Source organism: Brachionichthys hirsutus, chromosome 6 (genome assembly GCF_040956055.1).
Source record: "Brachionichthys hirsutus isolate HB-005 chromosome 6, CSIRO-AGI_Bhir_v1, whole genome shotgun sequence".
NCBI lineage: Eukaryota > Metazoa > Chordata > Actinopteri > Lophiiformes > Brachionichthyidae > Brachionichthys > Brachionichthys hirsutus.
This window is the reverse complement of record NC_090902.1, coordinates 16,125,903-16,196,004: the sequence shown is the minus strand read 5'-3', so window position 1 is coordinate 16,196,004 and position 70,102 is coordinate 16,125,903. Positions and strand designations below refer to the sequence as shown.

The 70,102-nt window shown below is 48.8% G+C and overlaps 4 protein-coding genes and 2 non-coding genes across 6 annotated transcripts; 1 reads left to right on the top strand and 5 right to left on the bottom strand.

Moving 5' to 3' along the window:
• Positions 1-19,257: 19,257 nt before the first annotated feature.
• On the bottom strand, positions 19,258-32,911 carry hspa9 (heat shock protein 9). The gene is made up of 16 exons (XM_068740085.1): positions 32,807-32,911; positions 32,258-32,316; positions 31,697-31,784; positions 30,675-30,856; positions 30,450-30,574; positions 30,292-30,365; positions 29,654-29,760; positions 28,336-28,498; positions 28,163-28,255; positions 27,477-27,686; positions 25,282-25,509; positions 24,989-25,211; positions 22,883-22,977; positions 20,758-20,850; positions 20,330-20,470; positions 19,258-19,948 (listed from the first exon to the last, which is right to left on the bottom strand). Exons 1-16 carry the CDS (start codon positions 32,846-32,848, stop codon positions 19,850-19,852), a joined length of 2,022 nt encoding a protein of 673 aa, XP_068596186.1. The 5' UTR covers positions 32,849-32,911; the 3' UTR covers positions 19,258-19,849.
• Positions 27,923-28,120, bottom strand: LOC137895402 (small nucleolar RNA SNORA74). Its single transcript, XR_011105549.1, has one exon. It is a non-coding gene; the product is annotated as a small nucleolar RNA SNORA74 (small nucleolar RNA).
• Positions 30,058-30,255, bottom strand: LOC137895401 (small nucleolar RNA SNORA74). Its single transcript, XR_011105548.1, has one exon. It is a non-coding gene; the product is annotated as a small nucleolar RNA SNORA74 (small nucleolar RNA).
• A 1,078-nt stretch (positions 32,912-33,989) lies between the features above and the next one.
• On the top strand, positions 33,990-43,205 carry rab33ba (RAB33B, member RAS oncogene family a). The gene is made up of 2 exons (XM_068740043.1): positions 33,990-34,199; positions 40,181-43,205. Exons 1-2 carry the CDS (start codon positions 33,990-33,992, stop codon positions 40,679-40,681), a joined length of 711 nt encoding a protein of 236 aa, XP_068596144.1. The 3' UTR covers positions 40,682-43,205.
• zgc:113425 (uncharacterized protein LOC541425 homolog) lies at positions 41,453-48,376 on the bottom strand. Its single transcript, XM_068740127.1, has 7 exons — positions 48,021-48,376; positions 47,185-47,244; positions 43,757-43,888; positions 43,577-43,675; positions 43,326-43,472; positions 42,363-42,417; positions 41,453-41,577 (listed from the first exon to the last, which is right to left on the bottom strand). The coding sequence occupies exons 1-7, from the start codon at positions 48,171-48,173 to the stop codon at positions 41,453-41,455; spliced, it is 771 nt and encodes a 256-aa protein (XP_068596228.1). The 5' UTR covers positions 48,174-48,376.
• Positions 48,377-48,448: 72 nt separating this feature from the next.
• setd7 (SET domain containing 7, histone lysine methyltransferase) lies at positions 48,449-62,581 on the bottom strand. Its single transcript, XM_068740343.1, has 8 exons — positions 62,415-62,581; positions 60,548-60,677; positions 60,254-60,455; positions 58,982-59,171; positions 53,758-53,839; positions 53,559-53,676; positions 53,134-53,291; positions 48,449-49,795 (listed from the first exon to the last, which is right to left on the bottom strand). Exons 1-8 carry the CDS (start codon positions 62,449-62,451, stop codon positions 49,603-49,605), a joined length of 1,110 nt encoding a protein of 369 aa, XP_068596444.1. The 5' UTR covers positions 62,452-62,581; the 3' UTR covers positions 48,449-49,602.
• Between the last annotated feature and the right edge of the window lie 7,521 nt (positions 62,582-70,102).

Here is a 70,102-nt window from a genome sequence, read left to right as displayed (position 1 = left end):
TGTGAATATCGTTACAACTGGTCATGAGAGATCACACTTCACAGTGGTGCTGGCATGTTGTGGAGACGGATCAAAACTGCCACCGATGGTCATTTTCAAACGAAAAACCATGCCAAAAATCCAATCCTCCTCAGTTGCAGTCGCCGTGAACGAGAAAGGGTGGATTGATCAAGAAATGATGAACTTGTGGCTTACAAAGTGCTATAATAAGCGACCGGATGGCTTCTTTAGAGCACGCAAAGCTCTGCTTGTGATGGATAGCATGAGAGCGCACATCACACCACAGTTAAAAAATAAATTAAAAGTTCTCAACTCCATACCTGCCATCATCCCTGGAGGCTTAACCAAAATACTCCAGCCACTTGATATCTCCGTGAATAGGAGCTTTAAGTCAGTTTTGCGTAACCCGTGGGAGCAGTGGATGACGGATGGAGAGCACAGCTTCACGGCAACTGGGAGAATGCGCCATGCAACTTTCCTGGAAGTCATTGAATGGATCGACAAAGCATGGGCTTCAGTGACAACCGCAACCATCCTGTCGGGATTCAGAAAGGCTGGAATAATTGGAACTGCAACTGACGACGAGTCTGATGTAAGCGACGTAGAAGAGGAAGCGGCGTCTTGTCTACCTGCCGAGTTGGGGGAGTTGTTCAAAAGTGACACCGAGGATGAAGATTTCCTTGGATTTCGTGATTCTGAATAAAACCTGATATTTTGGTAAACGTGTTAGCATGTTCTTTGTGCTATATGTTGTTTGGTGTTGGATTTTATCAAATAAATTTTCCCCAAAAATGCGACTTATACTCCAGTGCGACCTGTATATGGTTTTTTCTTCTTAATTATGCATTTTTTGGCTGGTGCGACCTACAATCCGGAGCGACGTATAATCCAAAAAATACGGTATATATTCCCGTGCACCGAAATTTCTGAATATATATATTGAAATGTCTGAATATATATATTGAAATTTCTGAATATATATATGGAAATTTCTGAATATATATATGGAAATTTCTGAATATATATATCAAAATATATATTCCGGAGTTCGGTCCATATTCTCAAAGTTTTCATATATATATTCCAGAGTTCGGTCCATATTCTCAGACTTTTCATATATATATTCCAGAGTTCGGTCCATATTCTCAGACCTTTCATATATATATTCCAGAGTTTGGTCCATATTCTCAGACCTTTCATATATATATTCCAGAGTTCGGTCCATATTCTCAGACCTTTCATATATATATTCCAGAGTTCGTTCCATATTCTCAGACCTCACTTTTGATATATATATATAATAAGTTCCTGAACGGCATGCCATAAATATAATATGTCGGCATTTATATATATATATTATTTTTATAAAACAACCCAAAATGATTTAGGGGGGCTTAAGAATATTTTAGTGGGGCTTCTGCAAGCACAGTTGAATATTTTAGTGGGGCTTCAGCCCCCCTAAAATAGGCCTAACGACGCCACTGCATGCGACACATTGTAGAGCAACTGTAATCCGTTTATTTCCATCCTCGTACTTCACGAACGACATCTCAACTTCCGGTCCGGCACATCCGGTTAACCTTTCACAATAAAACAACAGTAACTCAAACAGGTTGCACCACATTATCGGTATTCCTTTTGAACATATTGGTGATTACTCACTGCTAGATTTCCTTCTATGTTGACCTCGGAAAATGCTCATGTTTTGTATAAGATCTTTTCAGTGAGTTTGTACTGGTGAGTTTTGTTAATAAAGTCAAAAATATATATATATATTTGTTTTTTTATCGGTGCGCGAGCCATATGCGATCATCAAAAGAGCCATATATGGCTCGAGAGCCATAGGTTCCCGACCCCTGCTCTAGAGGCTGATGAGAACCTGGTGTATTGTGTGGTAAAAGGTTTACAGCCTTAAAACATATATAATAATTGTTAAAAAGTAAAGCTGACGACTTCGCGGATTTCGCCTATTGCGGGTTATTTTTAGAACGTAACCCTCGCGATAAATGAGGGACTACTGTATACCTTGTGTGTATACTAGAGAGTTTACCTGGCAGCTTTCATCTTTGCCGTCCGGTCCCGCCGCTCCACGAAACCTTTCAAAACAGCGATTCCAGTTGACGGTGATCAAAAAGTCAATCAGAGAACTAGATTTTTGGGCAGAATGTCTGCTTTTGTAAACAAAAGTGCTCTCCGGACTCTTGCTGGAGCCTCGTTCAGCCCCTCTTTGACTATGCTAGCACCTCCTGGTATTCAAACATCAAAATGTCCCTAAAAACCAGGCTCCAAACCTCCCAAAACAAACTGATTCGGCTACTCCTCAATCTGGGGCCCATGACCCACCTTCTTCCTGGACATTTTGCTAGCCTAAAATGGCTCAGGGTAGAAGACAGGGTTAAACAACTCAAAATGGGATTGGCATTTAAAATAGTCAATGCAGCTCTGCCCTCAGTCCCCTCAATCCCTGCATACCTGAATAAACACCTCCACAGATTTAGTGACACCCACAGCCACAACACTAGAGGGAGCTCAAACAACAACCTGATTACCCCCTCCTATAGGACTAACATGGGTAAATCATCTTTTTACAATACGGCCACCCAAGGGTGGAACTGTTTGACTCCTGCCCTCAAAACATGCACCTCTTTGGCCTCCTTCAAAACGGCCCTAAAAATACACCTTTCAGGGGGACAGAAACGGAGATAGTCATCACGACTCTCTCCGGATCAACCCCCCCCCCCTTTTTTTGTCCACCTACGTTGCACATATTAATTGCTTTAGTAATTTATTGTAATTTATGTAATCTATTGTCATCCATTGTCATTTTGCATCAGTGGTGTAATTTATTTTAGATTAATTGTTAGTTTGCATCGGCGGTGTAAAATCATTTTATTTTTGTTTTTCTAATGTTACGTTGCATCAATTGAGTTATTGAATATTGGTTTTATTTTTATTTGTATTGTTATTTGTGGATGATTTATGTACGAAGGACTTTCAACGGAAACAAGACCGCAAGGGCTTTTTAGAAATGCTCCTCTTAGACAGGATGTTTGACTTTATTTGTACTGTAATACATGCTACTGTGTGACTGTACTTGTACTCTAACATTCTATCTAATAAATATATTCATTCATTCATTCAGTTGGGCCACGCAGATTAGTCGCTGAAATCAAAGTTTTCAGGCGGGTTGATTGAAATAATATTTTTTGCCGACATGCATGTTCAAGGGAGTACACGCGTTAAAAGACAGCACTCTAACCTTCTCCCCATGAAAGGACCACGTGTCCAACAGTGTGACTTGTCTTTAGTCTCTTTAGTGGTCGTCTCGGACAGGTTTGGGTCTAACTGGGCATTAGCTCCGGCTTCACATCCATACCAGTATCCAAAGCAATGACTTCAGCTTAACGACAGCGAGATCGGAGCACGCTGGCAGAGGAATGGTGTTTTGTCACCCTCACCGAAAGCACTGCTGGTAGATGTAAAGTTCACAACCTTGTACCACACATGCAACAGCCCGTGGACACGAGAGTGACTTCCTCTCTGGGCATTGCACAGTCGTTTTTCATTAGCGCTGACAGCAGGGCCATTGCATGGCCCGTAAAAATTGTACGGCTTCACTGTTTGGTGATTGGACCTTTCTGTCACACTCACGCTTCACAGCACATCAACTGGATGCACGGCCGGCTGCAGAAATGTCATTTTATTCAGGACGGTTGCACACGTGTGTGAGCGGAATAACAGTATTGTAATTTGTTTGCACTCAATTCATGATAAGAAAAAAACGAGGAACAAAATAATTCATTTCTTGGTCAGATCAGATGCAGATTGTCTCGTGTCTTCACACCACACACAAATGAAATGTGCTTTCAAAGCATCCCATTCTCAGGTCCTGACACACCAGGCGGTAGGTCGGGCATGTTCTGCCATCTGCAAGCACAGTTGATGCCAGTGCAGCTTGTTGGCGAGCGGCACACGCTGAATTTGTGGCTGAGCATGTTGGTGAGAGAAATTTCTGAATTGGTTTATTGGATGAAAGTGAATCAGAAAAGCAGAAACATTTGAACTGATGAATCCAAATATTGGTAGTTTTCCAGCACCATGCCCATCTGGAACAAAGCAACTGAAAATCAACTGATTAGAATGGTGATAAGTGTTCTGCAGACATGTAGTTCTGCTGCCCCCTGCTGGTAAGGAGAGGCATTTCCTCATGCAGATGCAGAATGTAAATAAGTTCCATCTTGGTTCCTTATTCAGCTGCAACTTCAGTCATCCATCCATTTTGTTGTAGAGTGGATGACTTTATGAGGCTTGCAGGTCACAGGTGTGGGTGGAGCCTATCCCAGCTGATTACAGGCAAGAGGCCGCACAGACCGAAAACAGCACGCACACGCTCACCTGTGGAAAATTTAGTTATCAAGTCACCTAATTTGCATGTTTTAGTCGGGCAGTTCATACCCTCCATTCTAAACAAAGTATTTTGAAGGTCCCCAAACTACGGCCCACCTCCACATTTGGCCCGGCCCCTTGAACAATCCCAGATTAATAAAACAAAATAAAAATAAAAACATGTATTATTATTTTCCTTTCCATACATCATGAGTAGCCGGTGGGGGATCAATAATAGTATGGGGTGCATTCAAGAGGGGTAATTAATTAAATATTTTGTTTCCTAAAAATAATATTGATAGTGGAGAATATATTAATATTCTGAAGAAAAGCATTCTTCCTTTCATTTGCGACAATTTTAATGATGATCACATCAAAAAGTTAATGTTCCATGGACTTTGTTTCTGTGACGAAACCGGAAAGGGTTATTATTTATTTTATTAATAGTGTTATTATTTATTTTATTAATAGTGTTATTATATATTGTATCAATACTGCTATTATTTATTTTATTAATAGTGTTTTTGATATTATTAATAATGTTATTATTTATTTTATTAATAGTGTTATTATATATTTTATTAATAGTGTTATTATTTATATTATTAATAGTGTTATTATATATTTTATTAATAGTGTTATTATTTATTTTATTAATATTGTTATTATATATTTTATTAATAGTGTTATTATTTATATTATTAATAGTGTTAATATTTATATTAATAATGTTATTATTTATTTTATTAATAGTGTTATTATTTATATTATTAATAGTGTTATTATATATTGTATTAATACTGCTATTATTTATTTTATTAATAGTGTTATTATATATTGTATCAATACTGCTATTATTTATTTTATTAATAGTGTTTTTGATATTATTAATAATGTTATTATTTATTTTATTAATAGTGTTATTATATATATTTTTAATAGCGTTATTATTTATATTATTAATAGTGTTATTATTTATTTTATTAATAGTGTTATTATTTATTTTATTAATATTGTTATTATATATTTTATTAATAGTGTTATTATTTATATTATTAATAGTGTTAATATTTATATTAATGATGTTATTATTTATTTTATTAATAGCGTTAATATTTATGTTATTAATAGTGTTAATATTTATATTATTAATACTGCTATTATTTATTGTATTAGTAGTGTTATTATATATTTTATTAATAGTGTTATTTATATTATTAATAGTGTTAATATTTATATTATTAATAATGTTATTTATTTTATTAATAGTGTTATTATATATTTTATTAATAGTGTTAATATTTATATTATTAATAGTGTTATTTATTTTATTAATAGTGTTATTTTTTATTTACTGACTTTTTTTCTGGGAAGAAAAGGTTATTTGGTGGCTGTCTGGAAAACAATAAATGTTTAGGCCCCCCTCCCATCGTCACACTTTTCCCGTACAAACGGACCCAGGCCCCCCCATCAGAGAAGGGAAGAGTTATGTGGCCCTCACAGGACAAAGTTTCTAGATATTCCTTCGTCTTCTTCCCCTATCCCCTTTTGTCTTGTGAACACTGGGACAGGTCTGTGTCCGTTTTCAGTTTACGTTTAAATCTATTACCATCTTTTAATTTCATCTATCGTTTTAGTTTACATGCTTGCTGATTTAAATATACTTGTGTAGTATGTATGTATGTAGTGTTGTGGAATATATGTCTGCATAAATGTTTTGTTAGCTTACCGTGCACGACGTCGCTAGCTAGCGTGCACTGTGTGATTTTATGCAGGCTGGAGGCTACATTAAGGATTTTACTGTTTATATTGTTTGCCAGGCAATAAACTCCTTTTATTGAGTCCAGAGTTCACAACGGAGGTTCCCGGTTACACTTGGCGCCGTTCGACCCGCCACAGCGGTGCGCTGAGGGTGTGCCCTGCCCATTTTGGATGGTGTGGTTTGTTGTTATTTGCGAAGCTGCCTCTGTACATAAATAAAAAAACAGCTTGTTTGTCAAACTGTCATCATCTGCCTGGTTTGTGTTGCGGTTCCCCGAGGCTGGTCGGAACAGAATCGCATGTGACATCCCCCGTTATTACATGCACAACGAGGAAATGCTGAGGGTTCTTATGCAGACAAAGCCGTGTCAGAGTTCCACACAGCTCTAAGGCTGCGGCCTCGGGGGACATCGTTAACTGGAGGGAGGCGTCTCACTGTGGCTCCTGCTGCTGGGAGGCAGTACTCAGAAGGTCTTACAAGGGAGGCAGTACTCAGAAGGTCTTACAAACGGTGTAAAAACTTAAAGCCACAGCACTGAATCCGTATCAACCAACCCATCACGGTCTAAGGCAGGTTAGGACCCAAACGCGAGGCAGACGAGCAAAGGTGCGAACAGAGCTTTTATTGGCGGGTAGGACAGGCAGGTCAGGCCGACGGGTCCGGGGGGGAGGGGGGAGCAGGCACGAGGGAGTCCAAGGGGCAGGCGAGGGTCAGACACCGGTTGACCAGGCAGGTCCCGCAGCCGAAACACAAGGGGCAGGCGAAGAGGCAGGGTCCGGGAAGCAGGCGAGGGTCGGTGCACGGGAGGTCTGGTCTGAAGGGCTGGAAAGCAGGAAACATCACTGACAATCTGGCGCCGGTGTGGTGACTGAGCTGAGCTCAAGTAGTGTCCGGGCTGATGAGGTGCAAGTGGTGGCAGGAGCACAGGTGATGGGCATGAAGCTGATTGCAGGAGCTCTGAGAGGTGCAGACAGGGAGAGAGTGAGGGAATGGCCCTGCCCCGCCTCGAGGCGTGACAGTACCCCCCTCCCCTCCAGGAACGGCACCCGACATTCCCCCAGGCCGGCCAGAGCGGACCCGACGGCGCAGGCCGGCGCCACACCGACCAGCCGGGCGTGCGGAGGGGGCCCGGAGGCGGGCAGAAGCAGGCCGGAGCCAACCGGCGTGAACCTGCAGACGTGGACGGCCGGGCGGACGCTCCTGGAGCCAGGCAGGCGGAGGCGAACGGCAGCGGGGCTGAGGACCTTGGGCACAGACGGGGCCGGCGGCGACGGAGTCAGGCTTGAGGGGCTGGTGTCGCAGGAGGTCCCCTCTGGATGCGGCGGCGGGTTTCGGGCCCTTCCGTTCTGGACCCAACCGGGAACACAATCTCCCCCCGGGAGGAGAGGCCCCAGGCAGGAGTTTCACTGCGCGGACACACGGACGACGGGGCGGAAGGGAGGTGCCCCCAGGTGTACCGCACACCGCCGTCACGTCCTGGTGCGTTTCTGGGACACCAGTGAGGTTGGCACCCTGGGGAACCTGGTGAGGAGCTGTGGCAGTAGGAATGACAATGTCTCAACATGGTTGCCAGCTAGGAACATGGTGAGGGGGCGGGTCCTGTGCGTGACTTGGTGGAGGAGGTGGCCGTCAAGGGCTGTGGCCTGGACCGGCTCGGATAACGGCTCCATGCCCAGTCCCAACTGGGTGGCCACAGCGATGTCCAGGAAGTTATCATCTGCACCAGAGTCGATGAGAGCCGCTACCTGGTGGTCCCCTCCAGGGCAACGGAGCCGGGCTAGGGTCATACGCTGAGGAGGCTTGTTCCGGACAGTGACCCGGCTCGCAAGTGCCCTCGGCCCGGCTGGCGAGCCTTGCCCCTTTAACGGACAGGTGCTGACAAAACGGCCGGGCTGACCACAATACAGGCAGCAGCTTTGTCGCAGGCGGCGTTCCCTCTCCGCCGGCGACAAACGAGCCCAGCCCAACTGCATGGGCTCTGCCGTGCCTTCCTCTGCCGGGGCTGCCCCACCTCGCGGGATAAAGGGGAAAGGGCCCCCCGAGGATGCAGAGGCGAAGCGGCCCTTCTCGTCCCTGCGCTCCTGCAGGCGCACATCGATGCGGACAGCCAACGCGACCAGGGTGTCCAGATCCGCCGGAGGATCGCAAGTCGCCAGCTCGCCCTTTATGTCCTCCGACAGCCCGAGGTAGAAGGCGTCGCACAACGCATCCGGGTTCCACGCACTCTCGGCCGCCAGAGTGCGGAAGTGGATGGCGTAATCAGTGACGGTGCGCCCTGCTTGCACCACCGTCATCAGGCCCCGGGCGGCCTCTCTCCCGGGGGTGACCTGGTCGAAAATCTTCCGAATCTCGGCGGAGAAACGGGACATGGGGAAGCAGACGGGGGTTTGCCTCAACCACTCCGCCGTCGCCCAGTCGCGCGCTCTCCCCGTAAGGAGAGAGACGATGTAGGCGACGCAGGCTCGCTCCGACGGGAAGGCGGAGGGCTGCTGCTCGAACACCAGTGAACATTGGACCAGGAAGGGCCAACAGGTTTCTGGGGCTCCTGAGCAGCGTTCAGGCGGGGGCAGCCGCGTCTCCGTGGGGGCTTGTCCTGGGCTGGGTGGACCGCGCTGGCTCTCTGCCATCTTCCGGAACTGCTCCTGGAGAACAGTCACGTAGCGGTCCTGTCGGGCTCCGAGGGACCGAAGTGCCTCGGCCAGGGACGCCAGCTGCTTCTCATGGCGCTGGATCGGATTGTCAGGGTTGCCTGCTGGGTCCATCTTCTGGCCAGATTGTTCTGTCACGGTCTAAGGCAGGTTAGGACCCAAACGCGAGGCAGACGAGCAAAAGTGCGAACAGAGCTTTTATTGGCGGTGGGACAGGCAGGTCAGGCCGACGGGTCCGGGGGGGAGCAGGCACGAGGGAGTCCAAGGGGCAGGCGAGGGCCAGACACCGGGTGATCAGGCAGGTCCGGCAGGCGAAGAGGCAGGGTCCGGGAAGCAGGCGAGGGTCGGCGCACGGGAGGTCTGGTCTGAAGGGCTGGAAAGCAGGCAGCATCACCGACAATCTGGCGCCGGTGTGGTGACTGAGCTGAGCTCAAGTAGTGTCCGGGCTGATGAGGTGCAGGTGGCGGCAGGAGCACAGGTGATGGGCATGAAGCTGATTGCAGGAGCTCTGAGAGGTGCAGACAGGGAGAGAAAGTGGGGGAATGGCCCCGCCCCACCTCAGGGCGTGACACAACCAGTTGTAATATTTTCTAATAGCAGAAATATAGAACACGAGTAGAAATATGCAAGAGGAGGCAAACGTGGGCAACATAACGTCGACCTCGAAAGAAAACAGGAAGAAACACGCGAATAGAATCCTTTGACTTTCCACATGCAGAGCAGAGCTCGTTTCCAAACAGCAACGATGATATTTGATATTCTAGATGGGGAATTTCCTTCTCGGTCTGTTGCAATTCAGAGCCAGCTGCCGTCTAACAGCTTGACTGAGACGCACACAACAGAATATTATCTGGGAGGATATTATAGTTTTATTACCCTCTGCAGATACAAATGGCAGCTCTAAACAGGCCTTCTGAATTAAATCTAACTGTGGAGGGGACTGAAATTCAAAGCTCACTAAATGGAGAGCAAGTCCAAATTCAGTTTACGACTGCTTCAAAATCTCGTGTTTCATTTCAGGAAGCATAAAATGCAAAGAGATTAATATCAGTTTCTTTATCGATACTTTATCTAACCCAGCCGTCCATGCACCGTCGACAGCCGGCGTGTACATTGTGCTGGCTATGGGTGAGAGGTGGGGGCCACCCGGACGAGGCTGCAGTTCATCGCGGGACCACACCAAAGACTAAAGGTCTTAAACATGGTCAGACGACACCTGACAAATTGGTAAGACCAATTCCTCTAAGCTGCATTTTTGGGGGTTGGAGGAAACTGGAGAATCCAAAGAACATGCCCACATGCACAGAGGAGAATCGAACATGATGAGGAGGAGGAGGAGGAAGGTTGATGTGTGTCCAGGAGACCAGGAGGAAAGGAAGAGGAGCAGGATTCAAGTTGTTTATAACGGAGGAGAGGAAAGAGGAATGGAGGAGGAGTTGGTGAAGAGTGTTCTAGAGGAGAAGGAGAAGTTCTTACGCTCCACAGGTAGGAGGTGAGTTAGAGGAGAAGGAGAAGTTCTTACGCTCCACAGGTAGGAGGTGAGTTAGAGGAGAAGGAGGAGTTCTTACGCTCCACAGGTAGGAGGTGAGTTAGAGGAGAAGGAGAAGTTCTTACGCTCCATAGGTAGGAGGTGAGTTAGAGGAGGAGGAGAAGTTCTTACGCTCCACAGGTAGGAGGTGAGTTAGAGGAGAAGGAGAAGTTCTTACGCTCCACAGGTAGGAGGTGAGTTAGAGGAGAAGGATTTGAAAGGTATTTGTATTAAAAAAAAACAAATATTAGGAAGGCAGCTGGTCCTGATTGGATCTGCGTTTTCACTCTTCATCACTGCGCCGACCAGCTCAGTGGAGTCTTCGCTTCCCTTCTTCCGGTCTTCGACGAGAGCAGACGTTTGTCCTCTCTCTGTCCCTGCATTCTTTGTCTCGTCCCGTCTGTCTGCTTTCCAGGACCCGCTGCGTGCTGAGCTCTGGTCTCCTAAATCCCTGGAGAAATGGAGAGTGGTCTGTCTCACGGTCCTCTCTGCAGAGGACACTGAAGAACAGAGAACAGAGAATGGACACGGTGCGATAGTTGAATTTATATTTTACTGATATAAATTCTTCATGAAAAACAACAACCTGGAGCTGCACGCCACGAAATATATATATAACCAAAAGACACAGTCGAGTGAAAAAACCAAAAAGCAAGCTCTAATAAAAAGTGGCGACTGGCTGGTGCCGCAACGATGACGGAAACATGAAAGTCAGCCTCAAATGGACGAATCATTCCAACAAAAAACTCTACGCACAACCCGGGCGCACGAATCAGCTGCGGCCAGCAAGAGGAGGCGAGACTCAGACACCGGGAGCGGCAGAAGGACGTCCTGCACAACGGGACGAAAACCACGCAACAGTCTGACGGGGAGCAGCGGGCGGAGCAGCGGGCGGAGCAGCGGGCGGAGCAGCGGGCGGAGCAGCGGGCGGAGCAGGGATTCTGAGGGCTGCTGGTGATTCGCCTCAATCCGTCCCAGGTGATCCGGGGTGACCGCAGCCAATCCGCAGCCTGCAGGTCCTGGATGGATGAGCAGAAACAGGTGTGCGTGATTTAACAGGCACAGCAACATGACCCTCACCCCCCCCCCCCCCCCCCCCTGAGAGAGTTCTGTACGACGCCAGGTCCTATCTGTCTACCAAAACAATCCAAGGACATGTCTCTGACTTTCCACACACATGAACTCTCTCTCTCTCTCTCTCTCTCTCACACACACACACCCCTTGAGCATGGTAGTGCCTCCCTCCTTTCCTTCATTTCTACCAACCTACATACCTTCCTTCATTTCTTCCTCCCTCCCTTCCTACCTCCCTACCTTCCTCCCTTCCTCCCTTCCTACCTACCTACCTTCCTTCCTTCCTACCTACCTACCCTCCTTCCTCCCTACCTACCTACCTTCTTTCCTTCCTCCCTTCCTACCTACCTACCCTCCTTCCTCCCTTCCTACCTACCTACCTTTCTTCCTACCGTCCTTCCTTCCTACCTACCTTCCTTCCTTCCTCCCTTCCTACCTACCTACCTTTCTTCCTACCGTCCTTCCTTCCTACCTACCTTCTTTCCTTCCTCCCTTCCTACCTACCTACCCTCCTTCCTCCCTTCCTACCTACCTTCCTACCTTCCTTCCTTCCTACCAACCTACCTTCCTTTCTTCCTCCCTTCCTACCAACCTACCTACCCTCCTTCCTACCTTCCTACCTACCTACCTTCCTTCCTTCCTTCCTACCTACCTACCCTCCTTCCTCCCTTCCTACCTACCTTCTTTCCTTCCTCCCTTCCTACCTACCTTCCTTCCTTCCTCCCTTCCTACCAACCTACCTTCCTTTCTTCCTCCCTTCCTACCAACCTACCTACCCTCCTTCCTACCTTTCTACCTACCTACCTTCATTCCTTCCTACCGACCTACCTTCCTACCTACCTTCCTTCCTTCCTCCCTTCCTACCAACCTACATACCTCCCTCCCTTCCTACCTACCTACCTTCCTTTCTTCCTCCCTTCCTCCCAACCTACCTACCCTCCCTCCTACCTTCCTACCTACCTTCCTTCCTTCCTACCTACCTTCAACTAGCTTCCGGCAATAGCAGCAGCGCGTGTAGCTGACGTCACTGGACTTGCCTGGTTCCTACTTTTCATTGAAAACATTCCTGCACGTTCCCAGTGCAGCGTACCCAGTGCAGCGTTCCCAGTGCAGCGTTCCCAGTGCAGCGTTCCCAGTGCAGCGTTCCCAGTGCATCGTTCCCGGTGCAGCGTCCCCAGTGCAGCGTTCCCGGTGCAGCGTTCCCAGTGCAGCGTTCCCAGTGCTGCGTCCCCAGTGCAGCGTTCCCGGTGCAGCGTCCCCAGTGCAGCGTTCCCGGTGCAGCGTTCCCAGTGCAGCGTTCCCAGTGCAGCGTTCCCGGTGCAGCGTTCCCAGTGCAGCGTTCCCAGTGCAGCGTTCCCAGTGCAGTGTTCCCGGTGCAGTGTTCCCGGTGCATCGTTCCCGGTGCAGCGTTCCCGGTGCAGCGTCCCCGGTGCAGCGTTCCCGGTGCAGCGTTCCCGGTGCAGCGTTCCCAGTGCAGCGTTCCCAGTGCAGCGTTCCCGGTGCAGCGTTCCCAGTGCAGCGTTCCCAGTGCAGCGTTCCCGGTGCAGCGTCCCCAGTGCAGCGTTCCCAGTGCAGCGTTCCCGGTGCAGCGTTCCCAGTGCAGCGTTCCCAGTGCAGCGTTCCCAGTGCAGCGTTCCCAGTGCAGCGTTCCCAGTGCAGCGTTCCCGGTGCAGCGTTCCCAGTGCAGCGTGTCGGTCCTTTCTCCGTGTGTTCTCCTGTGTACCTGATGCTTTCTGCACCTTCTCCAAGGAGAGTTGTTGGCAGCGTGATTCATTTGCTGCAGCCGAAGCTCACTCATCGAATCGTTTCAATGTTGCACTGTACTTGTACTGTGTACTTGTACTGTGTACTTGTACTGTGTTGACAATGACAAATAAAGCTTCGTTCCTTCCTTGGGTTCTCTCTGTTAGTTACACTCTGGCCATGGACCTGGCTCCAGCAGCGCCGCTCAGCTGTAGCCGTCGACACGAATGACCTGATGACCTGATAGCTTCTTGGAGGCTAGGGACACGAATGACCTGATGACCTGATAGCTTCTTGGAGGCTAGGGACACGAATGACCTGATGACCTGATAGCTTCTTGGAGGCTAGGGACACGAATGACCTGATGACCTGATAGCTTCTTGGAGGCTAGGGACACGATGGCCGTTCGGCAGAAACACAGCGTAGCGACTCTCCAGGCTCTGCAGGTCTTTCTGTCCGTGGTGCTGCAGGACCTGGACCTGTGTCACCTCAACACCGATGTCCATGTCGCTAGCATTAGCATTTATAGCTTTATATCGCTAGCATTAGCATTTATAGCTTTATACAGCAGCTCTTTCGTCAGTATCTTGTTCAGCAGCCTCTGTTACATTTTGTTTATGTCCTCTCACTCGCTCTCTCTCTCTCATTTGCATGAGGGGAACTCAAATATATTCCCTGCTGCTGTTTGCTTAACAAGACGTCCCAGCGGAACGTCCCAGCGGAACGTCCCAGCGGAACGTCCCAGCGGAACGTCCTTGCAGCAGATGGTCTGCTGTCCATTAACTTCCGTGTCCCATATCTTGTTGACATTGTCTTTACCTCTTCCTTGTTTTTTTGTGAATGACATTAGCCACTTTCTTATGGAGTGAGATGGCTATCAAAAAGACGTGCACTCGTATTTTAACGATTCGTACTCGTATATTTTTAACAAATTGTGCGTGTTAGGATTTTTTTCATGCGAGGACGAATCTAAAAGCTGTGCGTGGAACATCGGGTGAACACGCCTCTAATTTTTACGACTATAAAACTCTTCTGTGAACATGAATACATTTTTTGGGTATGAGAGCCACAAACACTGAACCAGCAACCTCCACTGACTCAGAGACCTGTGGGCGGAGTTAACTCTCAGATCGAGTTTTGATTGGTGCTGGAGTGGTGGATCTGGCATGCGTGAAACCTCCACCTAAGAACGGGGCAGCCATCCCGGACCCAACAATGGCAGCATGAGCCCCCAGATCACCCCAAGCAGCTACAGCAACCCAAGAACAACCACCATGGGCCCCCCAGAGCCACACGCAGAAGAACCAGCCCCCCCCCCCCCCCCCCCAGAGCCACACGCAGAAGAACCAGTTTATACTCTGTTGATAGTTGAGGCATCTTCAGATTACTGAGAAATGCCTCAATATCCTCCGGGTTGGGTTTATTAGCTGCTGAATACAAGTTGTGGTAGAACGTGTAAAATATCTGATTGATTTCTTCTGGTGATTGCGTGCACTCACCATTTAACCCTTTCATTGCTGTTATGAGAGATCTTTCTCTGTTACGTTGGAGTTGATTCGCCAGAAACTTGCCTGATTTGTTATTATATTCAAAGTCGTTGTATCTCAGTTGTTGTAATATGAACTCTGTTTTCTTTGATAATATATCATCTAGTTTTCGTTTTGTGTTTTGTAGTTCAGTCCACGTTTGATTGCTTGAGTTCGCTGCTTACGCATCGGTTAATAGTTTAATTTTCTCCTCTAATTCCTTTTCCATTTTCTGTTCCTGTTTTTTTTTGTAAGAGGCATATGATATAATTTTACCTCTGATTACAGCTTTCCCTGCTTCCCAGAGTAAAGACGGAGATGAGTTTGGAGAGTCATTTGTTTCCAGATAGTCTGCCCACTCTCTTCTTATGACCCTATCAAATTCTGCATCTTTAAGCAAAGAGGTGTTAAAGCGCCACGTCGACGGGGGTTCAAAGGTCGCTGCGATTTGTAAGGTGAGCGTGACCGGAGCATGATCGCTGATAATTATTGGATTAATTTTAGTAGAAATATTCTCAATCACAGAATTATTTGTGAGAAAATAATCAATTCTTGAGAATGAACGGTGCACAGAAGAAAAGAACGTGTATTCCCTCTTCATTGGATTCTTTCATCTCCAGCCGTCACCAAGGCCAAAGTCATCCATAGAACTTGTAAAGCTAATGATTGAGATTCATTTAGCTAGTATTTGACGTTTGTCCAGCCTATGTGGAAATGATAGCGTACTGTATGTTGGTAAACGGCTAAGGGGTGCTTTCACACTGCACCAAGAGGACTCGGTTCCTTTGGGAGCAGAACCAAGAGGACTCGGTTCCTTTGGGAGCAGATTCCTGCATTTATAATTCGCTGAAAGGTCTGCGTTCACACTGTGATTTCTTCACGGAACAAACTTTCTGAGCAGCGTCGCGTGGCTGAAAGGGGCGCTCGTCGATTGGACACAGTAGAAGGGGAAGTCCCGCCCTCTCCCATGTTTTGTTTTTTAGTGCGCCGTTACGGCTGCTGCTCATTCAAGGAGGGAATCTCATTTAGTTCTGGCCTAAATCCTAAATGTTACACAACGCTAGTCGTTTTTAACAAACACAAAGTCGCTGTGGATCCGTAACGTCTCCGGATCAGTTCAGAACAACGGAATGAGAAGCTATCGCTGCTGAACAGCTGATTCTCCGCTTAAAGCGCCGTGGAGCTGCTGAACAAAAGATTAAAGTATTACAACGCATATTTAGTTCATGAAATCTACACACAGCGGTACATATTTCACCACTTTGTGTTTTCTGGTAACTGAGCTTCCCCTGCAGAGCAGCTTGGAGTACTCGCTGTACTTCCTCTACCGGTGTCACAGACCAAGGCAGGAAAAAACCCAAATGCACAACAGTAGAGCGGGAATCCAAAAACGGGGTTTTACTTTTCATTACCGGGTAGTCAGTCCAAACCAGCAGACAGATCCGAAGGGGCAACAACAGGCAGGGCCGGTACTCGGGGGTCAGTCTGAAGTGCTGGAAGGTAGTGATGCTGACAATCTGGCAGGGCGTGGCGTCTGAGCAGAGTGCCTCTAGAGTCCGGGCTGATGGCTGATGGGAATGAACTGATTGCAGGAGAGTGATGGGTTCAAAGTTAACGCACAGAACCTTTATCCATATGCAGAGAACAGACAGAGATGAATGTATTTGATACTCGCGAGGGGAGTTTGGACAGAGGAGATCCCGGTTACAATCTACCCAGGAACGTTCTCTGCTCATCTCCGGGGTTCCTCAGCCATGCCCCTCGCCTTTTATTAGAATCAGAGGACCCTAGTTACATTAGTCCTGCCTCTCTGGGGGGAGGGGGGAGGGGGGAGATATAGAAACAGAGGCAGGACCGCAGATAACATCCTGTTATTAGCACAACACGTTCTTCAGCAACCGCCGGCCGAGTCGCTGTCGACAGAAGGAAGGGAGGGCCTTCCAGTACCGGTACACATTACAACACACAGGATTACATGAGTTCAGTTCTTTCCAACTGGATAAACGAAGATGGAATACTTGTCAATAATATGTGAATAATAATACTATGATAATGGCAGTGCGATAAAACAAGTTTAACTCCAACAGAGAGCTAGCGGCTTAAACTTGTGCTATTGTTTCCAGGGCCTAATGACTGATTTCAGTAATATACAATGGAATACTTGGCTGAACATTTCATGTATTTTCAAGGGTCGGGCGATGAAGGCGTTGAAAATGTCTGAACGGCTGAAACCATGTTCACCGTTAAAGGTGCTGGAAGAGGGCGTGTACATAACACGCCCTCATAAATAATTCACATTTACAGAATATTAATAGTAAGAAGTAAAATGGGAAATTATTGTTCTAAAGTTTTTTTAGTCAGACAATTTAAATGATTACTTTCCAGCTGAATAAGTCGTGTTTCTGTTAGATAAATCTGCAAATGTGTTTATCATTAATTCACCAATGAGTAACAGTGTCATGGTTCTTTTAATGCCATTTATAATCATTGATTCATAATCAATACTCAAGATATTCATAAAGTATGTGACAATCGTAGATCTGTTATATGCTGACGAGACTGAAGAAGTGAACACTTTGTGTTTTCTGGAAGAGCTATCTGCTCAAGGTTGGAGTCTTCATGTTTGGGTGATTTACGCACGTACACATTCCTATCTGCTAATAAAACCAGCAGGGGGAGCTGTTTCTCTGAGAATGGAGGACGAGGCTAGCAGCAGCCACTCTCCCTTGCTGGGAGAGTCGAGGGCGTGGCTAGAGAGCAGCTCCATTCTCCCTTGCTGAAAGAAAGAATACTAGTCTCGTTCCTAAATGGTTATTGGGTCGAATCTTTGGGGCTGGTTCTGATGTTCTCTCTCACAGTGTCACAAACCTGACAGTTTCTGATCCAAAGGTCGAGCGGCGTGGCTTATATCGTCTCGTTTGTCTTAATGATGAGTAGCGGGTACAGAACCAGCTCTGGATCGAGCAGGGTTTAGTAAATGGGAGGTAACTTGGTGGTGAGCACAATGGGGGTGACAAACTAAGGGGGCAGCAGGGCTGGGAGGGGGTCACACTCGATCGGTTCTTGGGAAAGCAGAGTGAGGTAAGAAAGAATCCAGGGTGACATTGGGAGAGATCTCTTTGCAGATGGAGCCCTCTGGAAAAGCAGTAGAAATGTTGAGCATGCAGTGGGGGCGTGTGGGGGGCGTGGCAGGGGCGTGGCAGGGGCTGCAAGACAAACAAAAACTCCGGTTTACACAAAGCAGAAGGTGGAAGAAGGCGGGTCTGGGTTTTGGTGCTGAAAGTTTCACCCAGAAAAACGCTGCTTCACCAAAAATCTACTCTCGGGCGGAGGATGATCGCCTGTGAGAGATTATTTGTATCATTATTTCTGAAATGGACAAAAATGTCCTGGAGAAAAACGAGGGTGACGTCACGGTCGGGGTGTGAACGAGTGAGATTCATCCGCCTGCGTTACAATGTTACACAACGTCACACCTTCAAAAGGCACGGAAAGCATCTGCTACAGGACAAGAGAAGCACATCAAAGCAGCCGGGCTTTGATGTGCAGGGCTGATTCCGTGATGCAGAGCAGAGATGCTCTTCCTGTTTTAAAGGAAGGTTTAATCCTTCCAGGATTCACTGACAGGACTGTCATGTGCTTAGCCTTTCATCTGACAGCTAGGGAATATTATAAATTCCCTTTTCCCCAGGCCTCCGATTGCCCCTTCAGACGCTGCATTCTGCCAGGACCCCCCCCCCCCCCCCCCCCCCCCAGAGCTCTGCAGCTGAGAGAAACGAGGATGCTGAGCCCTCAGATCCAAACCCGCAGCCATTCCCACAATTGTTCCCAATGCATTGTGGGATTTGGATGTCATCAAGCTGCTGAGATGCAGCCCTTCCTTCATAAACACAGGAAACTAACGACTAATAATTCTTTTACTGTGTTCAGTAACACATTGAACTAGAAAGTGAGCGTTGTTTTTGTCTTTGGTAATCTGCACATTTACTTTTATACATTGTTTTCTCCATATTATAGACAAAAGAGGGGGCAACCTTTGGATGCGTAGACGAACGCGTCCGTTAACATAATCCTTTTGAACTGACTTAACAAATATGTTATAAATATTTCTCATCTCCTCAGGATCATTAACATTTTGGAAACTAACGGAGTCCAACGTTATTCCACTCAGTGCTACACGAGCCACGCCTAATTCTGTACCATTTATTTTATTTGACGTTATTTTTTTAGTTGTTTTATATATATTGTGCCAACTTTATTTTTCTTTTGATGTGGCCTTATCCATTGTGCATTGTAATATGCAAAAGATGGTTGTTACACCGTGCAGGGGTGGGGTGGGGGCCCCGGGGATTTCCTGATTGGAGTCCCGAGACGCGAGCAACGCCGCCGTACACCCGAGGCACAAATGTCAAGCTCGTCTAACGGTTTGACATTTACGGTAACGGTTTTCTAAAGAAAACCGGACAATTGAGTAACCGACGCAAACGAGTCGAGTTTGATCGTCTCAGGTTTGAATTATAATCAGCAGAAGCTCGTCGGTGCAGGCAGCGTCGTAGAAACATCCCATCATAAGAAACTATGAGTAAAACACACATTTTCTATTGTTTATTAGAAAATACAACAACTTCGTGACCCTCAACGTGATGTCCAGTAATATTTCCCCCCCCCCCGTTTCAGACGGTGACACAGCCTCGGCGTCAGGCGCAACAACACTCAGTTCATGGAGCTCCTGGGCAGCGACTGAACGTTCCTAATGTGGGGGGGGGGGGGGCGTCTCCCCCGCCCGCTGGCCGTGTGAAGCGAGACGCCGACGCCGGGCTCATCCACCAGCCCCGGTTCTAGTTCAAACGGAACCCAAAACTCAACTCTGTCCTTCACAGGGACACTAGAAGACGCAAAGCAAGAAGAGGGACGTCGATTATTTAACTTCAAATATCAGAGCTGAAGTAAAGCTCGACCCCCCCCCCCCCCCCCCCAGATGAGGACGTGAGAATCAGACACCAGAACAGGAGCAGACCAATCAGAATGAAGCCTCCATGACAGAAATAAAGAACGTTGACTCCTAAAGATAAACATAAATTACAGACAGTATAACTGTTAAATCTACTGCAAAAACACAGTAGATTATATTAAAGAGCGAATGATCACTCCAGACGCCCCCCCCCCGGCGCAGTGCAGCGGTCTATTGCTGGCCCTCCTTCTTCTCTCCCTCTGACGAGCCCGAGCTGCCGCCACCGCCGCCGCCGCCGCTGCTGCTGCTGCTGTCGCGCTCTGCTGCCATCTGGAGGAGGAGGGGGGGATACTTCAGGATGGGAAGTCACATTCCTGGTCGACCCGGTCAGACACACTGACAAGCAGTTAAGGATATTTAGCTTTTGGGGCTTCCTGCCGATAGATTAGCTTCGCACATCTTTGATCACCCTGGAGCTGATCATTGGCTGAGGGTCATTCTGGGGGTCATTCTGGGGGTCATTCTGGTGGAACCTCGGCGATCGAATCACTCGATATGAGAGTTCAAATTTAAAAGAGTTTACATTGCCTCGGATGTGAAACTAAGTGGAGCTGAGCGGACCGCCAACCGCCGTCCAACACGGGCCGAGTGGGCGTCGTCTAAGCCGTCCCACGCGGGGTTTGGGTTCGGGGCCGGGTCTAATGTTGGTACCTTCTTGTAGGCCATTTCAAACAGCTTGAGGGAGGCCTGCTGGAGGCTGCTGGCCGCCTGCTTGATGTTCTCTCCCGTCTCAGAGTCCTTGTTGGTCAGAAGATCTCGGACCTTTGAGATCTCCTCCTTCAGTTTGGTGCACTGTGGGTTGATGGGAAAGGAGAGACTAATCAATAAATCAGTCCGGTCGCCCCCCCCCCCCCCAGAGACGGCTGCGATGGCACGAATTAAACACTCCTTTGATTATTCACAAGAATCAACGGGACTCAAGTTAGCTTGAAGACGTTTCCCTCACCCAAGAGGCTATCGATTGATTTATAAACGCCTCACAAGCCTACCTGTAGACCGTTCCATAACACGATTGGTTGCTGATCAGTGATGAATCCAACGCTAGCATGAACCGAGTAAAGAGCGACGTTTACGTTTACCTCATCGGCAGGAAGCTGATCCCTGAACTCCTCCATCTTGGATTCAGTGTCATGAATGATGCCCTCCGCCGTGTTGACGGCCTCCACGCGGTCCTGAACACGATAAGTACGGTTAGCGAGCTTCAGAACATCCCACTCCACCGACACGTGCCTCATATCTGACCGACTACGTCAAGCGTGAAGTAGACTCGGGCAAATACTGCGGCATGGTCATGCTGGACCTCCAGAAGGCCTTTGACACCGTCAACCATTCAATCCTATTGAATAAACTAGGGGCGATTGGATTTGATAGCACATCAGTAAACTGGATGAAATCGTACCTTGAGGGACGAGAACAAACGGTGGACATAAACGGAACCTTGTCCTCGTCCCTCCCGGTGAGCTGTGGGGTTCCTCAAGGCAGCATTCTAGGACCGTTACTGTTCCTCCAATACATTAACGACATAAGTGCTGCCTGTAACTGCAAATTGTTCTTGTTTGCTGATGACTCAGCACTCCTGATTTCGGGAGAGGACAAAGTGCAGGTTGAGGAGGCTCTCAGCTCTGAGGTCACCAGAATCCGTACTTGGCTTACGGATAACAAACTGTCACTACATCTTGGTAAAACAGAATCTATTCTTTTTGGGTCAAGACACTCTCTACGTGAGATAAATGTTAATGATTTCAAGGTCACAGTCGATAATACAGTAATCTCCAGCAAAGAAGAGATTACCTATTTGGGCTGTGTTCTTGACAAATACCTGTCTGGCGATAGTATGGCAACTAAGGTGATCAAAAAAGTCAATCAGAGAACAAGATTTTTGGGCAGAATGTCTGCTTTTGTCAACAAAAGTGCTCTCCGGACTCTTGCTGGAGCCTCGTTCAGCCCCTCTTTGACTATGCTAGCACCTCCTGGTATTCAAACATCAAAATGTCCCTAAAAACCAGGCTCCAAACCTCCCAAAACAAACTGATTCGGCTACTCCTCAATCTGGGGCCATGACCCACCTTCTTCCTGGACATTTTGCTAGCCTAAAATGGCTCAGGGTAGAAGACAGGGTTAAACAACTCAAAATGGGATTGGCATTTAAAATAGTCAATGCAGCTCTGCCCTCAGTCCCCTCAATCCCTGCATACCTGAATAAACACCTCCACAGATTTAGTGACACCCACAGCCACAACACTAGAGGGAGCTCAAACAACAGCCTAATTACCCCCTCCTATAGGACTAACATGGGTAAATCATCTTTTTACAATACTGCCCCCTAAGGGTGGAACTGTTTGACTCCTGCCCTCAAAACATGCATAATAAATATATTCATCATCACAGCATGGCCCAACTGTCCCGACAGACAGGAGGGTTCAGTCTCCTTTCATGCTTCCGTTTGGCCTACTATTTACACGTTTGTGTTCCGTTTAGATACGAGTTTAGTACTGGGAGACTTTACCAAAATATACATTTAAAAATGTTTATCATGAAACAAGGAATCTTCAAGAAACAATCAAAGATTAGAAAATAAGAAATGTGCCCGTGTGCTCATCTCGTGGCGTCTGGAGGCAGCCGCTACGCGTCTACGGCTGGACCGCAGGAAACGGCACCTCTTCCAGCTCGGTGCGGTTCGATGACGAGTGAGTGAGGTGCAACGCATCTGCAGTCTGAAGCCTGGCTTCCCCCGGAACAGACAAGCAGCGCGTCCGTGGCGATATGGAGGCGACGGCCTATTCCTGCGGCACTCCGTCGTGAATCTCTCCAAGCTTCGCAGCAGCGCTCGGGCTGCCGTCTTCGCGCCGGAGCTGCTTGCACGGCTCGTTTTTCAGGTGCGGAAACAAGTTGGTCGTGCCGCTACTTCCTGTAGCTACAGTCCTGAAATAGGCTTTGTAACACGGCTTCGCCTGTTGATCAGCGGGATCAAACCCAAACCAGTTCCAAATGACGGAGTTCTCTTCTACTCGCAGCGGAAGCCATGTTGCTTCGTCCTGTGTTGCGCGCGCACGGAAGCCCGAGGAGGAATAGCGGAACGGAACGCGGATAAACTGCGGCGGAGGAAAACGCGAGACCATTACTCGTGAGTAGCGTGGCTCGTTAACGAAGGGGTCTTCGTAGCGCACCTCCGGCTGGTCTGAGAGCAGCCGCTTCTCTTCCTACCTTCCTCCTCCTGTCCTCCTCTGCATACTTCTCAGCATTCTTGACCATGTTTTCGATGTCGTCTTTACTGAGACCCCCTGATGACTGGATCACGACTGAGGAGAGAGCAGAGCGACCAGAATGTTCAGTTTAAAAGGGGAGTCAGACACCAGCGCCGCTCCTCTTGGTATACTGGAACAACATTCTGTTCAGATGATTATTCTGATTAAACTCAAACATTTAAACAAATTAATCCGACTGGGCCTCAAGGTTCTACTACTGCTGCTCTATTATGCCACAGCTATATTATTGGGACAAACGTAGATCAAAATAATACATCTATAAGAAAACAGTAAACAGTAGGTGTGTATCGTTACGCTATGTCATTTTGGTTCCGGCACAAGTAAGGCAGAAAAAAATTAATTAAAATGCTTTTATTTAAAAAAAACCTCAAATGATAGAATTTGTATAAATTAATGAAAGCAGCCCACTTGGGTGATATTTCAAATAAATTACAGATTTTTTTAAAGCTATTATACTGTAACAATTTTAAAATCTTTATATTATTTATAAGTTAAAACTGTAAACTTTGAAAACTTAGCAGCAACAGCATGAATATGACAAAAACTACTACTACTACTGCTATTACTACTACTACTAGTTCTACTACTACTATTGAAGCTTAAATGTTTTAACTAGAATGATTTTTGCACATTTTCCGCAGAAAGCACAGATCTGGTTGCCTTGACAACATCTCCAGAGGAGAAAACCTGCTCGCTAGCAACAGAGCTAGCTGGAACACAGAGTTATCTCTGTGTTCCAGCTAGCTCTGTTGCTTTGCTAGTTTTGCTAGCTGGAATACAGAGCTAATGCTTTGCTAGTTTAGCTAGCTGTAACTCAGCGCTAATGCATTGCTAGTTTAGCTAGCTTGAACACAGCGCTAATGCTTTGCTAGTTTAGCTAGCTGGAACACAGCGCTAATGCTTTGCTAATTTAGCTAGCTGGAACACAACGCTAATGCTTTGCTAGTTTAGCTAGCTGGAACACAACGCTAATGCTTTGCTAGTTTAGCGCAGTGGTTCTCAAATGGTGGGGCGCGGTGCGATGTCAGGGCCTGTGACCGCGGAGAAAATGTTTTTTTTGCCTTACGAGAGTAAAGTGTAATTGCACATCCACTCCAGTAGTTGGCAGTGGAGCCCTGATTGTTAGAGTGCGTGCAGGGAGGATTAGCAGAAGAAGAGCGGTTATAAACAATCCACAGTGGGAGAAGAAGAAAGACATGACTTCCTTATTTTCGGTTGCAGACTAAAAAAAATGGTAATAAAGTTATTCTTTGTTGTAAGTTGATCTATATTTCTTTCTTTTTCATATTTCTTTGTATGTTAATAAGGATACAAGAGTGTTTTTTTTTTTCTTTTTCGGGGGGGGGGCGCGAAATGTTTTTTTCTTCCTAGGGGGGGCACGACAGAAAATAATTGAGAAGCACTGGTTTAGCGCAAAGCATTAGCTTTGCTCGTTTAGCTAGCTGGATCACAGCACTAATGCTTTGCTAGTTTTGCTATGCGCCTCACCCTCCGTCAATAGTGTCCGACACTCAGAGGCGTCCGTGCGGAAAGCCTCCCGGGACTTTAGTTCCGCACGGAGCGCTGAGGCAAGAACCTTCCGAGTTCTATCCATATCATGTTTGAGTTCCCCGTGTCCCCATGGGTTCTCTTCCGGTTCCTCCAACCTCCAAAACATGCAATTTGGGTAATCCCTCCAAATAGTCCGTAGTGTGTGCTTGAGTGGTTGTCTGTCTCTGAATGGCCTCACGATGCGCCTCCAGGGCATACCCCGCCTCTCGCCCAGTCAGCTGGGATACCCCAACACTAGCCCAGTAACACTCGTGACCCCCAAGGTCCAAGGAACACTTGTTTCAAAGAAGGGCGCTGCATACAGAGCACAGCAGACGGGTGATGACGCCAGGCACCGGAGTTGGTACGCTCGGTGTTTGCTCACCGAAGCTTGTCCACCATCAGAGTCAAAATGTGTTCTTACATTGTGTTTGGAAAACGATTTGCTCGTGAAAAGGTGTTTGCAGACTAAGGTTCCACTGTATTCGGGTTACACACGATCACGATGACTCACTCTGCTGCTCTCGTCCTGTGCCCTTGTCCTTGGCGGAGACATGGACAATTCCGTTGGCATCAATGTCAAACGTGACCTCGACCTGAGGAACGCCACGGGGTGCGGGGGGGATTCCCACCAGAGTAAACTGACCAAGCACTTTGTTGTCCAACGCCATCTCTCTCTCCCCCTGACACACCTTGATCTCCACCTGAGTCTGTCCATCAGCTGCTGTGGAGAACACCTGGAAGGGAAAACAACTTCAGGACACATTTTACACCACAGAGGGGCAAACAGCTTCCTGGTTTCAGCACCTGGCTCTTCTTGGTAGGAATTGTGGTGTTCCTGTTGATTAGTTTAGTGAAGACTCCACCCAGGGTCTCAATACCAAGTGACAGTGGAGTAACATCCAACAGCAGCACATCAGTGACATCACCGGCCAAAACACCACCCTGGATGGCTGCTCCGATGGCAACGGCCTCATCAGGGTTGACCGATTTGCTGGGAGCGCGTCCAAACAGGTCCTGGACTGTTTGCTGAACCTGCACAGATGGACGGTGTAATATAACGGATTGATTCTCTGGTCATGACCTGTGAAAAATAAAAGTTTACCTCGGACCACAGAGAAAATACACAGAACGTAGAAATACTACGACTGTACTTTCGGCTTGTCCCGCGAGGGATCGCCACAGCAACTCAACCTGTCCTTTGGATTGTCCTCCCCAGCCACTCATTTCCTCCCTCACTACATCCATGCATCTTCTCCTGGGTTGTCCCCGTCTCTCCTCTAGACATGTCCAAACCATCAAAGTCTGTCCTCTCTGAACTTGTCTCAAAAACGTCCAACCTTCACTGTCCCTCTTATTGTCTCATTTCTAATCCTGTCCAACCTGGTCACTCCCAAGAAGAACCTCAGCATCTTCATCTCCTCCACTTCTAGCTCCGCCTCCTGTCTTTTCCTCAGAGCCGTTGTCTCCAAGCCGTCCATCATGGCTGTCCTCACCACTGTCTCTAAGCCGTCCATCATGGCTGTCCTCACCACTGTCTCTAAGCCGTCCATCATGGCTGTCCTCACCACCGTCTTTCCACATTCTCTCCATCACTCTGCTCTGTTGACCCGAGGTACCTGAAGTCCTCTCCCTTCTTTACGTCTCTTCCTTGTAGCTTCACTGTCCCCCCTGGGACCTTCTCATGTACACACATGTACTCTGTTTTACTGCTGCTCACCTTCATCCCTCTCTTTTCTAGAGCAGACCTCCACTTCTCTAGATTCTCCTCTACCTGCAGATCACAATGTCATCTGCAAACATCATATTCAGAGGAGCTTCCTGTCTCACCTCATCTGTTAGTCTATCCATCACCATGGCAACAAAAAGGGGCTCAGAGCTGATCCCTGGTGCATCCCACCTCTACGCTAAACTCTCCTGTTACTCCTACTGCTCACTTCACTGCTGTCCTACATGTCCTGAACTACTCTGACATACTTCTCTGCCACTCCAGACTTCCTCATGCAGTACTACAGTACCTCATGCAGTCCCACAGTTCCTCATGCAGCACCACAGTACCTCATGCAGTACTACAGTTCCTCATGCAGTACTACAGTTCCTCATGCAGCACCACAGTACCTCATGCAGTACTACAGTTCCTCATGCAGCACCACAGTACTTCTCCATTGCTAGCCTCAATGCTAACGTTGCGTCTGTGGTACTCTTCATCAGCATAAAGCCATACTGCTGCTCACAAATACTTACTTCTGTCCTTCGTCTAGCCTCAACTAAAGAGACGGTGCTTTTTCCACCTTTGCGGTTCTCAAATCACTTTACATTAGGCTCCACCCATCGTCCCAGTGGGCGACCGCTGCCAGACCCACTGGGAGCAATTTGGGGCTCAGTGTCTTACCCAAGGACACCTTGACATGCGGACAGTGCCCCCGTATACACTTCTGCACTTCCTGGTTCAACCAGCAGGTCTCCTTGTCTCCTGTCCTCCTCCAGAAGACACACCCAGTCCTCTCCTACCTGTCTCCCTGATCACCTGAGCTGTTGTATTCCAGCCTTCTGGAAGCCTCTCTTGTCCACCCAGAGTCTGTCTCACCTCTTCCCTGAAAGCCGCACAACACTCTTCATTCTTCAGACTCCACCACTCTGTCCTCTGCTCTGCCTTCGTCCTCTTCCTCTTCCTCACCACCAGCCTATGCTGACTGGCTACACCCTCCTACCTTTCTGTAACGGACCTCCTTTAAACCGTCGTCCACCCGTGTGCTCCTCCCTCCACTCTTGTAGGTCACCCGATGTTCTCAATCTCCAGATTCAAACTCATCAGTCTATCAGACACTCGATTCTCCTCGAGAACACTCCGCACCAACTCCTCCTCCACTCCTCTTTCCTCTCCTCCGTTCTAAACAACTTGAATCCTGCTCCTCTGCTTCCAGCCTTGCTTCCTTTCCTCCTGGTCTCCTGGACACACATCACATCGATGGGAAAATAACAAATACATGGTCATGCTGTACCTTGGGCATTCGGGACATGCCGCCGACCAACAGAACCTCTCCGATGTCTCCCTTGGACACTTCAGCATCCTGCATGGCCTTCTGACAGGGCGCCACAGTGCGGCGGATCAGGTCCGCCACAATGCTCTCAAACTGAGCACGGGTCAGCTTCACGTTGAGATGCTTCGGACCAGATGCATCCATGGTCAAGTAGGGAAGGTTGATATCAGTCTGCAAGAGGAAACAATCAGTCACCACCAGGAGCACCGCCCCTCAATGTTCTGCGTTAACGGAAGAGCGATTACAGGAGCAAACGTTAGAGCGTGAAGACGGGACTCCTGCTTGTGTTCAGCCATGTCTCAGAGCGCTCCACGCATCCTAGTCCACTTTCAGCCAGATCCAGATCTGGGTTGGTTTGGTTTCATTTACACGCAGTCATTCCACAACCAGTTATAGTGCAGGTGAAACTTGTGTGGCCCCGTACTAGGCCCGTCCTGCCTCAGGATCAGGACGGTCCACTCTCACTGGGCCCAGTCCTGCAGAGGCTCAACCACAGCACGCTCTAAAACAGAGCCAGCTGCACCCGAGCGCGTCCCAGGACCCGCTCTACCAGCGCCGTAACACTGACCCAGACATGCAGGCTGGACAGCTGACTGAGCGCTGGAATCGACCCGGGCACAACCGAGGTGAGGAGGCTTTGGGTGTACCTGCAGGGAGGAGGACAGCTCACACTTGGCCTTCTCAGCGGCTTCCCGCACTCTCTGCAGAGCCATGTTGTCTTTGGTCAGATCCACGCCAGACTGAAAGGACAAAAGACTCATGAACTCCCGGCTGCTTGGACCGGACCACAACGGGAGGCGAGCCCGAGGACATGCTTTACCTCTCTCTTGAACTCCTTGACAATGTGTCTAAGGAGATGCTGGTCAAAATCCTCTCCTCCGAGGAAGGTATCACCATTGGTGGACTTGACCTCAAAAACTCCCTTCTGGATCTCCAGGACTGAGATATCAAAGGTGCCCCCCCCCAGGTCGTACACAGCGATGCTGGAAACAGACGGTGTCCGTTTATCAGCGAGCACCGTTTACTCGGACTCAAACGTAGTTTCTGAACGGGGGAACGGAGTCCGACGCTCGAACGTAGAAACCACGCTTATAAAGATGCCTCCACGAAGCAGCTAGCGCGAGAGAACGAAGCAGCTAGCGCGAGAGAACGAAGCAGCTAGCGCGAGTAAACGAAGCAGCTAGCGCGAGTAAACGAAGCAGCTAGCGCGAGTAAACGAAGCAGCTAGCGCGAGAGAACGAAGCACCTAGCGCGAGTGAACGAAGCAGCTAGCGCGAGTGAACGAAGCAGCTAGCGCGAGAGAACGAAGCAGCTAGCGCGAGAGAACGAAGCAGCTAGCGCGAGTAAACGAAGCAGCTAGCGCGAGAGAACAAAGCAGCTAGCGCGAGTGAACAAAGCACACAGCCTCTCACCGGGCCTGCTGGACGAAGAGCGCTGCTCTGCTCCTCCGTTTAGTCGTAGATAAAGTCGCCGCCTCACCTCAAGCGTGTAGAGGCTGCAGACGTGCTAACGTTAGCGGCAGCTGTTGCAGACGCGCTAACAGTCAGCAGTCTTTCAGATTCACAATACTTTATTTAACATACATATTAGTCAATAAAAAGTCAGGTCTTTGAAGGGCGCTAACGAAGCGGACCGGCGCCGATAAGTCAAAAGTGTGTGAGCGTAATGTTCAGGTAGCCTTACTGCAGGCTAGCACGTTAAGGGGACGGCTCGAGAGCTCTGCGTGTGTGTGTGTGTGTGTGCGTGTGTGTGCGTGCGTGTGCGTGTGTGTGCGTGTGTGCGTGCGCGCATGCTCGTCTAGACCACGTGAGAAGCTGCAGAAAGTGTCAGAGGAAACCTTACAGCATTGATGCTTGTTCAACTACCGGCTCATTTTACTCCACTTTTTCATTCCAGTTCGTATTATTCTAAATTTAGATGCCAATATCTTCACTTTTACTGCAAATGAGTATCGGCTCCACATATCGCTCGATCCCTAGATATTACATCATCAACAGCTCCTCAGTGCTGTTTTCCACCAGAGCGATAAACATCAGCCAGAAACGCCTCGTTCTGGTGATTCTGCCCCTCCCCCGATGAGAGACGCCACGCGTTCAGCGTTTGGTTCATCGCCGGGCAGAACGAGGGAGGGAACTCACACTTTATCTTGGGTCTTGTCCAGGCCGTAGGCCAGCGCCGCCGCGGTGGGCTCGTTGATCACACGCAGGACATTCAGGCCGGCAATCTGACCCGCGTCTTTGGTCGCCTGAAAGGCAGAAACACTTGAGCTGTGGCGCCTGCAACCATCGAGCAGGAATGATCAGAGCACAGCAGAAAAGCGTCGCTCACTTATACACCCACGAGGAAGAACCGGGTCCGAGGTGGCATTAAACACGGTCTGCCTGTCTGTCTGTACGGGTGTACCCATAGCAAGCTGGGGCCGTGACCCGCACGGCAAAAGGCCCAAGAACATCAAAGAACGAGTGAAAGCGTCACAGGAGCCCCGGCGAATCCCACGCCGCTGCTTCTTTTTGTTTTGCTCATATGACATTTTCAGGTGAAACTTGTGTGGCCCCGTACTAGGCCCGTCCTGCCTCAGGATCAGGACGGTCCACTCTCACTGGGCCCAGTCCTGCAGAGGCTCAACCACAGCACGCTCTAAAACAGAGCCAGCTGCACCCGAGCGCGTCCCAGGACCCGCTCTACCAGCGCCGTAACACTGACCCAGACATGCAGGCTGGACAGCTGACTGAGCGCTGGAATCAACCCGGGCACGCAAAGGGGGGCTCCGTCTGACCTGTCTCTGGGAGTCGTTGAAGTAGGCCGGCACGGTGACCACAGCGTTCTTCACCTTGGTCCCCAGATAGCCCTCTGCAGCACCGAGGACCAGAACCCAGTTAGCTGGTGCGCGTGACGCCACTCAGGCAGAAACGTGCCGCGCGGGCGGAGTCATACCTGCAGTTTCCTTCATCTTCATCAGAACGAAGGCCCCGGCCTGGCTGGGGGAGTACATTTTCCCATGAGCCTCCACCCAGGCATCGCCGTTGGACGCCCGTACGATCTTGTAGGGAACATTTTTCCTGTCACGGATTACGAGCAGAAGATCAAACATGCACGTCGTGTGTTTGAACAATTCCGAGTTAAAGAGACGGACACGCCCCCGAGCGACGACGCACTCACAAGTCCTTCTGGACCTCCTGGTCGTCAAAGCGCCGTCCTATCAGCCTCTTGGTGGCGTACAGCGTGTTCTGAGGGTTGGTCACCGCCTGCCGTTTGGCCGGCATGCCCACCAGACGCTCCCCCTCGGCCGTGAAGGCGATGACCGACGGCGTGGTCCTGGCCCCCTCCGCGTTCTCCAACACCTGAGACAAAGACGAGGCTTCAGCCCGCTGGCCCCGCCCCGCCCCAAACGGAGAGCCCCAGGCAGCGCGGATTCATACCATGTCCAGCCTCATGGGGGCAGGATGATGAGGAGGGGGGGGGGGTTCTATCCTGCTTGTGTGTGTGTGTGGTGACGTCATCGAGCAGCGGCGCACGCTCGGAAGGTGTGAAAGCACACGAACTAACCCCCGGCACCCAAAGGGTTAAACCGCTACACACGAGCCGCCCCCAGGAAGGATGCGCATCGGGACGCTGCGCGGTCGCATGAGGTCACACGCGCCGCATTTCACCGGAAAGATCTGAATTGAGCATCAAGCGCTGCAGTGCGAACGCCGTGTCAGCCGCCATCCTGAGCAGTAGGGGGCGCCACAGGGACTGTGCTGCACCGTTTACCCCAGGGGTGTCAAACGTTAACGTTAACGCGCCTGCAAGGCTGATATGATTTTGTTTGGGGGTTTTATTCAATGACTGATTATCTCAAGAACGTCTTTTGAGTTTTCGATTGTTTAAAATGCTCAGAAGGATCAAATTTAAACATTTTCTGGAAACCACGTTCATCAGAACACGAGTTAGAGACCCCGGATCTCGGGGTCCAGCCAACCCCGCCCACCATCGGGGGGCACAGCAGTGGACCCCAAACAGACACCAGTCTGATCAGGGTCTACGGACATTTAAACCGGCTTCATCTCCAATTCAAAGGAGACATTCCATCTCCTCGTCATCCGACTGGCTTCCTCACACTCAGGGCTCTAAATCAAGATGGCCTCCGGCGCCTGCGGGGCCTCCGGGGCCTCCGGGGCCTCCGGGGCCTCCGGGCTCACCTTGGCCTGCTTCCCCTCCATGACTGCGACACACGAGTTGGTCGTTCCCAGGTCGATCCCAACCACGGCCCCCCTGACAGCTTCCGACCTACGACGTAAAACAATCAATAGATGTAAGAAATGTTTAAATCAGCCCAAAAGCGCTACCCGGGCCCCGCCCACAACCAAACCCATTTCCACTCAGCCATTAAAATCTGGAGGAATTTGTTTCCTATAAACTACACAATGATTACAGACGAGTCCCACCGATCAATCGATTCTACCAGCCTAGCAGCCTCCCCATCAGAGGAAGATGAGCACATATGACAAATAAAGTTATTCCTCATGAGGCTGCGCCGAAGACTCCACCTTTAAATTAATTTAAATTTAATCCGGTCTGGGATGATTAGCCATTCATTTTAGTTTTTAAAGAAACTATTCTTATAAGATTTTGGACATTTTTACTGCTGTCAAACGTCAAGAAATATTTTGCCGGTGAAGAAACTTTCTTACACTTTCAATTAGCACTGGAGTGAATAGCCAATAATTGGTATTTGTACTCATTTGCGTACTGATACTCACACGTAGTCCCTCCTGGGGAAGGCTCTGAGAGCATCCGCTTGTGAGCTGCTCCGACATGCCTACGATGAGACCAGAGAAAGGACAGGAGCGGATCACGTGGGGGGGGGGGGGGGCAGCACTCTGGGGGGGGGCAGCACTCTGGGGGGGGGCGACCCGCTGGAGGCCCCCGCCTCCATCACCCCCCACGCAGACTCCAGGTGATCCCTACTAGCACCAGATCGCTTTCACACTAATGCACGAGGTCAACTCGACATGTTGTGACGTCAGGTGAGATGTGGGCCGCTAGCTTAGCAGCTAACCGTGCACCAATGCTAAGTCCAATCTGGAGGAGCAGCAGCTAAAAGGTTCCGTTACAGTTACACGAGTACCCGGATTCTTCATGTCAGTGACACACAGGCCTACGCAGAGCATTGGCATGCTAACGCTGTTAGCATGCTAACGCTAATGCTAACGCTGTTAGCATGCTAACCCGGCTACTTGACAAATCCCATTAACAGCATAAAGTGTAGAAGTAACTGCGATACTCGCATACTTATATTTGAAACTCACCTTCCTGATAAACGAGGACGCGCTTCTGGCTACGCGAAGCATTCTGGCAGCTTCGCTCGCACGGTAGCTAGACGCGGCGTTCACGGAGCGCTCAGCGGGGTGAACGGGCTGCGGGCTTCTGGAACCATCCAGCGCATGTTGCAGCATTCACCGACGAAGGACCCCGACTCGGGCTGCCCTTCTTACTGCCTGCACAGGTCGGAACAGTCGGGAAAATATTGTTGTGGAAGAAAATAAATTAATGAATGTATTCTGACAATAATGTTAATTAAATTAAATATTAAACTTTTTAATAACAACATTCAGAGTATTTTCTGACACGTTTTATCTTTTTGCGATCATGAACAGAATCGGGCGGATACAGGTGAAGGTCATGATGTCACGAGGGACGCAGCAGCAGGAAGTCAGTGACACGTGACTCGGACGCGCGTTCGGCAGCGACGTCATGTTTCATCATTTGAAATTGATGCAGCCGCATGTCAAACAGCAGGAAGCAGGGATCGATGGTCACCGGTTATCAGGGTCGTTGTACATGTTTATCGCCGTGTTGACAGACTTAATGATTTAAAGCTTGAAGGCAGAAAGATCCGAAATAAATTCCATAAATTAGTGCTTTTTAAGGGCCAGTGAATGTTTAGAAAAACAGTCGTGCGCTTCACTGTTTCCGATTAAAGGCAAACAAATTAACGCTAAATTAGAATCCAGGTGTCCGGTTTCAAGGAGAACAAACATCGTGTCCGGGGTGGACGAGCTTCACCAGAGCATCTTCAGTCACGCGCCTTGTCTCGCGAGAAGAGACAACGATGACGGTCGGTAAACGTCACACGACTTGTCTCGCGAGAAGAGACAACGATGACGGTCAGTTAACGTCACGCGCCTTGTCTCGCGAGGAGAGACAACGATGACGGTCAGTAAACGTCACGCGACTTGTCTCGCGAGAAGAGACAGCGATGACGGTCAGTAAACGTCACACGACTTGTCTCGCGAGAAGAGACAGCGATGACGTTGACTTGGCGGCGCTGCTGAATCGCTGCGTCTTTTTACTGGAGCGGTTGCGGTGAAGAAAATGTATCACATATGCCTGAACTTTGACCCTGAACTGTAGCTGGCCTCGGCGACGCCTCCTCGGCCTACAGCGGTTAGCGGTAGCATTAGCTAACCGTCCGGCCTGTGACGCTGCGATATGGCGGAGGGCGGGTCGCGTGATTTCTCCGGCTGTCTTCCGCCACCGAGGACCCGCATCTTCAAAATCATCGTGATCGGGGACTCGGGCGTGGGGAAGACCTGCCTCACCTACCGCTTCTGTGCCGGAAGGTTCCCCGAGAAGACGGAGGCCACCATCGGCGTGGACTTCAGGGAGAGGCTGGTGGAGATCGACGGCGAGAGGATCAAGGTGTGTGCTGGTGTGAAAGGTGGTGCGAGGCGGACTGAGGGTGTTTCCGTGCGTTCTTTGTCGTGCGTGGTTTACAACAAGACCGTCAAATGGAACCAGGAACTACGGCAACTGGTGTAGGACATACATCATCACATTAACCCGAAGGAATCATCCTCTTCCTTAGCTCGTGCCTCTAAAGCAGGGGTCGGGAACCTATGGCTCGAGGGCCATAGGTTCCCGACCCCTGCTCTAAAGTGTACTGGCATCATCAATGCAAACATTCCTGCATGAAATTAACTTAAATATTTAACAGTGATTTAACCAAGTATGTGTCTGTACCGAAATAATGTTGCACGAGAAACGCTGAAAAGCGTAAATCACTCAGGCTGTAACGCATCAACATTACGTTCCAAACTATTAACCCATTTTTTCAGACAGTATTAAACACTGAGATATCGGGCATGAAAACACAACGTATTAAACACCTTAACACATTCATCACCCTTTGTTTGTTTTTAAGAAACAAACAAAACTCAGTTCAGTCTTTATACCGGTACTTAGAATTCGGTCTAGAAATCCGACCTGAGCGCGTCACTGTGAGGAGTCACTGTGGGGAGTCACTGTGAGGAGTCACTGTGAGGAGTCACTGTGGGGAGTCACTGTGGGGAGTCACTGTGGGGAGTCACTGTGGGGAGTCACTGTGGGGAGTCACTGTGGGAGTCACTGTGGGGAGTCACTGTGGGGAGTCACTGTGGGGAGTCACTGTGGGAGTCACTGTGGGGAGTCACTGTGGGAGTCACTGTGGGGAGTCACTGTGGGGAGTCACTGTGGGAGTCACTGTGGGAGTCACTGTGGGAGTCACTGTGGGAGTCACTGTGGGATCACTGTGGGAGTCACTGGGATCACTGTGGGAGTCACTGTGGGGAGTCACTGTGGGAGTCACTGTGGGGAGTCACTGTGGGAGTCACTGTGGGGAGTCACTGTGGGAGTCACTGTGGGGAGTCACTGTGGGAGTCACTGTGGGAGTCACTGTGGGAGTCACTGTGGGAGTCACTGTGGGAGTCACTGTGGGAGTCACTGTGGGATCACTGTGGGAGTCGCTGGGATCACTGTGGGGAGTCACTGTGGGGAGTCACTGTGGGGAGTCACTGTGGGGAGTCACTGTGGGGAGTCACTGTGGGGAGTCACTGTGGGGAGTCACTGTGGGAGTCACTGTGGGAGTCACTGTGGGGAGTCACTGTGGGAGTCACTGTGGGAGTCACTGTGGGATCACTGTGGGAGTCACTGGGATCACTGTGGGAGTCACTGTGGGAGTCACTGTGGGGAGTCACTGTGGGAGTCACTGTGGGGAGTCACTGTGGGAGTCACTGTGGGAGTCACTGTGGGGAGTCACTGTGGGAGTCACTGTGGGAGTCACTGTGGGAGTCACTGTGGGGAGTCACTGTGGGAGTCACTGTGGGATCACTGTGGGAGTCACTGTGGGGAGTCACTGTGGGGAGTCACTGTGGGGAGTCACTGTGGGGAGTCACTGTGGGGAGTCACTGTGGGAGTCACTGTGGGAGTCACTGTGGGAGTCACTGTGGGAGTCACTGTGGGATCACTGTGGGAGTCACTGGGATCACTGTGGGAGTCACTGTGGGGAGTCACTGTGGGAGTCACTGTGGGGAGTCACTGTGGGGAGTCACTGTGGGAGTCACTGTGGGAGTCACTGTGGGGAGTCACTGTGGGGAGTCACTGTGGGGAGTCACTGTGGGAGTCACTGTGGGAGTCACTGTGGGGAGTCACTGTGGGGAGTCACTGTGGGAGTCACTGTGGGAGTCACTGTGGGGAGTCACTGTGGGGAGTCACTGTGGGGAGTCACTGTGGGGAGTCACTGTGGGAGTCACTGTGGGAGTCACTGTGGGAGTCACTGTGGGAGTCACTGTGGGGAGTCACTGTGGGGAGTCACTGTGGGAGTCACTGTGGGAGTCACTGTGGGGAGTCACTGTGGGAGTCACTGTGGGGAGTCACTGTGGGGAGTCACTGTGGGAGTCACTGTGGGGAGTCACTGTGGGGAGTCACTGTGGGAGTCACTGTGGGGAGTCACTGTGGGGAGTCTCTGTGGGATCTCTGTGGGATCTCTGGCATCTCTGTGGACAGCTGGGCTGATGAGCGATCCGGAGCGTTTGGTTGCTCACAGGTGGAACGGTGAGTCGTCGGCTGAGAAGAGCGACGTGATCGTGGTGATGATGGAACAACGGTCGGCGTACCAGATACAGGGTCATCAGGGTCATCAGTCATCAGGGTCATCAGGGTCATCAGGGTCGACGTGTGGAGGTGGAGACGGCTCACTGACCGGAAGGATGTGGCAGCGATGAAGATGATGATGAATATATTTATTAGATAGAGTGTTGGAGTACAAGTACAGTCACACAGTAGCATGTATTACAGTATTTTCACAACCATTAGACACACGTAAAAGTCTTAAATTATCTTCAAAATGTGCCGAACGCCCTATGGTCCGCGCGCCCTATGTTTTGTTGTAAGGCGGACTCGGTCAGGAGCCTCGCGGAGTGATACGTACCGGTGCTGCGCTTCACCATAGTATTATGGTGTGCTGATGGAAATAGAGCAGCGGAGAGAGAATCCAGCATTAATGAATCAATGGAGGAAGAGGAGGAAGCAAGAAGAAGACCTGCAGCAACGCACGGCACGGAAAGAGACTGACGATGAAGAAAGGGAAGCCGGCATGTTTGACGGAGATCTAGCGCAGCTGTTCAGTTCAGAAACAGAGGATGAGGACTTTGATGGGTTTGATTGATGACGATTAAAGATGTGAGTACCAAACTCAGTTTTGCTCCTGCTCTATTTTGCGCAGCTATCATGCCGGCGCCTTTTGATCCGCGCGCCCTTTGTATGTTTAAAATACCGAAAAAGCAGCTGTTAATGAGACTGCGCCGAATCAGCAGGTGCGTCATAAGGTCGTGAAAATACGGTACATTACAAGTACAGTCACACAGTAGCATGTATTACAGTACAAGTACAGTCAAACGTCCTGTCTAAGAGGAGCATTTCTAAAAAGCCCTTGCGGTCTTGTTTCCGTTGAAAGTCCTTCGTACATAAATCATCGACAATTGACAATACAAATGAAAACAAAACCAATATTCAATAACTCAATTGATGCAAAGTAACATTCGAAAAATAAAATGATTTTACACCACCGATGCAAACTAACAATTAATCTAAAATAAATTACACCACTGATGCGAAATGACAATGAATGACGATAGATTACATAAATTACAATAAATTACAAAGACACTTAATATGTGCAACGATTCCTCCTGTAGGTGCCTCCCTCAGAATTAATGAAGTAGGGGCGTGGCTCGGTGGGGTCTGTAGTCTGACGACCTGACCTACGTTTCTGAACAAGTCTCTTCCGTTGGAGTTGTGTAGCGACCTGTTTAGTGCTCTTTGGGGCAGGTGCTGGAAGACTGTTGTCCACGGGGAAGGTTGAGCGTGTGTGTCGAGACATGAGACGTTCTGCCGGTGGTCCTAGCGTGTTGTCACGAGGAATGTTCCTGATGTTCAACAGATTGAGGAAAACGTCTGATCCATCTCTGTGCGACCTTTCCATTAGTTACCCTCGCCGAAGGGGAGGCGAGGGTATTGCAATTGGGTCCGTTTGTCTGTTTGTCTGTCCGCGCGCATAACTCAAAAACTAGTAACCCAATCGACTTTAAATTTTTACACAAGCAAGGTTCTGTCCGTGGCTCGGTCCTCCCCGAGAATGGTGTTAATCCGGATCTGGATCCAGATTCTAGAATTATTTTTACATCTGGAATTGTGCCTGTTCTGTAACATGGGAGTGTCACTTTGAGAGGGAGGGACACAAATGGCATGATGGGAAAAAGTCCAGAAGGAGTCTTGTAGTACGTTCCGGAGCAGCAAGCTAGAGCAGGTTTGATCCGGAAGCCCTGTTTACTGTCTCACAAGATCCAATAGTCTTTTGGAGGCGGGGTCTGCAGTCTCTGATTGTCTTTTTCTAGTTCTTAATTTCTTCAAAACGCATGGCGGTATGGATCTGAAAAGAATCACATAAGTACTCCTTAAAGGTCAATGACCAGGACTAATTTCGGCCAGAATCGGATCACAATCCGGATCTGAGAGCTAATTTTTGTTCTAAAATCTGCATTTTTCAGGAGTCCATCCTGACCTCAATTCTCGAGCTAGAGACTTCAAATCTGGTGTGAACACTCATAGTTCATTCTAGTTTCATATATGTTACAGTTGTAGTTGTATCTTTTCCCGTTCTGGAGCAGCAAGCTAGAGCAGGTTTGGCACCTCTGATCCGGAAGCCCTGTTTACTGTCTCACAAGATCCAATAGTCTATTGGAGGCGGAGTCTGCAATCTCTGATTGGCTCTTGTTTTGTTTTGCGCTGCGGACTGCACGTTCAGCTAGTCCGTTGGATTGTGGGTACTCTAGGCTGCTGTTTTGCAAACTCCCGGAAACGCTGGCTTGTGTACTGTCCACCATTATCTGAGATCAGGGTGTGCGGTGCACCATGAACAGAGAAGTGTCTTTTCAGCTTTTTGATTACAGTAGCTGAGGAGATGTCACGGAGAAGATCTATCTCAAACCATCCTGAGTACGAGTCTACCAGCACCGAATATAGATGTCCATGCCACTCAAAGATGTCGGTAGCAACCGTAGACCATGGTAGAGCAGGTACATGATGTGGTTTTAGTGGTTCCTTCTGTTGGTGTGTGGAGAACTGAAACTGTTTTCGTATGTTCTTTGTTGACTTGTACTCTCGTGCGTGGCTTTACAACAAGACCGTCAATTGGAACCCGGAACTCAAGCATGCGCAGTAGGAACTGCGGCAACTGGTGTAGGACATACATCATAACATTAAACCGAATAATCTACTAAGAGTTTTAGATTTTTTATTATAGTTTAGTTTAGTTTTGAATTAGTTTTCTCTAATTCGGTTAGTTGTAATTAGTTTTTAGAGTGGATTTGTTCGTTTTTATTAGTTTAATTTAGTTTTTGTTTTTCATACTTTGGGTTATTTGTCAGGTGCAGGATAATAAAATAATACAACTCAACAAAAGATAACATATAAAACATTTATTCAGTAATTTTAAACAACCAACTGTAACAGTCCGCAGCGTAGCTGCTAGCGTGCTACAATCTCGGACCAGAGTTTAGCCCAGTGCTTCTCAATTATTTTCTGTCGCGCCCCCCCTAGGAAGAAAAAAACATTTCGCGCCCCCCCCCCCCCGAAAAAAAAACAAAAAAACACTTGTATCCTTATTAACATACAAAGAAATATGAAAAAGAAAGAAATATATACCAACTTACAACAAAGAATAACTTTATTACCATTTTTTTTAGTCTGCAACCGAAAATAAGGAAGTCATGTCTTTCTTCTTCTCCCACTGTGGATTGTTTACAACCGCTCTTCTTCCGCTAATCCTCCCTGCACGCACTCTGACAATCAGGGCGCCACTGCCAACTACTGGAGTGGATGTGCAATTACACTTTACTCTCGTAAAGCAAAAAAACATTTTCTCCGCGGTCACAGGCGCGCCCCCTGACATTGCACCATTTGAGAACCACTGCACCACTGGTTTAGCCACACTTTGTGATTAATACTTCATTTGCCGCTGATGATTTGCTCTCAGCGTGGACGAGCTTTCTGGCTCTTGATATCAGCGAGTCAGTATTTGGGTACTTCAGGCAGCGTTCAGGGTGAGCTGAAGGGGGAGAGCCAGACATGGATCTTCTGGAACTTGTTGTTTTCTCCATCTGGCAGGTCAAGCTCTGAGCAAAAAGAACAAACAAATGTAAAACACAAAGAATAGTACAGTTTAATAATTATAACGCGGGTCACTGGTATAAAGCTGGAGAACACGGGTCACACACGCACCACTTCTTGGTAGAATTCATTCATACTTGGTGTGTGTAATTTGATGTACTACTTCACTGATTAGTTTCCTCTCCATTCGCCCTCAGATCCAGTTGTGGGACACTGCAGGCCAGGAGCGCTTCAGGAAGTCCATGGTGCAGCACTACTACCGCAACGTGCACGCTGTCGTGTTCGTCTATGACGTCACCAATGCTGCTAGCTTCCGCAGCCTCCCCGCCTGGATTGAGGAGTGCAAGCAGCACGCGCTGGGTGCGGAAGTCCCTCGGATACTAGTTGGAAACAAGTGTGACCTCCAAGACTCCATCCAAGTGAGCACAGATGTGGCGCAGCAGTTCACCGACAGCCACTCCATGCCCCTGTTTGAGACATCGGCAAAAAACCCAAACAGTCAGGAGGGTGGGAATTATGGCAGAGGCAATAGTGATCACGTTGAGGCCATTTTTATGACTGTGGCCCACAAGCTGAAATCTCAGAAGCCTCTGGTATTGAGCCAGCCAGCAGAGGGATCAGGCAGTACCGTCAACCTGACCCGGGGGCTCGATGACAGAGGAGACGGGTCCAGGAGCTGGGGCTGCAGCAACTGCTGAGGGAGCATCTGCTCCGGTCGGACCTCGATTGGCTTGGAATCCACCGTAGTTGATGGAAATGTCCCGAACCCGTGTGTTTCTATATCTGTGAGGGTGAATGCATTATAATGGGAGAGATTCAGGTTAGGATCACTCTGAAACATCCCAAACCTGATGAATTTATAAAATATGTTAAATCTGGTTTTTAAATATAGCATTTTGGAACAAGATGAGTAGCGTCAACACAACCCGCCACCCATGCTAGAAGTATTTTTACGGACTAGTCTAGATGTTCAGCTGCCTTCCAGCGGTGTTAGCATTAGCTGCTACTGCTACGCTGCATGAGGTGGCACTTCTGCTGATAACCCCGACATGCTCTGGATCCAAACGACTTCTCTCAGGACTCGCGGTTCAGAGGAGACTCCCCCACACAGAAAACGCATCTGGCACTGCGCCCGTCGTCGTGTGGGTCGCTGATACTTGGTTTTCACACGTTAACTTGCAATCAAGTTGAACAGAAATGTGGATTGTTCTCTTTCGGATCAAACCAGCTAGGTTTTATTTATTAAATACACATGAAACATCTCATACTCTACGTAATAGGAATACCGTTACATGGCATACACAGTCAACAGGTATGAAACGTCGCCAAAGTTAAAATGCACGTGGGGACATCTTTTTGAATAAACGTCCTAAGTCTGTGAGGAAAAACGAATCTCCAGAAAGGTCTCGACGTCCACAGGGAGACTGGTCCATCTGCAACCACCAGCTGGAATCTCTTAGAACGTAGACTCAGAAGGCCCAGGCCCAGTTCAGTCTGCTGTACGGAGGCCGTTTGGAGGGATCATCCTCCTCTTCGGTTCTGCCTTCGTCCCTGAACTGAGCTGGAGCGTTGACAAGTCTGTCCTCGCCGCTTCCTGCACACATCGCTGACACAATGAGACACAGTAAAGCTGGGACGCCATCTTCAGTCGTTCAGCCTTCTGCTGAACGACTGAAGATGGTTTAAAAATGAGAGAGCTCCTCAGGTGTTCCGCCAGCGGCCTCCAGCTCGTCTGTCTCCCACCCCACAGATCCCCTATGGCGATGTGGACACTTCACACTGGACTTCAAGCAGCTTGGATTCTGGCATTTCCACTCTTCCGCCAGACTCTGGGACCCAGATTTCCAAAGGACTCTGGTTTAGGAGTGGCTTGGCACCAAGAATGTGGCTCTTGCAGTCCATTTCCGGGCCATATCCAATAACCAATCCAACAGTACACTGACCACAAGAGCAGAAAGGACCCTTTACCTGGGAGGTGTGTCCACCCACCGAAGACTCTGGACATGGCAACAATTTTAGCATGGTATGGTAAAAGGTTTCAACTTCAAAGAGGAGGATGTACCTGTTTTAGTCCCGCTATTGTTTTATTGTGAAAGGTTAGCCGGGTTTTGGGTTTGTGGATCGTGAAGTTGGAAGACGCTAAATAAAGGCGCTCCAGTTGCTCTACGGCGTGTCGAATAACACGACGGTACCTCAAAGGGATTTGGGGTCTTTGGCCTGACCTGAGCTGCAGTTTGTGTTTGTGGTTATTGATCTAGTGCTATAATGGACTGGTTAGTCCTCATTAGCTGCAGACATGCTTTATGGACATTCCACTGTCCTTCAGCGCGGCTGCGTTTCCCTTTTTATTTGAAGGCACGTTTGAGAATTACCTCTTACCTTGCCAAGTGCAAACCATCTCAGTGTCTTCCTCGTTCGGAGGAATTAGCATTTCCTGTCACACAAAAGAATTAGCATTACAGTTCAAACAATGCTGCTCTTTTTTACATTTTATTTCTGTCAGTTGCTTCCTTATCAATATATATATATATATATATACTAGGGGTGTAACGGTACGCTAAAATGTCGTTTCTGTTCGTTTAATTTTTCCCGTCAAAAAAAGCAGACAATAGAATGTATAAATAAATCAAAGTGACCCATTTGGGTGATATTTCAAAATTCAAACTAAACAGCGAACACTAAGCAGCAACAAATGTAATGACTACTACAACTACTAGTACCACTGCTATTGCTACTACTACAACTACTTCTACTAGTACTAACTATTAACATTTTCTGCAGAAAGCACAGATCTGGTTGCCATGACAACATCTCCAACTGCGGAGAAACCCGCTAGCTGGAACACAGCGCTAATGCTTTGCTAGTTTTGCTATGTGTGCACGCCTGCGAGTAGAATATTTGTTCTTCTGCACTCCAAGCGGCTCTTTCCTCGACCTGCACGCCTTAACATTATTAACAGGAAAACGTTTACTGTACGTACTATATATTTTTATTTCTCCAACAAATGTTTAGTTCTGAAAAGGTTTTGATCTTTGGTTTCATTCTATAATACTGAAACAATCTATTTAGATTAATGCCTGACTGTTAAACGTGTATAAAGTGTGTGGTGAGGGGTTTTACAGCATTAAAACATTTATGTACACGTATAATAACTAAAATAAATAAAGATGACTACAATGGCAGCTAACGTTAGAGCCAACAAAGGTGGCCGCTGCTGGCCAGGAGAGAAGCCTTTTGTCAATCTCTGTTGACCGGACTCGCTGGAAGTTCCGAGGTACGTTTGCCATCATGTCACGTGACAAAGATCAACAGGAACCAGGAAGTAGGACACAACAAACCTACCAACCCAGTCCGGGCGTCGTAGCAGCGACAGCACGGAAGAGTCCGGCAGCCCAGGTAGGCGATGAGGCAGGACAGCGCCAGGCTGAAGGGGCAGACCAGCAGCATGGCGGCGTTGCTGCCCTTCACCAGCCGGTGCAGCACGAAGGTCTGAGCAGGAGAGGACCGGATTCAGCCAGGCACGCGTCCACGGTGGACCAGGACAAGAGACCACAGGCCCGTGGCCAGACACGCGTCCACGGTGGACAAGAGACCACAGGCCCGTGGCCAGACACGCGTCCACGGTGGACCAGGACAAGAGACCACAGGCCTGTGGCCAGACACACGTCCACGGTGGACAAGAGACCACAGGCCTGTGGCCAGACACGCGTCCACGGTGGACCAGGACACAAGGTGTTTTCTGTGTGTGTGTGTGTGTGTGCGCGTGCAGTTACCACGCGAGGACTGTTGTGGTGGTGGAAGACCTCTTCATTGTCTTCTCCATAGGTGAGCGTGACACAGGAGTACCCGGATGTCAGCACTGCAGCTGCACAAGAGAGTCCCGCGACCCCCACCATCAGACTCACCTACAGAGACAGGAAGACAATCCACAGCTGATCTGTCAGGGTTATCAATCAGTGCAGTCCTGCTGAAGTAGATCAACAAGTAGTATTAAGAGATTTACTCCTCTTAGAGTCTAGAACTAACCTCCAGACCTGAATGGTTTGGTGCTCCATTCAAGATTTAAGATACTTTAATGTCATTATGCGAACATAATAAAATCGTGAGAAGGCCCACATCATAACATAATCAAATCAAAAACTAAAGTCTCTCTCTTAAAGAAACAATATATATACACACAAAGAGAGTATATATACACAAAGAGAGTATATATACACAGAGAGAGTGAGAATCACAGGCAGTAGTGCAGAATGGCAGCAGCAGCAGGGCCGGCATAAAGCGTCCCAGATCACTACAAGGGAACGACTGCTTTCACAGCTCGGGGGAAGAAGCTGTTCCTGAGCCTCGCTGTGCTGCTTCTGATTGTCCTGAACCGCTTCCCTGATGGGGGCGGGACAAACAGTCTGTGGCCCGGGTGGGTGGGGTCTGTGGGCGGGACAAACAGTCTGTGGCCCGGGTGGGTGGGGTCTGTGGCGATGCGTCTGGCCCTCCTCTGGACTCTGGAGGTGTAAACTGAGTCCAAGTCAGGCAGACGGTGACCCACAATCCCCTGAGCTGTCCTCACCACCCGGGATAGGTCCTTCCTGTCCTGCGCCGTGCAGCTGCCGTACCACACGGTCGCACTGAGACACAGGATGCTCTCTATCGTGGCCCGGTAGAAGTCTTCAAGCAGCACAGAGGAGAGTCCAGCCCGCTTCAGCTTCCTGAGGAAGAAGAGCCGTTGCTGGGCCTTCTTCACCAGGTGTCTGGTGTTGAGTGTCCAGGAGAGGTCAGAGGAGATGTGGATGCCCAGGAATTTAATGTTCTCCACACGCTCCACTGCTTCCCCTCGTATGCACAGGGGGGCGTGTTCAGTCCTCCTGGACCTCCTGTAGTCCACTATGACCTCCTTGGTCTTGCTGGTGTTCAGAACAAGGCTGTTGCTCGAGCACCACAGCATCAGGTTCTGGACCTCCTCTCTGTAGTGGGTCTCATCGTTGTTGGAGATGTGACCCACCACGGTGGTGTCGTCAGCAAACTTCACAACCATGTTTGTGGAGTGGATGCAGAGCAGGGCTGAGAACGCAACCCTGGGGGGTCCCAGTGTTCAGGATCAGAGGGGAGGATGTGGTGTCTCCTATCCTCACCACCTGGGGCCGGTTGCTGAGGAAGTCCCTGACCCAGGAGCAGAGCGGTGGAGACAGTCCCAGGCTGTGGAGCTTCAGAGCCAGCATGTCCGGCGGGACGGTGTTAAAAGCTGAACTGAAGTCCACAAACAGCATCCTGACGTAGGTGTTAGGCTGCTCCAGGTGAGTCAGGGCCGAGTGCAGTGTCAGCGAGACGGCGTCCTCCGTGAAGCGGTTCCCCCTGTAGGCGAACTGCAGGCTGTCCAAGCCAGCAGGGACGGCGTCCTTGATGTGTTTAAGGAGGATCCTCTCGAAGCACTTCATCTCCACCGGAGTCAGAGCAACAGGGCGGTAGTCGTTGAGGCAGGAGATGGATGATTTATTGGGTACCGGCACAATGATGGAGGACTTAAGGCAGGCAGGGACGGTGGACAGCTGCAGGGACAGGTTGAAGATGTCCAGGAGAACCCCTGCCAGTTGGTCAGCACACGACTTCAGTGTCCGGCCTGACACGCCGTCTGGTCCCGCAGCCTTGTTGGTGTTGATCCTCCTCAGGCTGAGGAGACCTGGTGCAGCTGCAGGACGAGCGGCTGATGCTGCACCTCAGGCTGGGGCAGATCCACAGACCTTCTGCTGCTCGGAGAGTCGAAGCGTGAGAAGAATCTGTTCAGGGTGTCAGGCAGGGTGGAGTCGTGGCTGGCGTGCTGCTCCCTGCGTTTGTAGTCCGTCACAGCCCTGATGCCTTTCCACATGTCACGTGGGTTCTTGTTCTCAAAGTGCTCCTCAATGCGCTGCTTGTATCTGTGCTTTGCCTGCTTGATGCCTCTTTTTAGTTCACTTCGTGCCCTGCTATAGGCCAGCCGGTCTCCTGCTCTGTAGGCTGCATCCCGGGCCCTCAGCAGAAGCCGCACCGTGCTGTCCACCCACGGTTTCTGGTTCAGGAAAACCGTGATCGTCTTTGTGGGAAGGACAGCATCAGTGCAGAAGTGAACATAGGAAAGCACAGATGACGTGTACTCCTCAAAATCTGCATCCTCTTTGAATACCTCCCAGTCCGTGTGCTCAAAACAGTCCTGCAGGACTGAGGAAGCCTCCTCAGTCCAGACCTGCACGGTCCTGGAGGTGGGTTTAGTCCTGCAGATCAGCGGTTGAGTCAATGCGTCAGGTTTCAATGAAAGGTCTGCAGTAACCCAAAGATGCTTCTTGAAGGGGGACTCCTCGTCCTTACATGTTAGTCCTCTCTATTGGTGTATAAATACGTATACGAGTACAGCTGGAAGTACAGATTAATCAGAATGAACGTCTCTGATTTAGAAGTAACTTTCAGGTATCATAAAAGGAGTATCAGACTGATCCGAGGGAGCTGCTTCTCTGAGCTCAGGGGTCACCAACGCGGTGCCAGCGGACGCCAAGGCGCCCGCAAGGACCTTGTGAGTCGCCCAAGAGCCCTTCTAAAAATAGCTGACCAGGGAGCTGCGTCTAAAGTTTTTGTTTCCATCCATCAATCTATTTTCTTGCCGATGAGACGATCGTCTCTTCCACACCTGCTTCATCCGCTCTGCGGGTCACGGGAGTTACTGGAGCCAATCCCAGTGGAGTACGGGTGAGAGGCGGGGTCACGGAGGTTACTGGAGCCAATCCCAGTGGACTACGGGTGAGAGGCGGGGTCACGGGAGTTACTGGAGCCAATATTCCGGGTAAGGGCGTGCGAGATCTACGTCTGCGGAGGCGAACGAGTCCTCCAGCATGCTTTCCTGTCCTCCGGCGTCTCTTGGACCAGCAGAAACTGAAAGAATCTGGAAATCGATCTTTCGGAGTCGCTGACCTGAAGTTCAGTAGCTCTTCACGGGCGTAAGACAACGCAGACGCAGACGCAGACGCAGACGCAGACGCAGACGCAGACGCAGACGCACCAGAGCGACAGCAGGAGGCGCCATCTCGGTTGGAAAAAAAGCTGATTCTGAAAGTGTGGAAACTGGAATGTGTGTCTGGGATCTGCGCTCCAGTGAAACAGAACGACCGGTTCTACCGACGGAGGAGATCCAGGAGTCTGATCCCAGATCAGGCACCAACATCCTCCGTCAGGCCAAACCTACCAGCGTGGAGTTCCTCCTGTGGGAGGCCATCAGCGCCAGAACACCTGGGGAGGCCATGACCTGCAGAGACATGGGAGGGTCTATGATCGAGAGGTTGGCGGTTCGATTCCCAGCACGTGTCCACTGTGTCCTTAGGCAAGTAACTTCACCCACGCTGCCTGTGTGAATGTCGGCGGGGGTCAGGAGGGCTGGTGGAACAGCCTCGCTCCTCTGAGTGAATGAATGTGGAGCGTCTTTGAGCGCTTTATAAGATCAATGCGGTATTATTATTACCACACGGGCCTGGAACACAAGCCCACTTCATTCATTCAGGGCGTGGCTCTCATTATTTACGAAGGAGACTAAAATGTTTGAGTCACAAACCTTTGCGTTGTCGGTCTCACACGGAGAGCACAGACCTCCCCCAAGCAGCTCGCCCCCCCTAACCGGATCTACAGCGTCCACACGGTGATCTGGATCAGCACCAGAAGGTTCTAGATTGTTCTCGGTGTCTTTATACACCAACATGAAAAGTTAAAGTGAATCAGAGTCGAGTTTTATTTTTAACGGATTCTTGAATCCATAAATGGTTTAATGTTTAAATGTAATATTTGTTCCTGACCTCATTCTGGATCAGAACCAGAGACGGGCTTCATGGTGGTTCACATCGGACCCCTTTATGGCTGATTTTTGTGAAGTACATATTTTACGTTTCTTTAAAGCCTCCACTCGAAGTAAATGTAAAAATCCAAATCTTTTTTTGCAGTATCCGGATCGCTCTTGGTATTTAATGGGATCTAAATGAGATCTTTAGCAACTCCCCGGCGGAGGTAACGAGGGATCGGAACCAGCCTCACCAGCGCTCCCCACAGCGGCGTTCTGGTGCTGCTCAGTGCGGTGTCCTTCCGGAAAGCCGCGTCCATGAAACCGCACACCACGCAAACCCCCGCACAGGCAAACTGCAGGATGCCGGAGGCGAGCAGAGTCCTCCGGTGCCGGTACCGGTCCATGTCCACGCATGAACAGGGCCCGCGGGAGTCCGATCAGAGGGAGCGTGGAAACCTTCGTTCTGTTGGCATCTTCCGGTGCTACAGTCCAGTAGTTTATCCATTAACCCGGCGCCGCTGCAGCTGGAGGAAATGGGGGGACCTTTGCCCGAGGTTTGGACTCGCAGGCCAGCGACACGTCCCGAGGAGCGATGATGTCACAGGATACACGCTCAACTGCGCAGATTACTTTTATTGAATAAAACATTTTACTGTAAGATTAATTCAATTCAATTCAGTTTTATTTATATAGCTCCAGATCACAACATAAAGTCATCTCAAGGCACTTTACAGGATTAGCAGGGAAACACAGAACCCAACTTGACCCACAAGAGCAACGGAGGCAAGGAAAAACTTCCCTTTAACGGCCAGAAACCTTGGACAGAACCTAGGCTCATGGTGGACGGCCATCTGTCTGACCGACTGGGTAGAGAGAGAGAGAGAGAGAGAGAGAGAGAGAGAGAGAGACTAAAGAGCTGCTATATAAAGCTATAAATGCTAATGCTAGCGATATAAAGCTATAAATGCTAATGCTAGCGATATAAAGCTATAAATGCTAATGCTAGCGATATAAAGCTATAAATGCTAATGCTAGCGATGTGGACATCAGTGTTGAGGGACACAGGTCCAGGTTCTGCAGCACCACGGACAGAAGGACCTGCAGACAGACAGAGAGAGGGACAAACAGCGGGAGAGAGAGAACAAGACTACAGGAAGAGAGAGAGATTACTGACATATATTTATAACATGAATAACCAGATAAAGGGGGAGGAGCTCAGTGTGTCATGATGTTAAGCCACCAGTGCTGCCTAATGACAGCAGATTGATTATACTGATTACTGCATTGATTAGTTATAAGCTTTGTTAAAAAGGAAAGTCTTTAGTCTACTCTTGAACATAGAGATGGTGTCTGTCTCACGAACCAAATTTAAAAAGCAAAAGTTCAGTTTCGTGAAGGTTGAAAACTCGGAACCAGATCCGGCAGCCCGTGAGCAAGGCAGCTCAGCGTCGTCAGGTGTCCCGTTAAGCTGCTGCAGAGGTTTAGATGTTCCGTTTCTAAAGCATAGATCAAACGACGGTCAGCGATTGAACATGATTTTATTCTGTTTGCTTTGTTCAATCTGCTACAACTTTCTGTTGAGACGTTCATAAACTCATGTTTTCGTAAATGAGATGAAAGAGCATTCGGTCCTAGCAGCTGTTCCAGCAGGAACACCGAGGACATGCATCAGCACATCGTCTTCCTCCGCTGATGAAGATGATGGTGAACGCGTTGTTTGGCTCTTCATTTATACGGAATTCCTCTGATTTCCATTTGGATGCCATTTAAGGGACACCAAATATCAACGTGTTGCAGCCGGAGGACAGATCAGGCGTCATCGTCCCTGTGTCCTCATTGTCCACTGGGAGACGGTCGTCTCCGTTGGAACTCCAGCAGCTCCTGCTTGTACCAGTCAGGGGCCTCGGGGCCATTGTCCCCCATTGGCTCATGGTCGTAACCGTAAGCAACCATTAGCTCGCCGCCGCTCTGCACCGCCGTCAGGGTGCGGATGCACTTGATCGGCCCAAATCGAGGATGGACAAACCTGCGAAGAACCGCAAACGATAAACGCTCAGACAGCAGCGAGATCACCTCAACGTAACGGAATACGAATCTCTTTCACCGACAATAAAATCTATCCTGATTGTGAAGAGCAACAAAAGGTTCCCTGGACCCCTCCAGCGGTTCCTTCACAACAACCTCACTGAGTGATCGGTTCCGCTACCACAGAATATGTTCTAAACCCTGGGTCCCCTCCAGTACCCGGCCGTGAGACATTTGTTACCGGGCCGCACAGAAAGCATCAATAATTTATAGCATATCCATTGTATTGATTATTAGAGTCCGACTGGCTTTTCTCCAACGTAACAATCGCCTGAATCTTCTTCTTGGTCATGCGTTACTAAAAAAACACGACGGCTGGAAAGTCTCGAAAATGAGTCAAAAACAAACGTCCTTGAAGAGTTTCTTTGTAAAGGGGAAAGACAAGAACCCTGGATTAAAGGACAAGAACCCTGGATTAAAAGACAAGAACCCTGGATTAAAAGACAAGAACCCTGGATTAAAGGACAAGAACCCTGGATTAAAAGACAAGAACCCTGGATTAAAAGACAAGAACCCTGGATTAAAAGACAAGAACCCTGGATTAAAAGACAAGAACCCTGGATTAAAAGACAAGAACTCTGGATTAAAAGACAATAACTCTGGATTAAAAGACAATAACTCTGGATTAAAGGACAAGAAACCTGGTTTAAAAGACAAGAACCCTGGAATAAAAGACAAGAACTCTGGATTAAAAGACAAGAACTCTGGATTAAAAGACAAGAACCCTGGATTAAAAGACAAGAACCCTGGATTAAAAGACAAGAACCCTGGATTAAAAGACAAGAACTCTGGATTAAAAGACAAGAACTCTGGATTAAAAGACAATAACTCTGGATTAAAGGACAAGAACCCTGGTTTAAAAGACAAGAACCCTGGATGAAAAGACAAGAACCCTGGATGAAAAGACAAGAACCCTGGATTAAAAGACAAGAACTCTGGATTAAAAGACAATAACTCTGGATTAAAGGACAAGAAACCTGGTTTAAAAGACAAGAACCCTGGATTAAAAGACAAGAACCCTGGATTAAAAGACAAGAACCCTGGAATAAAAGACAAGAACCCTGGATTAAAAGACAAGAACCCTGGAGTAAAAGACAAGAACCCTGGATTAAAAGACAAGAACCCTGGATTAAAAGACAAGAACCCTGGATTAAAAGACAAGAACCCTGGAATAAAAGACAAGAACTCTGGATTAAAAGACAAGAACTCTGGATTAAAAGACAAGAACCCTGGATTAAAAGACAAGAACCCTGGATTAAAAGACAAGAACTCTGGATTAAAAGACAAGAACTCTGGATTAAAAGACAATAACTCTGGATTAAAGGACAAGAACCCTGGTTTAAAAGACAAGAACCCTGGATGAAAAGACAAGAACCCTGGATGAAAAGACAAGAACCCTGGATTAAAAGACAAGAACCCTGGATTAAAAGACAAGAACTCTGGATTAAAAGACAAGAACTCTGGATTAAAAGACAATAACTCTGGATTAAAGGACAAGAAACCTGGATTAAAAGACAAGAACCCTGGATTAAAAGACAAGAACCCTGGAATAAAAGACAAGAACCCTGGATTAAAAGACAAGAACCCTGGATTAAAAGACAAGAACCCTGGATTAAAAGACAAGAACCCTGGATTAAAAGACAAGAACCCTGGATTAAAAGACAAGAACCCTGGATTAAAAGACAAGAACTCTGGATTAAAACACAAGAACCCTGGAATAAAAGACAAGAACCCTGGATTAAAAAACAAGAACCCTGGATTAAAGACAAGAACCCTGGAATAAAAGACAAGAACTCTGGATTAAAAGACAAGAACTCTGGATTAAAAGACAAGAACCCTGGATTAAAAGACAAGAACCCTGGATTAAAAGACAAGAACCCTGGATTAAAAAACAAGAACCCTGGATTAAAAGACAAGAACCCTGGAATAAAAGACAAGAACTCTGGATTAAAAGACAAGAACTCTGGATTAAAAGACAAGAACCCTGGATTAAAAGACAAGAACCCTGGATTAAAAGACAAGAACCCTGGATTAAAAGACAAGAACCCTGGATTAAAAGACAAGAACTCTGGATTAAAAGACAATAACTCTGGATTAAAGGACAAGAAACCTGGTTTAAAAGACAAGAACCCTGGATTAAAAGACAAGAACCCTGGATGAAAAGACAAGAACCCTGGATTAAAAGACAAGAACCCTGGATTAAAAGACAAGAACCCTGGATTAAAAGACAAGAACTCTGGATTAAAAGACAAGAACTCTGGATTAAAAGACAAGAACTCTGGATTAAAGGACAAGAACCCTGGTTTAAAAGACAAGAACCCTGGATTAAAAGACAAGAACCCTGGATTAAAGACAAGAACTGGACATTTGTTTTAAAGAAAAAAACGTGAACGCGAAGGACCGATGCAAATATTGAGAACACAACTTCAACAAATGTGTTATGGCAAGTAGATATTTGTGTAATAATTGTTTAATAGTTATTACAAGCAACTAAAACAGCTAACCACTACCTCTGGCGTAGCGGTTAGTACTGTCCCGTCACAGAAAGAAGCTACCGGACTCGAATCTGTGCGGAGTTTGTATGTTCTCTCCATGTTGTAATAACAAATGAAGCAAACATTTAACCAAAAATATGAATTTTCTTTCTTACAGCTCGAACAAATCATGTCTGTGTGTGTTTTCAAATGTCCATAGAATAGTCCATTCCCTGCGTGTAATGTTTGCCGTCCAGCCCATGTTTTGGATACCGATGTCCACGCTTTACCTCGGCTACCAGGCAGACTCTCAGAGATCGGCGTGTTAAAGGCACCACCGACGAGGACAGTGGACAAATACAAAGTTGTGCGTCAACAGGAAATGTGGAGACGCTCGTCTCTCCAGCTTCATTAGTTACATTCAGAACATTCAGTGTTCAAAGTTTACTTATTTATAATTGTATTAAGATGTTTTAATTGTTACAGTACAATAGTTTACATGTATTTGAAACATCACCCAAATGGGCCGCTGTTATTTATACATATATTTTTATTTTTGAAATGAAAGCATTTTAAGTAATTTCTTTCCGTCTTTTTTTGGTACCGAAAATGAACCGAACCGAAATGAGACTTTAGTGCACCGTTACACAATCACCCACCCAAAAGCAGCAACGCTGCCCCCAACAGGGCTGGAGGTACTCGTTACAGGACAGGAGAGGTCTGATAGTCAATGAGGACGTGGACAAGACCGTAACAAACGTCTTTCGCTGTTATTGGCATTGAATGAGTTAAGATATGTCCTCACGGGTCGTATTTGCAGTTCGGGGTGAAGGAGTGGTTCGCCTTGTGACCCAGAGAGGCGCAGTAGTTCTCCGTCTGGTCGAATGGCTGCGGGACATCGATCACTGTGTCCTCGTCCAGGGAGATTGTGTTTCCGTTCAGTGCCCAGTCTCTGCTGTCCACCTGAAAGGTCCAAGGATTCATGGGGGGACAGATCAGTCCAGCAGAAACACTTAAATATGTCGTAATGAGGCTCCAAACATTCATTCAAGCGAATCGAGTTCTTTTCTTTATCGTTAGGGTGCTTGTTTGGGAGGCCCCCCCCCCAGGAGAGAAAGAACTCGTCTGACGGGGAGGGTCATTGATCTTTTTCCTCCAATCATCTCAATCCACATAATATTGATCGACTCCTGCGCTGCTGGGGCTATACACTTAGCAGAAGAAGCCGACCTCAGAGTGCGTGATGCGAACGCCGTTGTAAAAGGCCACCACGGCGTCGGCGCCAACATCCACCTTGGCAAACAGTCCCTGTCCGGCTCCCTCCACCGTGGAGTCAGCAACAAACACCCTGGGACAGAGGACAGGGCGCCGGAATGAAGAGCGTCTCGTTTATCAGGCAAGCAGCACGTCCAGCACAACGTGGGCTCACCTGTGGCTCTCATAGGGGTCAGGAAGCAGCGCGTGGGTGACGATGCGGGCGGAGGTGGCGTTGTCACAACGGTACAACGGACCTGCAAAGAGTGGCCGTTACATTATTGGAGCTGCTGCTACCAACGTGGAAGTATAACTGGGGTCCAGACCGGAACCCAGGGTCTGGACCGGGGGGTACTTTGTGTACACTGACTACAGGTGCCGTGTGCAGAAAGGATATTACTCATCTCTAATAGAAGAGAACAAATCTAATCCAAGGTTTCTCTCTGACACCGTAGCTAGGCTAACACAAAGCTAGAGCAGCATATTACTCATCTCTAATAGAAGAGAACAAATCTAATCCAAGGTTTCTCTCTAACACCGTAGCTAGGCTAACACAAAGCTAGAGCAGCATATTACTCATCTCTAATAGAAGAGAACAAATCTAATCCAAGGTTTCTCTCTGACACCGTAGCTAGGCTAACACAAAGCTAGAGCAGCATATTACTCACCTCTAATAGAAGAGAACAAATCTAATCCAAGGTTTCTCTTTGACACCGTAGCTAGGCTAACACAAAGCTAGAGCAGCATATTACTCATCTAATAGAAGAGAACAAATCTAATCCAAGGTTTCTCTCTGACACCGTAGCTAGGCTAACACAAAGCTAGAGCAGCATATTACTCATCTCTAATAGAAGAGAACAAATCTAATCCAAGGTTTCTCTCTAACACCGTAGCTAGGCTAACACAAAGCTAGAGCAGCATATTACTCATCTAATAGAAGAGAACAAATCTAATCCAAGGTTTCTCTCTGACACCGTAGCTAGGCTAACACAAAGCTAGAGCAGCATATTACTCATCTCTAATAGAAGAGAACAAATCTAATCCAAGGTTTCTCTCTGACACCGTAGCTAGGCTAACACAAAGCTAGAGCAGCATATTACTCATCTAATAGAAGAGAACAAATCTAATCCAAGGTTTCTCTTTGACACCGTAGCTAGGCTAACACAAAGCTAGAGCAGCATATTACTCATCTCTAATAGAAGAGAACAAATCTAATCCAAGGTTTCTCTCTGACACCGTAGCTAGGCTAACACAAAGCTAGAGCAGCATATTACTCATCTCTAATAGAAGAGAACAAATCTAATCCAAGGTTTCTCTCTAACACCGTAGCTAGGCTAACACAAAGCTAGAGCAGCATATTACTCATCTCTAATAGAAGAGAACAAATCTAATCCAAGGTTTCTCTCTGACACCGTAGCTAGGCTAACACAAAGCTCCAGCTCTGTTGACCCTTCTGTTCCGACAGGTCTCAGTAGTGAAGATTTCATGAACTTCTTCAGCACCAAAATCGAATCTATTAGGGACGTCATTCATCAGCGTCTGCCTTCGTGTGGCATTGACCCCTCCCTGAGTGATGGAAGCAGAGATACGACTGTTACTCTTGATAGTTACTTGGATAGTTTCACCCCCATTAACCTGCAGCAACCAAGTGTGGCTGTTCCACATCTCCTCTGACCTCTCCTGGACACTCAACACCAGACACCTGGTGAAGAAGGCCCAGCAACGGCTCTTCTTCCTCAGGAAGCTGAAGCGGGCTGGACTCTCCTCTGTGCTGCTTGAAGACTTCTACCGGGCCACGATAGAGAGCATCCTGTGTCTCAGTGCGACCGTGTGGGACGGCAGCTGCACGGCGCAGGACAGGAAGGACCTATCCCGGGTGGTGAGGACAGCTCAGGGGATTGTGGGTCACCGTCTGCCTGATTTGGACTCTGTTTACACCTCCAGAGTCCAGAGGAGGGCCAGACGCATCGCCACAGACCCCACCCACCCGGGCCACAGACTGTTTGTCCCGCCCCCAGACCCCACCCACCCGGGCCACAAACTGTTTGTCCCGCCCCCATCAGGGAAGCAGTTCAGGACAATAAGAAGCAGCACAGCGAGGCTCAGGAACAGCTTCTTCCCCCGAGCTGTGAAAGCAGCCGTTCCCTCGTAGCGATCTGGGACTCTCTGTGCCGGTCCCGCTGGGGACGCTCTGAGCCTGCCCCGCTGGTGACGCTCTGAGTGCCTGTCCCGCTGGGGACGCTCTGAGCCTGCCCCACTGGGGACGCTCTGAGTGCCTGTCCCACTGGGGACGCTCTGAGTGCCTGTCCCACTGGGGACGCTCTGTGCCTGCCCTGCTGTGCTGCTGTTGCTGTTTGGCACTGTTTGCTTGATTCTCTGTCTCAATCTCTCTTATGTATACAGTAGTCCCTCGATATAATGCGGTTCATTTTTTTTTTGCACTTGAACACGTCTTGAATCGGCGCAAGGACGAAGGCGCGGTCAGAGGAACTGTGAAATACGCACGAGTTGCTATTAATAACTTCTCATGTGTTCAACCTCGTAGGTTGATTGTTAAAATTAAATTCGTTATTTCTCAAAGCTATCATGTTTATTTGTTAAGCGTTTGTTTTATAGCGCTCTTCTTCTCTGCGTAAAAAGAGGCCTTTATTTTGTAGGAGCATAAACGTCACGTCCCTTTTGGGTTTTGTTTCTTCCTGTTGCTACATGTAGCCGCTGCCGTTCCGCTGTGCTAAGCCATCCAATAAAGCAGCATGAGAGGCTAAAGACAGCACGAGTAGAATATTTGTTCTTCTGCACTCCAAGCGGCTCTTTCCTCGACCTGCACGCCTTAACATTATTAACAGGAAAACGTTTACTGTACGTACTATATATTTTTATTTCTCCAACAAATGTTTAGTTCTGAAAAGGTTTTGATCTTTGGTTTCATTCTATAATACTGAAACAATCTATTTAGATTAATGCCTGACTGTTAAACGTGTATAAAGTGTGTGGTGAGGGGTTTAACAGCCTTAAAACATTTATGTACATGTATAATAATTGAAAAAATATATACATTGCGGATTTCACTTATAGCGGGTTATTTTTAGAACGTAACCCCCGCGGAAAATGAGGGACTACTGTATACTGATCTGCTGTATACTGATCTGCCGTATACTGATCTGCCGTATATTGATCTGCCGTATACTGATCTGCCGTATACTGATCTGCCGTATACTGATCTGCCGTATACTGATCTGCCGTATACTGATCTGCCGTATACTGATCTGCCGTATACTGATCTGCCGTATACTGATCTGCCGTATACTGATCTGCCGTATACTGATCTGCCGTATACTGATCTGCCGTATACTGATCTGCTGTTCTCCATGATCGCCACCTTGTCATGGTGGAGAACCTTGCGCGTTCCAATGAACCTAAGAGCGATGCCGTCGGGAGCTTTAGCTCCTGGTAGGGTCACCCAAGTCGGTAAGGTCGAGGGGGAGGTTCCAGACAAAGTGCGATCCAAAGACCTCAACGGCGGAAGTGGCGGAGGATGATACTGTGAATCACAACGGCACCGAAGGCGGATGAAGGCTGCAACAGAGGGTGGTCTCCAGTCGTCATGGATTCCATGCCATTGGATCTAGGCCACTTTCTGCCAAGGACCGTGTGGTGGCGGCAGGCGCATCAGTCTCCCCACGCTAAAAGACGTCACGCGCAGGCGTCCTCCCAAAGGGAACCCATCCATTTGACATCCTGGACACTCATCAAAGCCTTTGACTCGGTAAACCATCAGGCCCTTTGGCTGGTTCTGGCAAAGATTGGCTGCCCTGACAAATACATCCGGGTACTGAGACTGCTGCACGACAATATGTCAGCCACGGTACTCTGTGGCGGTGGAGACGAATCGGAACCCTTCCGGGTTGACACTGGAGTCAAACAGGGCTGTGTCATCGCTCCATCATTATTCTCCATCTTTGTTGCTGCTATACTCCATAACATAAGCAAGCATCTGCCACGGGGAGTCGAAATTATGTATAGAACCGACGGTCAACTCCTCAACATCAACCGATTCAGGGCTAAAGGTCGAACCAACACCACGTTCATCATGGAGCCGCAGTATGCGGATGACAACGCCCTCGTTGCCCCCTCAGAAGAGGACCTACAGTGCATGCTATCTGCCTTTGCGAAGGCATACAAACAGCTTGGTCTAGCCATCAACATAAAAAAGACACAAATTCTCCACCAACCACAACCAGACAGCAGTATGCCTGTCCTACCCCCAAACATCTCCATTGACAACATCAGACTGGAACATGTGGACCACTTCCCATACCTTGGGAGCCTTTTATCTTCAAAGGCTGTCATTGATGACGAGGTACACCATCGCCTCAGTTGTGCCAGTGGAGCTTTGTCAAAGCTAAGAAAGAGAGTCTTTGAGAACCGCAACCTCCAAGCAAAGACCAGATCTTGGTCTATGAAGCCGTGGTACTTCCCACCCTCCTGTATGGATCAGAAGCCAGGACTACGTACAGCAGGCACTTAAAGGCACTTGAGACGTACCATCAGAGGTGCCTCCGAAAATTCTGGACTGGCCATGTTATCCGCATGCCTGACTCTCGCCTCCCAAAACAAGTCCTCCATTCTCAGCTCGTTGAAGGTAAACGGGCCCCGGGAGGCCAAAAAAAGAGGTGTAAGGATAACATCAAGACAAACATGAAGAAGTGCCACATCGACCTTAAATCTTGGGATGACACGGCAACAGTCAGGACGACCTGGAGAAACCTTGTTTGTGAAGGTGCTGCACAGGACAACGATGACCTCCGCCATGCTGAGCAAGAGAAGCGCAGACTCAGAAAAGAGAGAGCAACCACCAAACAGGTCCAACCCAAACCCACCACCACTACGTTCCCCTGTCCACACTGCACCAGAATAACTGGGTCCAGGATAGGCCTATGTGCCCACCAGACCCACAAGGACCAAGAAGGAGGACAGTGATGCTCGACTACAAGAGACCGCCGATGATGACCGATCTGCTGTATATTGATCTGCTGTATACTGATCTGCTGTATATTGATCTGCTGCCTTCACCCTGAATGCAGAATACGATCAAGAGCATTTAGTTTTTTACTTCGCTCAGACATTACAAAACATTGTTCGGAACATATGGATTCACGCGAGACGCTGTGTGTGTGTGTGTGTGTGTTCACCAACACCTCGGCAGGTGACAGGCCACTCTACAGTATAGCTAATGTTCCTCTCAGTGTGGACTCCTAAAGTCTATCCCTCAGCGGGACACGGGACACCTTAGGGGTGACCGATCCATGCACCTCTACCCAGAGCCCTGCGGTAAATGCATCCCTTAGCACAAAGGTGTGCTCACTACCCCCCATTCTGTGGGTGGAGTCTGCACTTACTATTGGGTGTGACTTCGAAGTGGAGCCTTCCACTCTGGTTGGTGGTCGCGGTGGCGAGTCGAGCTTGGATGAGGTCCCCATCCACAAAGCTTCCGTAGAAAGCCGTCTGCCCGTCGGGATAGATGTATGCTAGGCATTCACCGGTCATCTCGCCGTCTTCATTCGCCTGCCCAAACACACAACCTCCATCCTAGACACGCCTCAGTATGCACCAACACACACAACACACACAGCGAACAGACACCATGTCATCCATTGACTTCTACATATGAGCAAAACGACACGATGAAAGGCACCGTACCAACTTTGACAAAGCTTTAACAAGAACGCTTAGCACCATGCTAAAATACGCTAACGCTAATGTCAAGTTTAATGTTTGAGACCACCTCAAAGACTCGGAGAAGAGGAACTACAAATAGCGACATTTAGAAACGGCTAAATGATGTGGACGTTTTTGTCCACTTGAAGGGTTACGGATGGAACTTTTTGAAGGGTGCCCCATGGTCTCTGTGTAGCCCTAATCGGCTGCGGAGTGCCACAGAGCTCTGTTGAAGGCCACATTCTGTTTTCATCCCACATGCTGCCCTTGGCCCTGCGATGAGCCTGAGTCTCTTCTGGGGTGTGTCCCACCCCCGGCTCCAGCAGACCCGTGACCCGCAAGTCAGAAATGATGAGCTGCCTTCAGGTTAACGGTCAAATATGCCATTTTCAGGGTTTGAGCTGTTGCATGTTCCTGATGGCGACAAATCGCAGCCGGATTTTGGACCGCAACATGAAAATGGACAAACACCAATTACATTGTAGAAACTAGTTTTTTTTATCAACGAAGTATTTGACAAAATTCAAAGCGGATCTTTGCCCCACGTCTGGAGTTCTTCATGCTTTCATGACCTCTAAACTGGACTGTTGTTGTTCAGACCAGGCAAGACCTCACTAGAACTGGACCCAGAAGGAGCGGTCGCGAGGCCGATACCGGCCTTCGTCCTCCGGCTTCCAGTCGGCTTCCATCAGGATTTGTGTATTTCTTTTATACTTTGCCTGCTGTTCAGATTTTTGCCCAGTCGTGTTGGATCTGCAGTCCCTAGAAGTGTCTACATCACTGCTGAAGACGAGGCTCGTCTTACTGGCTTTTAACTCCAGCTGAGCTTTACCTCCTGACTTGACATTGACGTGTTATGTTGTGGTTTTCTTTGTATTGCTCTTATTTTAAGACCATTCAGCACGTTGACCACATGCTACATGAACATGCTAGTGAGCACTGAGCTGACTCACGGGGTAGTAGACCCAGCAGTCCCCGCAGCGGCTACTGTCTTTGTACTGGCCCTTGAACGCCAGGCGACCCTCTGCATCAAACTCCTGAGCCGGCCCGTTGAGTTCACCGTCCACATACGTCCCATGGAGGATGGCGCCGTCTTCATGAGTGTACACCCCCTGACCTTGCAGAGCATCGTCTACATAGAAGCCCTCCAGTGTACTTCGGGGGAGTAATAAAGCCATGTTCATTCAGCAATTCAATCAGCTCAAGATAGCAACGGCGTCAGAAAGATGAATCCAGGGTTCCCGTACCTCCCATCCAAGAAGAAGAACTTTCCCTTTCCATGTTTCTCTCCGTGGGTGAAGTGTCCTTCGAAACGATCACTGGAGGAGTAGGTGACGGTGCAGAACCCATGCGGCTGGTCCTCTTCATCTAGCGGGCCTGAAGACAAACCAATCAGAGATCTCAGAGAAACTGCTACGTGCTAACAGCTAAGAGCAGGGAGTCTGAGCGCTCAGAGAGAAACTGCTACGTGCTAACAGCTAACAGCACAGAATGCCTCCAATGCTGCATGTCCACGTCTCCTCAGCAGCAGCCGCCTTGAAATAAGAGCTTCACTGAACTTAACTCACGACCCCCCCCCCCCTTTAAGGGGGGTCAATCCAACAGAACGGTCTGCTTCCATCATTGTACTCGTGTCATTACCCTCGCCGAAGGGGAGGAGAGGGTATTGCAATTGGGTGCGTTTGTCTGTCTGTCTGTCCGTCTGTCTGTCCGCGCGCATAATTCAAAAACTAGTAACCCAATCGACTTGAAATTTTTACACAAGCAAGGTTCTGTCCGTTGATCCGGATCTGGATCCAGATTCTAGAATTATTTTTACATCTGGAATTGTGCCTGTGCTGTAAACTGCCACTTTAAGAGGGAGGGAAACAAATGGCATGATGGGAAAAAGAGTCCAGAAAGAGTCTTGTAGTACGTTCCGGAGCAGCAAGCTAGAGCAGGTTTGGCCCCTCTGATCCGGAAGTCTCTTGTTTTGTGTTGAATTTAACATTTTTATAGTGATGTTGCTTTTAGGCCACATCGTGCAGCCCGACTGGGGTTAGGGTTAGACTGCAGACCCCGCCTCCAATAGACTATTGGATCTTGTGAGACAGTAAACAGGGCTTCCGGATCAGAGGGGCCAAACCTGCTCTAGCTTGCTGCTCCAGAATGGGAAATGATACAACTACAACTGTAACATATATGAAACTAGAATGAACTATGAGTGCTCACACCAGATTTGAAGTCTCTAGCTCCAAAATTGAGGTCAGGATCCTGAAAAATGCAGATTTTAGAAAGAAAATTAGCTCTCAGATCCGGATTGTGATCCGGATCCGGCCGAAATTAGTCATATTCATAGACCTTTAAGGAGTACTTATGTGTGATTTTTTTCAGATCCATACCGCCATGCGTTTTGAAGAAATTAAGAAAAATGTCAAAAAGTGCCCTATCTCACAATGTTAAAGAATCCTTTAGAACATTCTAGAATCTGGATCCGGATCCGGATTAATGCCATTCTCGGGGAGGACCGAGCCACGGACAGAACCTTGCTTGTGTAAAAATTTCAAGTCGATTGGGTTACTAGTTTTTGAGTTATATGCGTGGACAGACAAACAAACAGACAGACAGACAAACAAACGCACCCAATTGCAATACCCTCGCCTCCCCTTCGGCGAGGCTAACGATGAACAGAACGAGTCTCTGTCCCCTGTGAGGACTCTTAAGCCAGTCTGTCCAGGGTCCCCTGTGAGGACTCTTAAGCCAGTCTGTCCAGGGTCCCCTGTGAGGACTCTTAAGCCAGTCCAGTTTGAGTTTGTTTTTTTATCCACAAATTACTGAATGTCTTTTTTTCTCCATACATTCCAGCGAGAGGATTCTCCATCCAAATGTCCCAGGAGACAAACGACGCAGACACAACATGCCACAAATCAGAGCTTTTAATCTGAGTCCACATTCCAGCGGCAAAGCGGTAACCCCCAGGCCGCCTCCACTGGCGGTTCAAGCGGCTCACTTCCTGAAATAAAGCCCGAGGCGCTGCGGGGCCTGCGGACGCCAACTGACGTCAGAATGACAAAACGCGAGAAAGGGCGCGTCATCGTTTCAACGGAAGCCGAGTCAGGAACGAGAGTTCGTTACCGTCCACGAGCTGCTCCGCGTCGTCCTCGCTGTCCATGCCGGAGCGTCCAGGTGAGAGCTGACCCGGAACGGCTCGGGTGCTTCCGGAGCAACGTCAAACCGGAAGCGCAGAGAGCGTCTTGGCTATATTTGGGGTGTCCAGATGTCCTCTTCTGCCGGGACATGTCCTTCTTTACGGACCAAAAGAATGGTCCCTGTGAAATATCCGGATTGTGTTTCTAGCAGAGTTTCTAGGAACGTTTCAATGTCTTAAAAAAAACAAGAGTAAATGCTTCGATCGACACATTGTGTCAGAGTCCCGAAACGTCACTGTGGAACGCGGAAGTGACGTGTATATTCGAATCTGGAGGGCGTTCCCAGTATAAACCCTAAAGAATACGCGATAGTATTTGCTGCTGAAGCGTTCCTCTGAAACAGGAGCAGGAACAGCAAGAGGAACAAACGCGCTCATTCCAGCAGGAATGTCTCGGACTGGAATTCTTCTGTAAATGAAAGTATGGACAATTCCCAGAGTGTTTCTGTGACAAATAAGGTGAAATAAATGTGTTTTAAAATGAGTCCTTAATATTACTGCCGACGCGGCGTGAGGACGTTCAGAACCTCTTCTGGATCTTTATACGCTCTTTGTTTGTTTTGAATATAAATGACATTAAAACAAGAGGGCGATTGAAGTCTTTGTTTGTGAGACATGTTGGGTGTCTCTCCTTCATTCGGGGACACTTTGAGCTTGTTTCACCCACAAAGATGACGTGAGGATTGAACCCACGTGGTTTCTGCTCATTAGAGTCTGTCATGTTAACCTTGTTTTTACTGTTTCATGCTTTCATTTAGGTTCAGTTAATAAAACGTCCTCGTGATGCAACAACCTGAATAAAAGCTTGTTGGAAAGTGTTGCACAACAACAATCCCTCCAGAACTTGAATCTTCATCCTATTCTGTTACTGAAAATCAGGAAGAGGTCCTTGATCCAGATCCAGGGACGCCATTATGATCACCATGAGGTGGTTTCCACTCAACTGCATCAGAACTTCCCACAAACCTTCAGTTATGCCTCCAAAACTCTGTAGTTGGAATCCCCGGCCTCCCAATGCGTGGGGGGGGGGGGGGGGGCTTCGCCCTCAGGCCACTTCAATGAAGACGCAGCTGTGACGGAACATGAACCAACAGCATGTGTGAATCATGTCAGCTTACTGCTGCTATAACAGAAGCTGACCACTAGATGGCACCGGTGGGAGCTTTATATCATCCGCCCATCTCTACTGCAATGATACTATGGTTGGTAAAACGGTAAAAAAAAGGTCAAATAAAGAAATAATTGTATACGTGCATTGTCTTGATATGTAATGGTGATGTGCTATGTGACCAGTAGGGGGCACTGCAGGATCACAGATAGGAGCACAAGGGTTGTTTATTAGAGACGCTGACATTAAAGTTTCAGCGCGAGCTCATTTGTTGATTAAGAAGTCTCCTGATGATTTAAGATGAACAACACTCGGTACCAGGAGTGAAAACCAACTCGAGCAAGGATCTTTATTCAAGATGGAGACCTTGAGGCCACCGGAGGGACTGAAACTTGCGGCTAATGTGGACGGCAACTGTCGATCTTTTAAGCAGCAGTTGGAGCTGTACCTTGCCGCTTTGGGATTGGAACCGAAGTTACTACTTACCGTAGCTGGTCCGAGCCGGAGAAGTCTTCAGCACGTTTGAATTTGAACATGCTGATGACAAACAAAAGTAAGATAAAGTGATTGAAAAGTTCGACGCGCATTGTTCACCGCAGAAGAACACTGTATATGAGCGATGCGTGTGTCGGTCGCGTGTGCAGCTGCCGGAAGAGACTTTTGATAGCTTTATCACGGATTTGAAGCTAAAGGCTCAGTCATGCGAGTTTGGAACACCGAAGGACTCTATGATCCGTGACCAGGTCGTGTATGACATTCATGATAAACGGACGAGGGAGAGGCTGCTGAGAGAGGCGGAGCTGACGTTAGAGGAGGCGGAGACAATGTGCCATGCTACAGAGCTAGCCCAGCAGCACGCGAAGACGTTCAACGAGTCAAATGTGTCTGTCGTCAAAAACAAGATGAAAAGAAACGTGACACAGAACAGAAACCTAGACATGGTGACATGCAAGCGCAGTGGTAGCAAGCATGAGCCCAGGCAGTGCCCTGCTCACGGAAAGACGTGTGCAAAATGCAATGGAAAAAATCACCTTGCCAAGCAGCGCTTATCAAAGAGCAAGTCCAAATCAGTTCGGCTCGTTGAAGAAACCGACCGAGTGAAACCTTCTTTGTGGGTTTGGTGTCATGTGATGCTCAGATTCCAATAAAAGGGAGGAAAATGACAAATGCCCAGACAGTGAAGACACGTGGATTGTGTCACTCCCAGTAAATGGAGCATTAGCAGCACTAAGGATTGATACGGGGGCACAGGTCAACTTGATATGCTCGACAGAAATTCGTGCCATGAAAGAAAAGCCATGAAGAGTGCTTCTAAAGGACTATAATGGAAAAGCCTTTGAAAGCAAAGGTCAATGCAGACTCAAGGTGACGGTGAAGAACAAAGAATATCATGTACTGTTCACCGTCGTACCTGAGGGCCGTGAGTCGCTGCTTAGTGGAGCTACTTCCAAGAAGCTAAAGCTAGTGGAGGGTCTGCAGCACCAGCGTCTCACCAGGCACACAAACAGCTGGCTCTATTGTACAGCAGTACCAGGCTTGGGACGTCGACCATACACGTACAAAGTCCAGCTGAAAGAGGATGCAGCACCAGTGATTCATGCACCAAGGAGAGTTCCAGCACCACTTCAGACCGCCTCAAAAAGGAACTGGAGGGAATGTGTCAGTTACAGGTCATAACAAAAGGGGAGGAGCCAACAGAGTGGGTGAACTCTGTGGTGGGTGTGGACAAAAACAACAGAAACAAGGAACCATGGAACCATGGCATGGACCCTGGTGACTTAAACCAAAACATCAAACGTGAGGAGATTGCAAGTGAGATGGCAGGAGCCAAATATTTCTCAAAGCTGGATGCAGCTCAAGGATTCTGGCAAATAAAGCGGGACGAGAAAAGCTCCAAATACTGCACCTTCAACACTCCTTTTGGGAGGAACGGGTTTTTGATTCCATCGGGAATAATCTCAGCATCGGAGATCTTTCATCGTGCAATGGACAATATAATAGAAGGACTTGAGGGAGTTCGCTGTTATGTAGATGATGTGGTCATTTGGGGCTCCACTCTACAAGAACTTAATGAAAGGCTGTTGAAAGTACTTCAAAGGATATGTGAAAATGGGTCGAGGAGCGTCTCGTCCGTCCGAATTTGGGTCGAGGAGCGTCTCGTCCGTCCGAATTTGGATCGAGGAGCGTCTCGTCCGTCTGAATTTGGATCAAGGAACGTCTCGTCCGTCCGAATTTGGATCGAGGAGCGTCTCGTCCGTCTGAATTTGGGTGGAGGAGCGTCTCGTCCGTCTGAATTTGGGTGGAGGAGCGTCTCGTCCGTCTGAATTTGGGTGGAGGAGCGTCTCGTCCGTCTGAATTTGGGTGGAGGAGCGTCTCGTCCGTCTGAATTTGGGTGGAGGAGCGTCTCGTCCGTCTGAATTTGGGTGGAGGAGCGTCTCGTCCGTCTGAATTTGGGTGGAGGAGCGTCTCGTCCGTCTGAATTTGGGTGGAGGAGCGTCTCGTCCGTCTGAATTTGGGTCGAGGAGCGTCTCTTCCGTCTGAATTCGGGTCGAGGAGCGTCTCGTCCGTCTGAATTTGGGTGGAGGAGCGTCTCGTCCGTCTGAATTTGGGTGGAGGAGCGTCTCGTCCGTCTGAATTTGGGTGGAGGAGCGTCTCGTCCGTCTGAATTTGGGTGGAGGAGCGTCTCGTCCGTCTGAATTTGGGTGGAGGAGCGTCTCGTCCGTCTGAATTTGGGTGGAGGAGCGTCTCGTCCGTCTGAATTTGGGTGGAGGAGCGTCTCGTCCGTCTGAATTTGGGTGGAGGAGCGTCTCGTCCGTCTGAATTTGGGTGGAGGAGCGTCTCGTCCGTCTGAATTTGGATTGAGGAGCGTCTCGTCCGTCTGTCGTTCTCGGGATGCGCCACTAACAGCTGTGTGCTTGCAGTCAGAACTGTGTGCAGTGTTTCCCTGTCCTCCTGGTGGCGCTGTGGAGCTGTGGTTTGTTCTTCCATGAGACGACTGCTCTCTATGTTCGCGGCTACATCAGGTGAGTGGAGCCGATGGCGCCTGCTCTCAGCGGCGTCCGGAAAGGCTCGTTGACGGGGGGGGGGGGGCTCTCCTCCGCAGGTTACCCGGCTTCTACCTGACCTTGGTGGCCTTCCTCGCCCTGTTTCTGCTGAGTCTGATTGGAGTACTGCGAGGGATACTACACAAGTACTTGGACGTTCACTCCCACCCAATGACGCAGAGTCACTTCCTAAATATTTTGTATTCTGCATCGTGTTGAGTCGACATGATTACGCTGCATCAATGCATTGTTGTATTTCACAGTGGCTCGTTTGCTGTGCTGCTTTGGAGTCCGTGTACGTGTACGTGTACGTGTACTATGAATGCACAGGGACACACGTATTAAACCAAACAGAAGCAAAGCTGACTCATTTCTCAGCTTCACACTGCAGGGAAATCTTTAGTTTCATTTTTAGTTTCAGCTGAACCAACGATGCTTCAAATGCTTTTAGAACTGATTTAGAAGGAAACAACTAAATGCATAGACCGAAAACAAGCCAACACATTTCATGAGATGCTTTGTAAACTCAGAGGAGACGCCGCCGCTCTGCCGTTGTTCTCCAGCTCCAGGCTCGATTCATAATGACAATATTTAAAGCTTAAACTGCTGATTGAAACCCAAAACATGGACAAACAAAAAGTGACAAATACACAGTGTTCTGAGGAGAGAGTGCAACGGATTTATTTGTGCTCCTTAATTCTAGCCCTTCCATCCAACCATCACCAAGAGTTCTGTCACGCCTCGAGGCGGGCCTGCTTCATTCCCTCACTAACTCTCCCGGTCTTCACCTCACAGTCCTCCTGCAATCACTTCATTCCCGTCTCCAATCAGCCAGCTCCCTATTTAGACCTGGTTCATGCCACACCTCCCTGCCAGATTGTCAGTTATGCTACCTGCTTTCCAGCCCTTCAGACCGACCGCCCGTGTATCGACCCTGCCTGCCCCTTGGGGTCCGTCTGCCTGCCTGGACTCCCCGGTTTGTGACCCCTGCCAGTCCAACACGCCAATAAAAGCTGTTTTGTATTTCTGCTCGACTGCCTTGCGTTTGGGTTCGTACCTGCCTTAGGCCATGCCAAGTTGTCCCAATACACCAGGTTCTCATCAGCCTCTGGTCTAGAGGAAAGTCTGGATCACCAAGTTCTCAGGAGATCTGAGGAAGAAGAGAGAGAGCATAGTGAGAGCCACAAACACTGAACCAGCAACCTCCACTGACTCAGAGACCTGTGGGCGGAGTTAACTCTCAGATCGAGTTTTGATAGGTGCTGGAGTGGTGGACCTGGCATGCATGAAACCTCCACCTAAGAACGGGGCAGCCATCCCGGACCCAACAACGGCAACATAAGCCCCCAGATCACCCCAAGCAGCCACAGCAACCCAAGAACGACCACCATGGCCCCACCAGAGCCACACGCAGAAGAACCAGCCCAGGGCCCGGGAGCGACCCCCAGGGCCCCCCCAGAGCCACACGCAGAAGAACCAGCCCAGGGCCCGGGAGCGACCCCCAGGGCCCCCCCAGAGCCACACGCAGAAGAACCAGTCCAGGGCCCGGGAGCAACCGTCACCAACACAGCCGACGAAACCAAGGCCAGCGCAGCGGCACGGGGCACAGCGGGCCGGCCCGGCGCCCCACCAGCACCCAACACCACGCCCCCCACCACCCATCCTACTCACTCCCCCCAGCCCACACCACCCCCTCCTCACACCCCCACCCAGTGTGGTGCATTAAAATTGGGGGCAGGTGGGGCCGGACGGGGGATGCGGAGGAGGGCAACGGCGCACTATCCCTACCCCTTATCTCCCGGCCTAGCAACCACCCAAACCCCCAAAAATAGTCGTCATGACAACCATTACCTGGCGTGCAACTGGAGCAGACCGGTACCAGTGACACAGTGAACGTGGGATCAGACTGAGCTCCCCGGCTTTGTTTGTGATCGGTGCTTTCTCCGATCAATAATGTTTATGATCGTCAGCAGAGGCGGCGAGACGCTGGGAATGCCGAAGACTGTGTGTGAGGAACGTGTGGCCGTTTCATCCGTCTCCTGACCGTCTCCTGCTGTTTCAGCCGAGGTCGTGTTAGGCTTGATGCCCCCCCTGGATTTGGGCAGCAAACCTCTGCAGTTGCTAAAGCTTCTCGGGGTGAAGGGATCGAGTTGTGCGTGGATATGCATGTAGGAAAATATCAACAAAATAGTGTGGGGGGGCAAACAGGATTTTAGGTAGATGCTATGATGCAGAGCCCTTTTCATCCTCCAGGGGGCAGTTTAGTGGACCAGAGACGATCCGGGAACTTCTTAAACCCCCTCCAGCTGCTGGCTCACAACAACATCTGGCTGTCGGTGGGACAATCATTTCTCAAAGCGATTGAGAGTCAAGGCAAAAATAAAACGGCTTTAAGGTCATTTAGTGTTCGTCTGAGGAAACGAACGTCACTGACGATGCAGCAGCTGGTGAATCTGCCCCCTCCGAGGCTCCATACAGGGTTCCCTGATGGGGGAGAAAGGGGGGGTCACACTTGTTGACCTTTTGTAAGCTCCTCCCCCCAAACGGCAATTGACCAATCATACAACCTAGCAACCGGCTGTATGGTCGGTCACATGACCAATCGTACTCTACTCAACCTGAAACGAGACACATTCTAACGTTTCTCCACAAGTTAATGCAGTTCTCAAGAACTTCTATGAAATATCTGTTCCAGCTTTTCAATTCAATTCAATTCAAATCAGTTTTATTTCTGTAGCTCCAGATCACAACAGGAAGTCATCTCAAGGCACTTTACAGCAGCGGCCCCCAACCTTCCGAGGGGGGGGTATACCGGTAATTAAATTTAAAAAGAGGAATATAATCTTACCAATAAACTTTATATTATGCACTTGCAATAACTATTAAATAAATAATTAATAGTTACACAATATCTACTCGCCATAAATTGTTGTCCCAATAATTACTTCTGTCCTTCATGGTTTTTTGTTTCATAAATTCCACATTCTTGTTTTTTAATCTGGGTTCTTGTCTTTTAATCCGGGTTCTTGTTTTTTAATCCGGGTTCTGGTCTCAATGTGCCGAAGCAGGTTTGAACCCTTCATTGCTCGTTAACGGAGCGAATCAGCTGTTAATACCCGAGTTTTAAGTCTTAGTCCTGGTTTCTCTTCTTGGAGGTTCTCACCTCCTCTTCTTCCTCCTCTTCTTCCTCCTCAGTTGGACTTTTTTCCTCCGCAAAGAAGCTCTCCAAAGACTTTTGTTTCTTTTTATTAATTTTTGCGAGTTCACGGCTGTTTTTTTTAGCAACGTATGAAGACGCGATTGTTACGTTGGAGAAAATCCGGCCGTTTTTCAAAATAAAACACCTTTTAGACGCTAATAATCGATACAACGGAGATTGTATACATTAGTTGTTCTTTGTTTGCGGCCCGGTAACAAATGCCTCACGGACCGGTACCGGGCCGCTGCCCGGTGGTTGGGGAAC

Coding starts and splice junctions, on each gene's coding strand:
- hspa9 (XM_068740085.1), bottom strand. CDS start 32,848: ATGCTTCGCGTAGCCAGAAGCGCGTCCTCGTTTATCAGGAAG. Junction 31,785..32,257: donor TTCCCCAGGAGGGACTACGT/GTGAGTATCAGT, acceptor TTTACGTCGTAG/GTCGGAAGCTGTCAGGGGGG. Junction 22,978..24,988: donor CACAGGACGAGAGCAGCAGA/GTGAGTCATCGT, acceptor CTCTCTCCTCAG/TCGTGATCCAGTCATCAGGG.
- rab33ba (XM_068740043.1), top strand. CDS start 33,990: ATGGCGGAGGGCGGGTCGCGTGATTTCTCCGGCTGTCTTCCGCCACCG. Junction 34,200..40,180: donor TCGACGGCGAGAGGATCAAG/GTGTGTGCTGGT, acceptor ATTCGCCCTCAG/ATCCAGTTGTGGGACACTGC.
- zgc:113425 (XM_068740127.1), bottom strand. CDS start 48,173: ATGGACCGGTACCGGCACCGGAGGACTCTGCTCGCCTCCGGCATCCTG. Junction 43,889..47,184: donor ACAGGAGGAACTCCACGCTG/GTAGGTTTGGCC, acceptor CTGTCTCTGTAG/GTGAGTCTGATGGTGGGGGT. Junction 43,473..43,576: donor TGTCTGGCCACGGGCCTGTG/GTCTCTTGTCCA, acceptor TCTCCTGCTCAG/ACCTTCGTGCTGCACCGGCT.
- setd7 (XM_068740343.1), bottom strand. CDS start 62,451: ATGGACAGCGAGGACGACGCGGAGCAGCTCGTGGACG. Junction 59,172..60,253: donor ACTGCTGGGTCTACTACCCC/GTGAGTCAGCTC, acceptor AGGCGTGTCTAG/GATGGAGGTTGTGTGTTTGG. Junction 53,840..58,981: donor CTTCGAAGTCACACCCAATA/GTAAGTGCAGAC, acceptor CACTCTTTGCAG/GTCCGTTGTACCGTTGTGAC.